Genomic DNA, 70348 nt, shown 5'->3' with positions numbered 1-70348 from the left:
AATAGAATACGTACCAAATTTTTAAAAATGGATCTTTTCGGTTTGAATGGCAGTTTTTAACATAATTTCTAGGTAACTAAAAAATTTTAAACTTCGTATACTAGTAGAATGTGTTTATAAACATCTTTTACTCTTGGCTTTATTGAGAAAATTCTACGGTTTGTAAGATATTTGTTGTTTTTTTTCTTCAATTTCTGCAATTTCAACTATTCAGTGACGTCTATTGAGGTAAAAAAACATTCTGTGCCTTTTGAATATGTCCCTCGTTTAAGAAACAGATTGGGTTTATTTACATTTGTGAAGAAAAAAAGAAACACTTCCCCCCGCTCCTAGCCCTAAAACAGATTGAAATGCAATAGATCGATACTAGGGTCATAATTATGGGTGACAATTTCATATGACACCGCTAGAAAAAACTGCCATTCAAACCGATAAGATCCTAAAAAATAAATACTGGGGTTGATTTGTTCAACTGAATTCATCAAGGCAGTGCTCCAGCATGGCTGCAGTCCAATGATTGAAACAAGTAAAAGATAAAAGAAAAAACAGTCCCATAGCACAACAGCTTGGGTAAATGTCTTTGACTATAGCTTCAGGCTGACCAATGCCATGAGAGTAAAATTTAGTTGATAAAATTTGTTCAGAAGCCCAATAACGGTATATTGATCTAAAATTTCACTTGAAATATTTTACTCTTTTACTTGTTTCAGTCATTTGACTGTGGCCATGCTGGAGCACCACCTTTTGTCGAGCAAATCGACACCAGGACTTATTCTTTGTAAGCCTAGTACTTATTATATCGGTCTCTTTTTCCTGAACCACTAAGTTACAGGGACATAAACACACCAGCATCAGTTGTCAAGTGATATTGGGGGGACAAACACAGACACACAAACATATACACACACACACATACATATACATATACATATATATATATATACGACAGGCTTCTTTCAGTTTCCATATACCAAATCCACTCACAAGGCTTTGGTCGGCTCGAGGCTATAGTAGAAGACACTTGCCCAAGGTGCCACGCAGTGGGACTGAACCTGGAACCATGTGGTTGGTAACAAACATTCTTCACCCAAATCATCACAAAAATAAGAATGATAAATTTTTCTCATTGTTATCACCATTGTTTCTATTCTCATTATCATAAAACCTTTTACTCTCCGAAGGAGATATTAAATTTCATTAGGGCTAACTTAGCTTTCTATTCCCCTGGAGTCAATTCCATCAAATTTACCTATTCCCTACAAATATCTGACGTTGAGCCAAAGAGGAAAATCCTTATTATTTTATTGTCCACTTTTTGCTTGGGACTTAATCATTAGAGCATTAAAAAAATGCCTTGCAGTATTCCAGCTCTTACATTTGAGTTCAAATCCAGTCAAGGTTGATTTTGCTCTTCATCTCTTCAAAAACACCCTTCGGTCATGAATGACCATAAGATCGCACCAAGAAAGTTACCCTCCAAGGCACAAGTCCAGGCAAGGTTGTTTATGAAAAACCAGCAGTCACCCATGCATACCAGCCTCCCCTCTCCATGTCATCAATGTTATCCAGGGGAAAGGCAAAGGCCGATACAGCTTGGCTCCAGTGACATTGCAACTCATTTCTACAGCTGAGTGAACTGGAGCAATATGAAATACCGTAAATCCTAGAGTATAGTCCACCCTTGAGTATAATATGCAGGGGATTTTTAGGGGTTTGTACCTCTGAAAAACCTAAACCTTGGGTATAATATGCATCCCTTCTCTAACTTGAGTCAAGGAGGTCTATATAACGTCCTTAGTTTGTAAAACTGTATACGGTAACGTCCTTTATTATTATTGTACATATAACATAATGCAAACGTGTAGCTTTTTTGTGCATTTTGTTTGCAGAAAATAAAGAAATAACAGTAATAACGTTTAATAAATGTTGCATGTTATGGATGATTCTTTTATGACTTCATTGCTTTCAGGCTTAGCTTAAGGTATTTTTTGCACCCGACATCACAAAATGTGTCTGAATAAACATTGCCGGACAGCAAATAGAGGCTCGGACATTGCTTAGAAAATAATTTTCATTTTTAACCCCGTATATAGTATGCACTAGGGATTATGACCTTTAAATTTTGGGGGAAAAATGCGGATTATACTCGAGGATTTACGATAAGTGTCTTGCTGAAGAACACAACAAAACAGCCCAGTCCAAAAGTTGAACTCACTGCCTCATGATTGTGAACCAAACACTCTAACCACTAAGCCATGCACCTTCAGGGGTCAATAAAATAAAGTACCATTGAAGTGATAGGGTCAATGTAGCCAACTTGTCCCTCCTCTCAAAATTACTGGCCTTGTACCAAAATTAGAAAGAATAATAATGATAATAATCATAGGAGCATGTTGATTACATTGATCCCAGAATTTGACTGGTACTTTATTTTATCAACTCCGAAAAGATGAAAGGCAAAGTTGTCCATGGTGGAATTTGAACACTGAATATAAAGAGCTGGAAGAAATGCTGCTAAACATTTTATATGACACACTAATGATTCTACCAGCTTGCCACCTTAATAATGATAATAATCCTTTCTACTATAGGCACAAGGCTTGAAATTTCATGGGGAAGGGTATGTTAATTATATCGACTCCAGTGCTTAACTGGTACTTAATTTACCAGCCCCAAGAGGATGAAAGGCAAAACTTAGCCTCACCGGAATTTGAACTCAGAATGTAAAAAGTCAGAAGAAGAAACATCACTGAACATCTTGTTTGGTGCAGCAATGATTCTGCCTGCTTGCTGCCTTAATAATAATAATAATAATAATAATAATAATAATAACAACAAGAGCGCTCAGAGAGTGCAAACCTCTGCCAAGGCAACACCAGTATCTTCTCAATGATTAGCTGGAGATGGTTTTAAAATGAGAATATCTGAAATAAACTCAACTGCTCTCACAAACGAGAATACTAAAAATGAACCCAACCGCTCTCAAAAATTAAGTAAAAAAAACAGAAAAATTATCCAGAATCCTTGTCCGGTACCTGATTGATCCCAATGGTAGTCCTGGAATGTGAAGGTGGGTGTACAGGCCATGTTTGTAATGCTGAGTGTGTGTTGTCTGCAGTGGGAAAAGGGACATTTTTTCTCTATGAAGGCCTTTTTTAGTCCATCCACTGATATAGTGGCTTTACGACCACTAAGGTCTATATTGAAAAATTTATCTGTGCATGAAAGAAAATGGAAAGGACCTGCATACGGTGCTGTTAACAGATGTTTAACAACATCGTTGCACACAAAAATGTGAGTCCAAGAAGTAAAGCTTCCTTCAAGGCAGAGCTAGAAATGCAATTGTCAAGTAGGTAAGAGGTTTTAAACAGGAACAATATATTTAAATAAAACTAAAAATAGTCAAGGATAAACCAAATTTATTATTGTTACTGAATATGTTAGTGTTATTTCATTTCTGAACGGTTTTGCTGTCATTTGTTTATGTAGTTTGAGATATCTTGTCCATGGACAAACAAACAAATATGACTGAAAACAATACCTCCACCTTCACTAAATCTTTCTATTACAGGCACAAGGCCTGGAGTTTTGGGGGAGGGGGTAAATCAATAATATTAACCCTAGTACTCGACTGATAATTATTTCATCAACCTCAAATGGATGAAAAGTAAAGTTGATCTCTCCAGAACACAGAATGTATAGAAGGATGAAATCCTGCTAAGTATTTCATCTGTCTATATGTACTGAGTATATTATTATTATTATTTTCCTTCTTTCTTCAAATTTTCTTCCGTTTCTCGCCGAGTGTTTTCCATACACCTAGGGTAGAGAAGTTCATTGTATGCATTCCCACACACAAATTCACAGGTAAAATATGTATTTAAAGAATTAATAAATAAATAAATTCATGAACAGATGTTGTTTTCACAGCAATAATGCTCTTCTCGGTACATGAGTCATTCCAGTTAACACGAATTTTTGCACTTCCTGTAGAGATGGTAAACCTGGTATCATTTTCAAATAGGTTTCAGTACCTTTTTTATCATTTATTATTATTATTATTATTATATGTTTGGAGTTTTCTTTGTGTTTATACATGTTGACTCCAGGTCTCATCCAGAGACCTCAAAAGACAGGTTAGAAGTTCAAGTCAGTATTATACCTAGGGTGGTTGATAACTGCCATGCTTTTTGGATCATCATCTTCATCACCACCACCACCACCACCACCACCACCACCACCATCATCATCATCATCATCATCATCATCACTATTAATGTAGCACGTTGGCAGAATTGTTAGCATGCCAGGCAAAATGCACAGAGGCACTTTGTCAATCCTTACATTTTGAGTTCAGATTTCACTGCGTCAACTTTACCTTTCACCTTTTCAGGATCGATAAAATAAGTACAAGTCAAGTATTGAGATCAAGTTAATCAACTGGTCCCTCCTCCCACAAAATTTTCAGGCCTTGTACTTATAGTAGAAAGGATTATTATTATTATTATTATTGCTTTTCTTAAGGTGGCAAGCTGGCAGAAACGTTAGCACGCTGGGCGAAATATTTAGTGGCATTTCAGCTGTCTGCACGTTCTGAGTTCAAATTCCACCGAAGTCGACTTTGCCTTTCATCCTTTCGGGGTCAATAAATTAAGTACCAGTTGAGTACTGGAGTCGATATGATCGACTGTCTCCTCCCTACAAAATCCAGGCCTTGTGCCTATAGCAGAAAGAATTATTATTATTATACAAATAATTACAGAGGTATCAAGCTGTTGGGACAAGTAATGAAGGTTACGGAGAGGGTCATAGCCCAACTAATTAGAGAGAGAGTTAGTTTAGATGAGATGCAGTTTGGGTTCGTGCCAGGGAAAAGTACCACTGATGCTATATTCCTGGTAAGGCAGCTGCAGGAGAAATACCTAGCCAAAGATAAGCCCCTGTACCTGGCTTTCGTTGACATGGAGAAAGCTTTTGATAGGGTCCCCCGATCCCTTATCTGGTGGTCAATGAGGAAACTATGGATAGATGAATGGCTGGTGAGGACTGTGCAAGCCATGTACAGAGATGCCGTAAGTAAGGTTAGGGTTGGCAACATGTACACAGAAGAATTCAAAGTAGAGGTTGGGGTCCACCAGGGTTCAGTACTCAGCCCCCTCCTATTTATCATAGTACCCCAGGCAATTACGGAGGAATTCAAGACAGGCTGTCCCTGGGAGCTCCTCTACGCTGACGACCTTGCTCTTATTGCTGAGTCACTATCAGAACTGGAGGAGAAGTTCCAGGTGTGGAAGGAGGGTTTAGAATCGAGGGGCCTTAGAGTCAACCTAGCTAAAACCAAAGTACTAATAAGTAGGAAGGTAGACAATCCACAAATGTCTTCAGGAAGATGGCCCTGCTCGATCTGTAGAAAAGGTGTAGGTAGAAACTCTATGAGATGTACCCAGTGTAAGCTATGGACACATAAGAGGTGCAGCAATGTCAAAGGTAGGCTAACTGGGAAGATAGTTTTTGTATGTGGCAGATGCTCGGGAGCATTAACCTCCGAAAATCTGCAGAAAACAACTTCCGTCACTTTCCAGGGGGAAAAACTAGAAGTAGTTGATAGCTTCCGTTATCTAGGTGACCAAGTCAGTAGTGGGGGTGGGTGCGCTGAAAGTGTAACTGCTAGAATAAGAATAGCCTGGGCAAAGTTTAGGGAGCTCTTACTTCTGCTGGTGACTAAAGGCCTCTCGCTCAGAGTAAAAGGCAGACTGTATGATGCGTGTGTATGAACAGCCATGCTACATGGCAGTGAAACATGGGCCATGACTGCTGAGGACATGCGTAAGCTCGTGAGGAATGAAGCCAGTATGCTCCGATGGATGTGTAATGTCAGTGTACATACTCGACAGAGCGTTAGCACATTGAGAGAAATGTTGTACCTAAGAAGCATCAGTTGTGGTGTGCAAGAGAGACGATTGCGCTGGTATGGTCATGTGGCGAGAATGGATGAAGATAGGTGTGTGAGAAAGTGCCAATCCCTAGCAGTTGAGGGAACCCGTGGAAGAGGTAGACCCAGGAAAACCTGGGACGAGGTGGTGAAGCACGACCTTCAAACTTTAGGCCTCACTGAGGAAATGACCAGCGACCGAGACCTTTGGAAATATTCTGTACGTGAGAAGACCAGGCAGGACAAGTGAGCCCAGCCCACTTATGAATGCCTTTCCTCCCTTGGAGACAAAGACCTGTTGAGGCAAGCGAAGTCGATATAGAACCTCATCCGACGACAGACACCCATGCCAACCCCCTCTGCTTGCGAAGACATGTTGGGGCAAACGAAATCGAAACCGAATTGAACCAGCCAGGATCCCTGGTCTGGTGGTATGTAAAAAGCACTATCCGACTCGTGGCCGATGCCAGCGCCGCTTTGACTGGCTTCCGTGCCGGTGGCACGTAAAATACTCCAATCCGACCGTACGACAGGCACCCATGCCAACCCCCTTTGCTTGTGAAGACATGTTGGGGCAAGCGAAATCGAAATCGAATTGAACCAGCCAGGATCCCTGGTCTGGTGGTACGTAAAAAGCACTATCCGACTCGTGGCTGATGCCAGCACCGCCTCGACTGGCTTCCGTGCCAGTGGCACATAAAATACACCAATCCGATCGTGGCCGTTGCCAGCCTCGCCTGGCACCTGTGCAGGTGGCACGTAAAAAGCACCCACTACACTCACGGAGTGGTTGGCATTAGGAAGGGCATCCAGCTGTAGAAACATTGCCAGATCAGACTGGAGCCTGGTGCAGCCTTCTGGCTTCCCAGAACCCCGGTCGAACCGTCCAACCCATGCTAGCATGGAGAACGGACGTTAAACGATGATGATGATGATGATGATTATTATTATTATTATTATTGCTTTTCTTAAGGCAGCGAGCTGGCAGGATCGTTAGCACACTGGGTGAAATGCTTAGTGACACTTCATCTGTCAGCACATTCTGAGTTCAAATTCCACTAGGGTCAACTTTGCCTTTTATCCTTTTGGGGTCGATAAATTAAGTACCAGTGTAATCGACTAGTGCCCCTCTCCTATAATGGCTGCCCTTGTGACAAAATTTGAAGCCATTATTATTGCTTTTCTTTCATATTTTCCAGGCATTTGTTTTCATAGTTGGATGTACTTTGCAATGTTAATATCATTGAACTACGAAACAGAAGTGGAATGAATTTCTTGTTTTCAAAATCATTCATATAAGTTTAACTAACAGAATTATGTACCTTTACTCAAAGACTTAAAACAATAACTGAGGATTTGAACTTTACAACCAAATGTTCAATAGTTCAGAAACTTAACCTCATAGTCACTGTACTAGTCAAAACAAAATAGCTTTCATAGAAAATCATTTGTCAGTAAAATATATTAATTTAATCAAGTTTATATGCCATAGAAAGACAAGGATTCTGACATTTCAAGCCAAGCCTTTAGTTGAAAGGTTTGGCTCAAAATATCAAAATACCAGAACAGCTTGGGCTTGACATTCCAAGATACACATTTTCCCATGGAATTTACGATGCCTAAGCTCACCTTCCTACAGAATATAGAAGGAATTGGTTTTATATTTCAGGATATTCATCTTCCCCACAAAATACAGAACAGGTTGGTTCAAAATAAGACAAGCCCTTATCTTCCTATGATATATATGGAGTTATTCAATAAATTTTACCACCATAGGTGTAGGAGTGGCCATGTGGTAAGTAGTTTGCTTACCAACCACATGGTTCCGGGTTCAGTCCCACTGCATGGCACCTTGAGCAAGTGTCTTCTACTATAGCCTAGGGCCGACCAAAGCCTTGTGAGTGGATTTGGTAGATGGAAACTGAAAGAAGCCGTCGTATATATGTATATATATGTGTGTGTGTGTGTGTGTTTGTGTGTCTGTGTTTGTTCCTCCAACATCACTTGACAACCGATGCTGGTGTGTTTACGTCCCCGTAACTTAGCAGTTCGGCAAAAGAGACTGATAGAATAAGTACTAGGCTTACAAAGAATAAGTCCTGGGATCGATTTGCTCGACTAAAGGTGGTGCTCCAGCATGGCCACAGTCAAATGAATGAAACGAGTAAAAAGTAAAAGAGATAAAAAAGACCAGAGACCACAACTACAGGTTCCCAAAGACTGGTTTTTAAGTACCATCCCTTACTGTTTTTTTTTGTAGTAGTCTTCCAACTAAACTGCCTCTCACCCTCCCCACAATCCAAACCTTGCCCCCTGTGACTTTTGGTTGTTCTCTAAGATGAAGGAGATGACAAAGGTCCTGGAGACTTCCATGGAACCTTCACAAAGTGGTTGGAGTGCATTGAAATCAAAGGATCCTATTTTAAAAAAGATTAGAGTTTTATACTTCTTTGAAATTAATAAATATTTCTCCCAAAAAAATCTCAAAACTTCTGGAAGTCATTTTGTTAACTTTCTCATAACCTGAAACAATTTCAGTAGAAATTCAACAAACTACAAATGATCCCAGGATGCTTTCGTAGGATGTTTACATATCTAAAAAAAAATAATTAACCACTGAAGTTAATTGCTCGAAAAATATTCATTTCATGTACAACAATAGTGAATAATTAGTGATACTAGAATTAATGTAGTGCGCATAAAATATTTAATTAGATTTACTAATGCAGTGAGGAAATGACGTTTGCTAAACTCTGCTATTACCATATTTCTGTTACAATATATTCTGACATAAACTGCCTTTGTTTCCATTAATTTCTTAAATAATGAAGAATTTAATAAAAGAACTTTCTCTGGATTTGGTAGACAGAAACTGAAAGAAGCCCGTTGTATATATGTATATATATATATATGTGTGTGTGTGTGTATATGCTTATGTGTTTGAGTTTGTCTCCCCAACATTGCTTGACAACCGATGGTGGTATGTTTACATCCCCCGTAACTTAGCGATTCGGCAAAAGAGGCTGATAAAACAATTACTAGGCTTACAAAGAGTAAGTCTTGGGGTCGATTTGCTCGACTAAAGGCAGTGCTCCAGCATGGCTGCAGTCAAATGACTGAAACAAGTAAAAGGGTAAAAGAGTGTATTGATAAGCTGGTGAATGAGACAATTTAACATAAAATTTTTATGGAAGATTATAATTTATATCATATTAAAAGAGTAAGTTTGTCATAGAACCAGGGGTGGTCTGAAATGGCTTGGTATCAGAAAGATTAATGAATAACCATTTCTAATATAAAGTACAAGGGCACAAATTTGGTGACAGAGAGAGTATTTCTCATGGTTAAGGTGAGGAGAACTGTGAAGATTCAAAAGGAGTCATGTAAAAAGGTGCCATGTAAAAAGCACTGGTGATGGTGCCACATGGAAAGCATTTGCACTGGTGCCACCTAAAACACTGGTGATGGTGCTACGTAAAAAGCACTGGTGCTTTTGTCACATAAAATATATTTGTGCTGGTACCGCATGAAAAATACAGATGCTGATACCACATATATATGCTGATACCATATATATATATATATATATATATATATATATTTATATTCATATCATCATCATCATCATCATCATCGTTTAACGTCCGTTCTCCATGCTAGCATGGGTTGGACGGTTCGACCGGGGATCTGGGAAGCCAGAAGGCTGCACCAGACTCCGGTCTTATCTGGCAATGTTTCTACAGCTGGATGCCCTTCCTAACGCCAACCACTCCATGAGTGTAGTGGGTGCTTTTTACGTGCCACCTGCACTGGTGCCAGGCGATGCTGGCATCGGCCACGGTCGGATTGGTGCGCATTTTACGTGCCACCTGCACGGAAGCCAGTCGAGGCGGCACTGGCTTCGGCCACGATTCGGATGGTGCTTTTTACGTGCCACCGACACGGAAGCCAGTCGAGGCGGCGCTGGCATCGGCCACGATTCGGATAGTGGTTTTTACGTATCTCCAGTCCAGGGGTCCTGGCATCTGCTGGGTGCCAGTCATAGGATTGGTTCAATTTCGATTCCGATTTCACTTGCTCCAACAGGTCTTCGCAAGCAAAGGTGACATAGGTGCCTGTCATCGGATGAGGTTCGATATCGACTTCGCTTGCCTCAACAGGTCTTTGTGTGTCCAAGGGAGGAAAGGCATGCATAAGTGGGCTGGACTCACTTGTCCTGCCTGGTCTTTTTACGCACAGCATATATATATATAAATTGACAGAATGAGATAAAAAACCCAAGGCTGTAAATAGTTTTCAGAATCAGAACATTTATAAAGAAAAGGTCTTACAGCTGTTTCCAGGTTATTTTATATATCCCTTCATCAGAGACAGTGCGAGAAAATGTTTGAGCATCAATTATTGTAGAGAAGATATGAAATACAGAGGGGAAGTAAGAGAATGAAAATATAAGTGAGATACATAAAGATATTGTATTTGCAGTTCCATTATTCAAGTAGAATGGTGTATATAAGTTGTGAAGAAGTTTCCTATACCTTGTGTGTGAGTTCCAATTTTATAGTTGGTCATTCCAAGTATAGAGCCTTGTAAACAGTGTTGTTCGATCGAGGGGTTTTTTTTGGTATAAATTTATTTATATTAAAATTATAATTTAGGGTATCTAAGAGATACTGCCATACTCAAAAATAGCAGCCAAGATCTAACTCTAAAATCACATTAAATGCCAATGCAGCACAAGGAGAGAAGACAAAAAGACAAAATAAAACTAGTAAAAAATTACTGGATAATTCCAGATCCCGGATTTCTGGATTTGCATTTAGAAATGCTTTGCCTCATCAGTGGAATATACGCTGCTATTTTCAGCATGACGATATCTCTTAGATACCCTAAATTATAATTTTAATAACAATTATTACCTTTGAAGGTTTTTATTTCCATGCTGGCTACTTGATAAGATCATTATTTAATTTAAATTAGCAATCTTGTCCTTATTTATATATATAAAATGGAATTACTCAACTTGAAATTGATCCTATATCGCAGTTATGGTTTGCCAAGACCTTAACAATACCTGAACAATAATAAATTTACAATAATAAATCTCTGGCAAGTATGATTATGTGTGTAAGAAGTTTACTTATGTTTCTATCAATAAATGGTAGTCAGGAACAGAGAGAATATATGACTTTATTCTCAGTGAATTTGAATATATATTTCTATATGTCTGACACTCCACTTCATTATCGTTTAACGTCCTCTTTCCATGCTGGCATTGGTGGGATGGTTTGACTGAGGACTGGCAAACTAGATGGCTGCACCAGGTTCCAATCTGATCTCACACAGTTTCTACAGTTGGATGTCCTTCCTAACGTCAACCACTCCGAGAGTGTAGTGGATGCTTTTACGTGCCACCGGAATGAGGGCCAGTCAGGTGGTACTAGCAACGGCCATGCTCAAATGGTGTTTTTATATGCTACCTGCACAGAAGCCAGTCCAGTGGCACTGGCAACAACCTTGCTCGAATATTGTTTTTCACATGCCAGTAAGGCGACAGTGGTAACAATCATGCTTAAATGCTGCTTTTTACATGCCACTGGCACAGGAGCCAGTCAGCAGCCCCGGCAACGATCACGCTCGGATGGTGCTCTTTGCACACCACTGGCACAGATACCAGTCATGCGGTGCTATCACTTCTAGTTTACATTTAGTTCTTATTTCCTATTCCAGTGCTTTTCAAACTTTTTGCTGGAGCAGAACCCCAAGGAAACATTCCACTGGCTCGAGGAACCTCTGTGCAATAATCTAATAGTTTTATACACACATATCTGCACAGGAAAATTAAAAATTACTGCTGATTTTAGCAGTTTTGTAACTTCTTGCGGAACCCCTGGACTGTACTGGCGGAACCTTGGTTGAAAACCACTGTCCTATTCAAATGGATCTCAAAAATCTTGAGTATCTCAACAAAATCTGGGTCCATCCTTAGTTTTTTTCTCACATGTTTGTTGTGTTGAATGACTATACTTGGAAGTTTGACATTCAAATGCATTTGGTCATTCAAGTGTAGGTACCACCATATCCATGTGCTAGATTCAAAGCGCAGGAGTGGCTGTGTGGTAAGTAGCTTGTTTACCAACCACATGGTTCCGGGTTCAGTCCCACTGCGTGGCATCTTGGGCAAGTGTCTTCTGCTATAGCCTCGGGCCGACCAATGCCTTGTGAGTGGATTTGGTAGACGGAAACTGGAAGAAGCCTGTCGTATATATATGTGTGTGTGTGTATGTTTGTGTGCCTGTGTTTGTCCCCCTAGCATTGCTTGACAACCGATGCTAGTGTGTTTACGTCCCCGTCACTTAGCGGTTCGGCAAAAGAGACCGATAGAATAAGTACTGGGCTTACAAAAGAATAAGTCCCGGGGTCGAGTTGCTCGATTAAAGGCGGTGCTCCAGCATGGCCGCAGTCAAAATGACTGAAAACAAGTAAAAGAGTAAAAGAGATTGATTAACGGCTCTCTGCATTGATTGGCCAGTAACTAAGGTAGCAGATAAGCTGTTAATTGCACCTGTTATCATTACAAGTTATAAATGTACACATATGCACATGCACACACATATGCAAGGGTGAGTCAGAAAGCAATGCAAATAAAAATTGCATTACTTTCTCACTGCCATGTGTGCATGTGTGCATGTGTGCATGTGTGCATGTGTGTCTGTCTGTCTGTGTTCCAGTTTCATCCATTTTATTACAGATTTTTCATATTTTTCAAACAGTGTAGGAGTGGCTGTGTCATAAGTAGCTTGTTTATCAACCACATGGTTCCGGGTTCAGTTCCACTGCGTGGCACCTTGGGCAAGTGTCTTCTACTATAGCCTCGGGCCGACCAAAGCCTTGTGAGTGGATTTGGTAGACGGAAACTGAAAGAAGCCCGTCATATATATATATATATATGTATATATATATATATATATGTGTGTGTGTATGTGTTTGTGTGTCTGTGTTTGTTCCCCTAGCATTGCTTGACAACTGATGCTGGTGTGTTTATGTCCCCGTTACTTAGCGGTTCGGCAAAAGAGACCGATAGAATAAGTACTGGGCTTACAAAAGAATAAGTCCCGGGGTCGAGTTGCTCGATTAAAGGTGGTGCTCCAGCATGGCCACAGTCAAATGACTGAAACAAGTAAAAGAGTAAAAAGAAAGTGTCTTGCAGTTAATTCAGAATAGTACTAAATCCATATTCCATGTTTCCAGACTTTTTAAGTCCCATTTTCAAGAACTGAAACAGATTTGGTATCCGCATTGTTTCCTATATACTGGTTGAATTTTTGTAAACTCTTTTGCCAGTGATTGTTTGACTATTAAGCCTTCACATCAGCAGTCACATGTAAAATTTGAACTGTCGTGGTCTAACATCTTGACCATTAACTTTTCATATTAGCAGCCACATGTTAATATTTTGATATAAGGTAAGGTATAGTTTACATGTTTATTTTGTCATTGTCTTGATATGAATGTGGCTTCCATGATTAATTTTCTATTTTTGTAAGGAATCTTATGAAGTATGTAAGTAATACATTCTAATATTTTTCTATCTAACTTTGTTTTGTGGTGTGTGGTATAGTCTGCTGGGATTGTTCCTTGTTGCAAATGGATGGTGAGATTATCAGAGACTGTTGTGCTAGTATGTCCAATATAACAGCAAGTCCTGAAGTTTACGACTTCCAGTTTCGCAATCAAATTTGTAGATTATATTGGTCATTAGCATCTCACTTCATAAAAGTGGTAAATTTTGTATTTTCATTGGCACCTAGAATGTCGTCAGGTGCTCACAACCCTCTACCAGTCAGGTAACAGGATTGGTATAGATGTCTAGTGGCAGGGAAATGTGACAGTGTTCTTGGGGCGACTCTGGGTGCTGACAAGAATGAACTGGCTAGTCTGTTCCGGAGGAGTTTCCCATCGGGAACTATCATGGATAATTTCCAGAAGTCCTTGGCCTGGCAGTGCTACCAGTTCAAGATAAACTCTACAGACACATATGTGTTGTCAGATGAACTTTTGCGAGATGCACGTAGTGACAAAACTGTTCTGCATGCCCTCGTTCAGTGTCTGAGCATTGTTGACTTGTGGAGTCATGTTGAACAGCTGCTGTCACATGCGGGACAGATCTGTCTGTCAGTTAAGTCTGTAGTGATGATCACACTGCTGCCCTCTTTCAGTGGGGCAAGCAAGGCAGTTTTCCTTTGCCTGTTGGTTGTGGCAAAAGAGGTTGTTTGGTGGACAAGGCTGAAAGGCATGAGGATGGATACATTCCTCTTTGGTAGAGCTCTCATTGACTTCTTCAAGTTTCACTTGTAAAAGAAATTGAGAATAGAGAGGGAAGTGCTGTCCTCAAGTGAGTTTATTGAAAGGTGGGTGAAAGTTGCAAAAATGGCAAGAGTGGATGTTACCTCTCTAAATGTAGACCTGTGAGTTGGAGAGGGCACTTGCTCCAAGGGTTTCAGGGAAATCTTGGACAGTGGGATTCCTTGATTATCCCTAGAGGTCTTCCTGTATCAGGAGGGCAATATCTCTATCATCCACCTCACCATTGTTTTTTCTAACCTTTGTATGTTATACATATGACCCTTCTTTTTCACGGTATACTTACATTTTTTTTAATCATTTCTCTATTATATGTAAACCCCAACACTTTATGTCTATCTCTGTATTGTCCTCCTCATTCTTTGCCCTTGTGGTAAATAAATGAAATCTCGGCTTTGTCTTTCATCCTTCCGGGGATGGAAAATAAGTACCAGTTAAGCATTGGGGTCGATGTAATCGATTAATCCCTGCTCCCCCAAAATTTCAGTAGAAAGGATTATTATTATTCTTTTGTATTATGAATTCAGAATTTATTTCATCATGTATCCAATAGAAGAATAAATTGAATTTAGATTAACAAATTTCTATACAACATAATTTGCTTTTTTCTTCTAATATATAAGGAACAATTTCATTCTCAAGCAACACCGGATGCCTCTGCTAATAGCTGATCATCATCATCATCATCGTTTAACATCCGTTTTCCGCGCTAGCACAGGTTGGATGGTTCGACCGGGGTCTGGGAAGCTAGGGGCTGCACCAGGCTCCAGTCTGATCTGGCAGTGTTTCTACAGCTGGATGCCCTTCCTAATGCCAACCACTCCGCGAGTGTAGTGGGTGCTTTTTACGTGCCACCGGTACAAAATATTATCATCATCATTTTACATTTTCTTTTCATGAAAACATGGTTGAACAAAATATACGAAGTCACTTGGGATGGAATCAAAGGCGACAGAAACCCTTGTTCCTGATCAAGCTGGATGGTGCACAAAAATGTGGAGTGGAGTGAAAGCTTTTGAGGTGGCCAAGATGAAACATAGAAGACTCAAGAGAGATTTAAAAAAGAATGTTGCAATCAAGAAGGTGAATCTCAGTGACCATTTTGTGTGCAGTTTGTGACAGACCTTGCCTTTTTTTTGCTGGTTTCAAATCTCATTTGCGAACCCATGAGAAACGAACCTCCACCAACTATTCTGCATATATATCTGTGCATACCTTTCAATGCCGTGTATGTTGTAAGGTCTGCAAATCTAACGGAGGCCTCAAAAGACATTTTAAGATCCATAAAGATCAGAACTTAACTGCAACTCTTGGTGGTCCAAATCAGATATGCAATCTATGTGGGTGTCTTTTCAATACATTGTCTGGCTTAAAAAGCTATATCAGATGTCATGATGGATCTAAGGTGTAAGTACAAGAGGTGGTCAGACTCTGCATAAGGAGTAGACAACCACCACATAAGTGTGTGTGTGTGTATATATATATATATATATATATATATATATATAGATATATATTTCTTTACTACCTACAAGGGGCTAAACACAGAGGGGACAAACAAGGACAGACAAACGGATGAAGTCAATTACATCGACCCCAGTGCGTAACTGGTACTTTATTTATCGACCCCGAAAGGATGAAAGGCAAAGTCAACCTTGGCGGAATTTGAACTCAGAACGTAACGGCAGATGAAATATGGCTACGCATTTCGCCCGGCGTGCTAAAGTTTCTGCCAGCTCGCTGCCTTAATATCATCATCATCATCATCATCATTTAACGTCCACTTTCCATGCTAGCATGGGTTGGACGGTTCAACTGGGGTCTGAGGAGCCCGAAGGCTGCACCAGGCCAGTCAGATCTGGCAGTGTTTCTACAGCTGGATGCCCTTCCTAACGCCAACCACTCCGAGAGTGTAGTGGGTGATTTTATGTGCCACCGACACAGTGCCAGACGAGGCTGGCAGACGGCCACGCTCGGATGGTGTTTTTATGTGCCACCGACACAGGTGCCAGATGAGGCTGGCGAACGGCCACGATCGGATGGTGTTTGTTACGTGCCCACAGCACGGAGGCCAGTCGATGCGGTACTGGCTACGGCCACGTTCGGATGGTTTTCTTGTATGCCACCGGCACTGGTACCACAAAGATACAAATTCAATTGATGTTCATCTATTTTGATTTGATTTTGATTTTGATTTTGATTTTCACTTGCCTCAACAGGTCTTCACAAGATGTTCATCTATTTTGATTTGTTTTGATTTGATTTGATTTGATTTGATTTAGATAGATAGATAGATAGATAGATAGATAGATAGATAGATACAGATATATATACACACATATATATATATATACATATATATACATCTGAGTCAGGAATAACAGATGTCTTGACCAAAAGAAATATTTTTAAAAATAGAGAGGAAGAAAGAAAAGAAAATGAAGCAAAAGAGTTCTATAGGATTCTTTTGCTGCAATGGATCTGTTTTAGAAGTAAATTCTCACACACATACACACACATATACATACATGTGTGTGTGTGTCTAAGAATGTTGCTGAAAGGAAAAATAAATGTTGAAGAAGAACAGAAAACTATAATTCCTTACGTCACAACAATGAGTAATAATTGTTTCTTTATTGTTTGGTTAAGAAGTTTACTTTGAAATGATGTGGTTCTGTGGTTCTGAGTTCAATCCCACTGTGTGGTACCTTAGGCAAGTGTCTTCAGTCATAACCTTGGGTTGACCAATAAAAAGAAAATTCTAGAGAAGTTGGTTCTCTTTGCAATAGTTCAGTTTCAGAATTAATACTGTCAGATATGTGCGTGTCTGTATGTATGTATGTATGTATGTGTATGTATGTATGTGTGTGTGTGCGTACATGTGTGTATGTGTATGGAAGACTATTGCTTTGAATAAACAAAGAAATATATGAAAAATAAAAATAAAAGAAGTTCTATGTAGGGGATTCACTGGGTCCAGTGGATCAGTATGTGAAATCATTGGATTTTGATTGCTTTGGTTGGGTCACATGTGAATGAAATCGTGATTGCATATCTCTCGCCTGAAGAAACCTTTTCAACAAAATGAGGATTTTCTGATCCTGAAGTAAAAAATGATACACGACCTACGAAGAGAGAAGAAAAAAAACATTGTATTACAAAAAAAATTATTTTTTAAGTATTAATAATGGTTTCAAATTTTGGTACAAGGCCAGCAATTTCAGGGGAGTGGGTAAGTCAATTACATCAACCCCAGTGCACAACTGGTACTTATTTTATTGATCCCGAAAGGATGAAAAGCAAACTCAACCTTGGTGGAATTTGAACTCAGAATGTGGAAAACAGATGAAACACAGTTAAGCATTTTGCCTGAGTGCTTACAATTCTGCCAGCTCACTGCCTTTTTTTTCTTAAGTGTTAATGATAATAATAATAATAATGAAATGAAATTATTGTATACAGTGCTCAGGTGCACCACAACTTGTCAAAAGTGCATATAAAGCATATGCAGTAATGTACAAATGTCTGGAAAGCGAAAAGTGTATGAGTCAGATACATGCTTGCGTGTGTATGGAGGGGAGAAAATCAGGTGTAGTGTTGGCGAATCTCAGGAAGCATGGAAGTTTTGAAGGATGCAGTGCTCCGACAACTAACAACTGATGCCGGCAGTTTGTTCCATACTTCAGCAACTCCTAGTGTGAAAAAATGCCTCCAAAAGTCATGGAGGCTGTGCTGTTTTCTGACTTTGTAAACATGTTCACGGGTGTTAGACAGGTGGAGTTTGAAAAGGTGCTCAGAGTTATTGTTTGTAAAATAACTATCTCTAACAAGTGCAAGAGTAGCTGTATGGTTGAGAAGATTGCTTCCTCACCATGTGGTCTTCTGTTCAGTACCACTGTGTGGCATCTTGGGTATGTGTCTTCTACTATAGTCCTGAACTAACCATAGTCTCGTGAGTGGATTTGGTAGATAGAAACTGAAAGAAGCCCATCGTGTGTGTTTGTGTGTACAATTGTCTAGACATGTGATGTTTGTAAATGAACATCACCATCACACAAGTGAGGTTGTTCATGAAAAGCATGTCTGACCATGGGAAAATATCCTGCTTAGAAACTGTGGTGTTAGTAGTGTTATGGGCTGTGATGGAGCTATGTGGTGTTGGTGGAGGGGATTGCAGATGAGGTAGACGGAAGTGAGCACTGCAAGGGCCGGTGGCACAGGCACGGGGCATGCATGGGCAGGAAGTATGTATGGTCAGTTCGAGCAGAGACAGCAGCGAGAAAAGACGTGTTTATTTCTTCAGAGTGATCACTCATTCTGCCGAGGTCAACAGGTCAGGCCTTTTGTATTTCTTTCTCCCATTTGCTTCTTTATTCTGTTGTCCTTATCCCTTATCACACTACAGAAACAGGTGAGGGTTGGTGACAGGAAGGGCATTTCAGTTGTACAAAATCTACCCCAACAAAATTTCGTCTGACCCATGCAAGCACAGAAAATTGGACATCAAATTATGATAATTGCCTGCCAATACTGCTGAAGTACATAGAAACATGGCTATTTTAAGAAGTAGTGTGGACGGTTGCTGGTGGTGGTGGTAGTGATGATGATGATGACGGCATTCCTAACTAAACTTGTATAAGTACATGCACCCTAAATGAAAGAAAGTAAATTCAAAAGTGACCTTTTAACTTCATCAATGTAAGCCATAAAAGAAACATCTGCTGTAAAGTCAACATTGTAGAAAGCGCACAATGATTTTTTTGGAGAAAAATTCAATTGCACTTTGATAATGTCAGAGTACTTAAATAAGTTTATATTCAGTTTTACTATTCAGTTTCTCTTTGATATGCACATGGTTGTGCTGTCATGGAAGAACAAAATATTTATTGCTCACTAGTGAAAATAAATAAAGATGCTTTCATATATGAAAACATGTTTATTGTGTGATGCAGGAGTTTATCATTATCAGTGACGATGTCTAAAAGAACATAATGCACAAGAGCAATGAAATTGAAGCCAGTCTTGTATGCAGTGGAAAATGGGATTCAGGTATTTGTTCATTATTTTGGATGTTCTCAGTTCAATATCTGACAGATGCAAAAACGTGCACAAACTTCAACTTCAATCCATGCTAAAGTCAAAGAAGACAGACAGGGGAAATCTGCAGTATTTTTTTTAGTTGGAAGACAAGCCAATCAAGTTGTTGAAGAAACATAAAATGACCGGCATTGGGATTAGCACAACTGATATAAGTCTCAAAGCATTTGAAATTGCGAAGAAGGTAAAAGCACCCACTGCACTCATGAAGTGGTTGGCGTTAGGAAGGGCATCCAGCTGTACAAACTCTGCCAGATCAAGATTGGAGCCTGGTGCAGCCTTTTGGTTCACCAGTCCTCAGTCAAATCGTCCAACCCATGCTAGCATGGAAAGCGGGCATTAAACGATGATGATGATGATGATGATGATGATAACAACACCTCACAACTTCAAAACCCATGTTGGATGGAGTCAGTGCCTTATAGAGAGATATGGATATTAGTTTGTTGTCAGATTGACATAACACAAAATTTAACTGCAGCTTTCAAAGACTTAACAGGGGGTTCAGCATTTCAGCTTTAGATGGTAGGGAGCCACTGAGTACTACTTGTTACAGACAAGAAATGACCTTTGACATTCTCCTCCTCACAGACAGTTGATATCAAGAGTTAGAAGATAATCATTATAAAATCACTGGCAAAGAGAAGAATCATTTTATAGTAATGTCAGCTGTTACTGGTAATGGTGAAAAATTACCACCCTATGTTGTCTTCAAAAAAAAAAGACCTTCATTTAAGCATTTTTGAAAGAAACAAAGGAGGTTTACATCTGCAAAATGGATTAATCTGATGTAGAGATAACAAATGGCTGGATCAAAATGGTGTGGGAAGACATCTAGCAGTCATCTGAAACAGCTTTCCCTACAGATGATTGACATCTTCATCATCATCATCATCATTATCGTTTAACGTCCGCTTTCCATGCTAGCATGGGTTGGACAATTTGACAGAGGTCTGACGAACCGGATGGCTGCACCATACTCCAATCTGATCTGGCAGAGTTTCTACAGCTGGATGTCCTTCCTAACACCAACCACTCCATAATCAAGAACTTGCTCTGAAACAGCAACTGAAATCCAGGAAAACCAATCTTCCTATCAATATTAATGAGATGACAACTCTTGTACATAAATTGGACATCAACATTAACAAACCATTTAAATTGCATGTTTGCACCAAATGGAATCAGTGGCTGGCAGAGGGGCAGACACAAGTCTACCACTTTGACAGGCTGCGCTGACTGATTAGAGTTCCTTTTTGTGGTGAGTGCATGAATACTGGAAGCCTGAGACCGTCATGGCAAAGTCCTTTGAAAAATGCAACATTACAAATGCACTGAGTGACAGAGAAAATTACATCTTTGTGTTGCATTTAAACCACTCCTGGATTCTTTTAATTATTTCCTACAAATGTAATTTTATGGAATATAAATAGTTGCTGACACCAATGACGACAGACAGAGTGTCTCATGAGTGGCTGTTCAAAAGAAGCAGTATTTTGCCAGTGTTCATATCCTTTATCAATATACTAGCAGTATCACCTGGCGTTGCTCGGGTTTGTAGGGGAAATAACTATATAAGCATTTTTAGAGAGTTACTTCCCTTATATAATAGCAAAAAAAATGCATTAAAAATGGAAAAAAATTATGGTAAATTTTTTTAAATCGTAGACTCATCGTAGACATTTTTAGAGAGTTACTTCCCTTATATAATAGCAAAAAAATGCATTAAAAATGGAAAAAAATTATGGTAATTTTTTTAAACCGTATACTCATCGTAGACATTTTTAGAGAGTTACTTCCCTTATATAATAGCAAAAAAATGCATTAAAAATGGAAAAAAATGATGTTAAATTTTTTTTAAAATCATAGACTCATCGTAGACGCGCGCTAATACCCAGAAGGGCTTGATATGAATCACGACTATAAGATACCCGCTTTTGGTTAAACTGCACCGCAAAATGTGGGAGTAGTTAGGAGTCTAAATCGTAGGAGACAGACACTCACACAACTTCACTTTTATATATATAGATATTGGAGAAAGAATGTTACACACACAACATACATACTCACAGAAATATTGATTTAAAAAGAAAGATTTGCCAAAGATGTGAGGCAGAAAAGTCACCCCAGTTTTTCTAAACAAATATTTGATTCTACCCCGTATATAGACTCCTTTTATCAGTTAATGTTTTGTTTTCCGCTTTTTGCAACTCTATATCCTTTCTATCCTAAATCAATTTACACCACAAACTGGATGCATTTTCTCATATCACCAGCACTAGAGAAGTTGTCTGCCAGGTTTTAAATGACATTTATACCTATTTCTTTACTACCCACAAGGGGCTAAACACAGAGGGGACAAACAAGGACAGACACACGGATCAAGTCGATTACATCGACCCCAGTGCGTAACTGGTACTTAATTTATCGACACCGAAAGGATGAAAGGCAAAGTTGACCTTGGCGGAATTTGAACTCAGAACGTAATGGCAGACAAAATACGGCTACGCATTTCGTCCGGTGTGCTTATGGTTCTGCCAGCTCGCCGGCTTAAATGACTCTTATACCATCATCATCATCGTTTAACATTCGCTTTCCATGCCAGCATGGGTTGGATGATTTGATTGAGGACTGGCAAACCAGATGGCTGCACCAGGCTCTAATCTTGATCTGACAAAGTTTCTACAGCTGGATGCCCTTCTTATCGCCAACCACTCCAAGAATGTAGTGGGTGCTTTTACATGCCAACGGCATGGGGGACAGTCAGGCGGTACTGGCAACGACCTCGCTCGAATGTTTTTTTACGTGCCATCGGCACAAGTGCCAGTAAGGTGACACCGGTAACGATCCTGTTATGAAATTTTATTCAAATCTACTGCTTTCCTAGATTACCTTTATTACAATTTGTGGAATCTACATTTCTTCTATGTATATGAGGTGGTATCAAAAAGTTCCTGGACTAGTTCTATAGTGTGCCAACAGATGGCAGCACATGCTTGCATGCATAGCGAGATCTAGCCATGATCTTCATAAGGCAGTGTGCCAAATGACATTGGTGTGTTTACGTCACAAGTTGTGAAATTTATGTTTTTGTGATCATGCGTATGCTATAGTCTGCAATTTTTGTCATGGACAGGAAGAAGGAGCCAACATGAAATTTTGAGTTAAACTTGGGAAGTCTGTTACAGAGACATTGAGCATGTTTCAGCAATGAGGTAATGGGTCATACACAATGTTTCGAGTAGTACAGGTGCTTCAAAAATGAAAGAACGTCCCTGGAAGATGATGAGTAACCTAGAAGACCTGCCATAAGCGTCACCGCTGGAAATGTGGAGAAAATTCATCAGGTTGAGCTTGAGGATCATCAGAGGGGAATTGATGACATTTTGAAGAACTGGATTCTTCATGACAACAATGCATCCTGTCACTGAGCTCTCCTCACTCATGAGTTTCACACCAAAAACAACATAGTATCGCTTCAGCACCTGCCCTATTTGCCAGATTTAGCACCTGCAGACTTCCATTCTTTTCTCCAAGATGAAAATGCAGCTCAAAGGTCACCGTTTTTAACACCGTTGTTGAGATCTAGAGCAAATCACAAAAGATCCTTGACTCGCTTACAGAAAATGACTTCCAGGCCAGATTCCAAAAGTGGCAGGAACACTGGGAGTGGTGTATTACTGCGCAAGGTGACTATTTCAAAGGAGATGATGGTAAAATTTAGGTAAACAAATTATTTTTTATTAAACTTAACTAGTTCGGGAACCTTTTGATACCACCTCGTATCTTCTTATATACTGTTAGGTTTATTTAGAGTGGCAAACTTCCTAAATGAGCAACCTTCACTATGGCTGAGAACACATCTTACTATGACGAGGGTGCAATGGGTTAGCAACAGGAATAGGTTATACATATAAAAAGATTCTAAACCATTTCAATCTACCAAATTTTACTTACAAGTTGTTGGTTAACCTGAGGATTTATTAAAGAATTTTAAAAATGGTGAAATTCCAAACAGCAAATCAACTCACCCAATTTAGGTTCCACAGTGGAATTTTTATCTTTGTCAACAAATGTAAATCTGCCGCCAGTGAAATCTTTTCCATAGGTGGTTAGATACAAGAGAGATGTATAGTGAAAGGTGCCATACGTTTTCTGCAATGAGTAATAAGTATAACAAAAATGTATATATATATATATATATATAGACTAGCAGTATCGCCCGGCGTTGCTCGGGTTTGTAAGGGAAATAACTATAAAGCATTTTTAGAGAGTTATAGCCAAAAAATGGAAAAAAAATTATGGTAAATTTTTTTTTAAATCGTTAACTCATCGTAGACATTTTTAGAGAGTTACTTCCCTTATATTTAAAAATATGCATTAAAATGGAAAAAGATGATGGTAAATTATTTTTAAAATCGTAGACTCATCGTAGACGCACGCTAATACCCAGAAGGGCTAGATATGAATCACGACTATAAGATACCCAGTTTTGGTTAAACTGCACCGCAAAATGTGGGAGTAGTTAGGAAATCTAAATCGGAGTAGACAGACACACAACCTTTCTTTTATATATAAAGATATAGATATTTTAATTACTCTTCATACACTTGATGTACTAAACACACATCAACCCAATTATGATGATATCACACAGTTACTGTGTGTTATACACATTTCTAAACTCTCAAAATACATCTACAGACAATATCACACAAATGGTGTAACATTTACACATTCACACTAACAATAACACACAACAGGAGTGATACACAAAATATCAAACGGTTGGTATGTAATACACACAACAATCCATTATTTGTGAACTGTTTAAAGAAAGGAATTGTTCCTAGAATAACCAATAAGTTTGCTATGAGAAGAGAAAAATCTAATTATTTAAGCCCTTGCCTCTTCAATGTACAACAGAAAAAGTCATTAGTCTTTTTCTTCTATATCTATTATATAAAATCTATTCTGTCTGTCTGTGTGTCTTCTAGGATCTCGGGCATCCTCCATCCAATTGCGCTCAAATTTGATATGTAGATACCAACGGTATCAGGGCATGTGTAAGTCTTGAAAAAATTGCAAAAATCGATTCTAGGTGAGAATGCAATTGATAAAGCCGTGGGAACATGCAATTGTACACACAAGTACATCAGTCGAAATCCGTCTTTTGCTGGTGTCTCAAATTTAGGTTAAATTAGTGTTTCTCAAAGGGGAGGCCTATGGGACGGTCGGACAAGTTGTTTTGAGAAAATTTGGTTTAAATGTTTGACAACTCAGCACCGTCCATTGGACGGGGGATCGTTTTGCTCGTATATATATATCATCATCATCATCATCATCATCGTTTAACGTTCACTTTCCATGCTAGCATGGGTTAGACGATTTTGACTGACGGCTGGTGAACCAGATGGCTGCACCAGGCTCCAATCTTGATCTGGCAGAATTTCTACAGCTGGATGCCCTTCATAATGCCAACCACTCCAAGAGTGTAGTGGGGGCTTTTTACATGCCACCGGCTTTCAAAATTCGTAATTGAGAGAAAAATTGGGCATAAGAAGCATCAGATGTAGTGTGCAAAAAAGATGGCTGCACTGGTATGGTCACATGATGGATATGGATGAGGACAGCTGTGTAAAGAAGTGCCAATCTCTAACTGTGGAGGGAACCTGTGGTAACAGTAGTCCCAGGAAGAGATGGGACGAGGTGGTGAAGCATGATCTTCGAACTTTGGACCTCACAGAGGCAATAACTAGTGACCGAGACCTCTGGCGATATGCTGTGCTTGAGAAGACTCATCAAATCGAATGAAAAATTGTAGTCGTAACTGATGCTGGTGTCACATAATTGGCACCTATGCTGGTGATACATAAAAAGCACTTTTCGAGCATTGGGCTTCACAGAGGCAAAGTGACCATCGTTGGTGGCACATGAAAAACTCCTTTCGAGTGTTGGGCCTCACGGAGGCAATGACAAATGACTGAGACTTTTGGCATTATGTCGTGCATGAGAAGGAGAGCAATCAAGCCATGTAAAATTGCAGTCATGGCAGATACTGGTGTCACACATATGGCACCCATGCTGGTGGCACATAAAAGCATCCATTACTCTCTCAGAGTGGTTGGCATTAGGAAGGACATCAAGCTGTAGGGCATCATGCCAGATCAGACTGAAGTTTGGTGCAGCCTTCCAGCTTGCCAGCCCTGGTCAAACCGTCCAATCCATGCCAGCATGGACAACAAACATTAAATGATGATGATGATGATGATGATATAGTGTGTGTGTGTGTTGTCATACATATACACACATATATTAGTGCTCCCTTGTGAGAACAATACTAGAATAGCCATTGATGTAAATTGTTGAATTCTATTCTAGTCCTGCAGGAATTCCCAGTTGCCCTCTATGTCACAAGTCTGTAGTTCCTCCTACGCTTCATCAAATTTTTTAATTAGGATGTCCCTAAATCTCTGATCATATGAAGGGTCCTTAAGCTTCCAAAACCTTCTTTTAGGTTAGATGTTATTCTGTATCATAGCACTTACCTTGTCAATATGTAAATGCCAATATTCATCATGAATGGTTTTAGCTGGTTTTGGCGTCATTCTTGAAAAGAAGGTTGGTTTAGTAAGATAGAGATCTGTATGAGGGATATTGAACTCATTAATGATGGCTTGAAATACTTTTTCTTTCACTCTTCTGAAATAGAAAAAACAAAATAATTAGGTTACATATAATATATCATCATCATTATTACCATCATCATCATCCTCATCACCTTTTACCTTTTACTTGTTTCAAGTCATTTGACTGCAGCCATGCTGGGGCACTGCCTTGAAGGTTTTAGTTGAATAAATCGACTCCAAGAATTATTTTTTTTAGCCTGGTACTTATTCCATTGGTCACTTTTGCTGAGCTGCTAAGTTACGGAAACATAAATAAACCAACACTGATTGTCAGGTGCTGTGGGGACAAACACAGACATAAAGGCACACTCACATATATATACACTTCTTTCAGTTTCCGTCTGCCAAATCCACTCACAGGGCTTTGGTTGGCCCGAGGCTATATTAGAAGACACTTGCCCATGATAAAACTCAGAGTTTTATCATGGCTACTGAATAATTGTCACATATTACATTTACAAATATTTATATATATGATATATATACATATATGCATACATACATATCACCATCACCCTCATCGCTTAACATCCATTTTCCATGCTGGCATGGGTTGGACAGTTTGACTGCGGTCTGAAGAGCCAGTGGCTGCACAAGGCTGCAATCTGATCTGGCAATGTTTCTACAGCTGGATGCCCTTCTTAACGCCAACCACTCCGAGAGTGTAGTGGGTGATTTTTATGTGCCACTGGCACAGGAGCCAGTCAGGCGGGCCTGGCATCTATCAAGTTCGGATAGTGCTTTTTATGTGTCACCAGCACGGGGGCCAGTCAGTGGGTACAGGCATTGAACACATTTGGATGGTACTTTTTACATGCCACCGGCCCGAGAACCAGTCAGGGGGTAAAAAAGTTCAAATCAGGCAGACTACAATTAATACATACACACACGGGTTTAGTTAAGATAAAATAAGAATTGTCCAAACTGAAACATGTATTGATATATTAGAATTGTAAAAATATATAGAAATATAATAATATATGACTACTAAAAATATACATGGACATATATATATATATATATATACATACATATATATATATATATAAAGTTTTTGTTTGTCATGATGCTGACATAAGTTCCTTGTCTTTCCTGATGAGAAGGCAGCATAATGCACCCTTTATTCCTTCGGAATTAAGAATATGCAGTCTTCGAAACATATGTCGAGAATAAAGGAATTTTGTTAAAATCGTTGTTCGACTCCATTCTCTCATTTACTTATATATATATATATAAAACATACTAATAATAGAATATAGATAAAAACAACAGTGGAATATAAATAAAGAACGTTTTTAAAAAAAATTTAAATATGGTATAATAATCGGCCTTAAAAAGAGTTTTGGGTTACATATTAGAAATACAGTGTTCCAACAAGCGTTTCTGGAGCTCATTCATCCGAATTACAGATGAATCTTAAGATTCATTTCCAGAGAATACCCCCTTCATCAAGGAAAACTGATGCTTACTCTTGATATGTATTCAGTTCTTTACGAAGGTATGAGAAAATTGGACGCTTTTATAAAAGAGCGGATACAGTTATGTAAATTATGGAAGTTTTTACGAGGGTTGATGGAAGTAAAATTAGATTGCTTACTGTCTTTCTTAAAATTTATATTTGCATTGGTGATATATAATAATAATAATAATAATGAAATTATTGTATACAGTGCTCAGGTGCACCACAACTTGTCAAAAAGTGCATATAGAGTATATGCAGTAATGTACAAATGTCTGGAAAGCGAACAATGTATGAGTCAAATACATGCTTGCGTGTGTATGGAGGGAAGAAAATCAGGTGTAGTGTTGGCGAATCTCAGGAAGCATGGAAGTTTTGAAGGATGCAGTGCTCCAACAACTAACAACTGATGCCGGCAGTTTGTTCCATGCTTCAGCAACTCTTAGCATGAAAAAATGTTTCCGAAAGTCATGGGAGCTGTGCTGTTTTCTTACTTTGTAAACATGTCCACGGGTGTTAGACAGGTGGAGTTTGAAAAGGTGCTCAGAGTTATTGTTTGTAAGATGGTTAATAATTTTATGGGTGTCTGCCAAGTCAGCTGCCCGACGTCGGAGTTTCAATGTGTCCATGCCCAGGGAAGTGTGCAACAGAAATTAATGCTAAGTGGGTTCAAATTTAAATCGTCTCATGAAAGTTGAGTAGTATCTGTGGTTGCATGAATGAATAGCGTCAGAAAACTTATTTAAAATAGTGGAAGTAAACATGCGAAGGATAATGTATGTTTCTTTTATACACAATCGACATCTGCCAGTAATCGTATTATATGGTAGGGTCCTCGTCTATGATTGACCAAGACAATGTATAATTAATGTTCTGTAATTTAAAGCCGTTTATATATCTGGCTAGCTCCGTTGAATTTTTATATTTCAACATATTAAAAGAATTTACAAGTGTTTGATATTGTTTCTTGAAGTCTTTAGTGCTTCCTATGTATACTCTAGCTTGATATTTGTTGCTTGTCACAGTGCATTTATAGATTACATTTTTGTGTAAACATAAATTGGCAAGCGGATATAATTCAGGGGCCCTACAATTACATGTTTTTGTTTTATTAATATTTGGATTTATAAGGGGTATCTTATGGTGTTCTACGCTTTTGGTAATTTGGAGAGATAAAGAGAGATAGAGAGAGAGAAAGGGAAGAGAGAAAGAGAGGCAAAAGAGGGGAGAGAGAGAATGTGTATGTGATGTGTGTGTGTGTGTGTGTGAAAGCATGTATGAATGTGTGTGTGTGTGTATGTTTTGAGATTCTCTCACAAAGAATAGTGGTGTCACTCTGTGTTAGAAATTTTTTTACTGCTGCATTGAAGCTTTGGAATTTGCATATGTGTATAGGAGTATGGCACTTGAAGACAAGAGGAAAATTTAATGAATGAAAATATGAAAATAGAAAGCCAAAGATTAAGTTCAGGAATCTCAAACTCGTCTAGGGAATAACTCATAACTCATCACAGACATTCTCGGATACATAAAGATAACAAACTTACTTGTAAATCTGAAAATCTTCTTTTGTGAATACCTCACTGAATTTGCTTCCCAACATTCTGAAAAGCAGAAAAAAAAATTCATCATTATCAACAACATCACCATCATCATCATTGTAGTCAGTAAAATGTTCGTTTTTTCCATGTGATGGATGAATTTGTGTAATGGCATATTGCCATTTCCTTAAATAATCTACCATGTGATCTAATATTAAATCTACTGAGATCTAACCCAATGAAGATTTACTTGTATTTCTTATATTGGATTGGAATGGATTGAATTGCCCACTGCAAGATGAGCGCCACAGCATGCACTCTTGACCAACCAATCTGATGTGTGAGCCGTGAATTTAAGGTTGAGATAATACTAATTTGAACCTACTCTGCCACATTGGCTCAACATGGCTTTTATGTGTGACGTTATTGTTTAACCATAGGTCACCCATGACAGAGTAGACCTATGATCAAAGACACTCCAGCTATGTCCACACCATTTTTCTCACAGGCATTGTTTTTCTAGGATTACAATATCCAACACAGCCCTCTCTTTTGAAGATGACAGCATGTAATTTGAGAGCTATTTGGCTACTATTAGCAACTTAAGAGATAATATAGAGCAGTGGTTTTCAACCAGGGTTCCGCCAGTACAGTCCAGGGCTTCCGCAAGAAGTTACAAAACTGCTAAAATCGGCAGTAATTTTTAATTCTCCTGTGCAGATATGTGTGCATAAGACTATTAAATTATTGCACAGGGGTTCCTCAAGCCAGTGGAATGTTTCCTTGGGGTTCCGCTCCAGCAAAAAGTTTGAAAAGCACTGATATAGAGGATCACTAATATAGATTCCTTAACTTTTACATCATATCAACTTGTCTAAGACTGCCCCTGGTTTTACAATACAAACTTCTTTTAAAACCTCTTATCAAAATCTCAAGTAAATTTATGATTCAAACATCAACATAATACTGACAAATTTATTTCATTAAATTCTTCTACATCTTTAGAGTTAATTGAGACAAGGATACTGTATTTCAATAAAAAAGATAAGAGTTAACAGATTCCCTTCATTCTCTTTTAAACTTCCACACACAGGCCTCATCTATGCACACAAACTAGACACCAGTGGGGAAGTCTAAAAGATTAAATGTTTGATAAAGAAATATTGGGTTCAGTAATTAGTGTTTAGAGAGGGTTGAGCACAACCAAGAACACAAAAGTATGGGAAACGGATGTATTAGATGAGCTTGGGTGAAGGTAGTATGCAACTAGCTACTTCAGAGCACTAGAAACCGTTTAGTAATGATGGAATTGGTATTTAGGGAGAAAACAGGACTTCAGAAAGTCAGTAATTGTTTGTGTGAGTCATTATCAATCAGTTGGATGGCCTTTTTGAGATAAGAACTAGGATATTGCTGTCTAAATAGCAGCAGCAGTGTCTCATTCCTGTAAGCAGTACTCAATTGTGGGCGTTTTTAGAGCACTAGCAATGAACCAGGAATTAAGTATTTTCTGGCCAAAAGCACCATCTGATTGTGGCCGTTGCCAGCCTCGCCTGGCCCCCGTGCCGGTGGCACATAAAGAGCACCATCTGATCGTGGCCGTTTGCCAACCTCGTCGGGCACCTGTGCCGGTGGCACGTAAAAAGCACCCACTACACTCACGGAGTGGTTGGTATTAGGAAGGGCATCCAGCCGTAGAAACATTGCCAGACTGGGCCTGGTGCAGCCTTCTGGCTTCCCAGACCCCAGTTGAACCATCCAACCCATGCTAGCATGGAAAGCGGATGCTAAACGAAGAAGAAGAAGAAATAAGAATTTTAGTCTTTGGGATGCAGTGTTGGTAATGTTACATGAGTGGGGTTTGCTATAAAATATCGTCAGAGATTGTGGTCTCTAGTATTTGAAGCAACATTAATGGCTTATTTGTGTATGTCATATGTAATGAGTACAAGGTTGCATTGCAATTGCGTTTTAAGACTGCAGAAAGAGACTATGTTATCTTGTCTTCATTGAAGGATGTCGACAAGGTCGTTGTTCATGGAAATAATATAGCTCTGATATAGCAGAGTATGAAAGTATAAAGGGTGCTACCATCCGTATAGGAAAGTCAATTGTCAGAATTGTCTTTGAAAAGATCATTGCTGTACAAAAAGGAAAAAAGTGGTTGTTCTTTCAGAAACTTTACAACCAACAATTTTATTCCAGGAAGAGCAAATCAGCAGTGCAAAAGTGCATACCAAACTGAATGGTTAAGAAACAGCTGGATGTTTTATGCAAAATCCCTCCACCCTCTAACAACAACAACAACAACAACAACACCATCATCATTATTTTACAATCTTTTCCTCATACTGGTATCACAGATCTCACAATGTCCTGCAGCAGTCTGGGTGCATTTCATAGTGCTGCCATCATTTAACATCCACTTTCTCATGCTTGCAAGGGTCAAATGGAGTTTAGTTAAGGCGGATTTTCTGCCATCAGATCTCCTTCTTGTCATCAGCCCTCAACCCTTTCCAAGTATGGTAATATTTCCTATAACCAGATACTAGACATGCTTCCATGGTAGATTGGAAATGAAGGACACAGCTTGCATGATGGTGATATTCACTTACAACTATTGCACAAGGTCAGGCAAGAAGTCAGCAAAACATACTCACACACATCATCATCATCGTTTAACGTCCATTTTCCATGCTAGCACGGGTTGGATGGTTCGACCAGGGCCTAGGAAGCCAGGAGGCTGCACCAGGCTCCAGTCTGATCTGGCAGTGTTTCTACAGCTAGATGCCCTTCCTAACAGCAACCACTCCATGAGTGTAGTGGGTGCTTTTTATGTGCCACGATTGGTTGGTACTTTTTATGTGCCACCAGCACAGAAGCCAGTCAAGGCAGCACTGGCATCAGCCACGTTCGGATGGTGCTTTTTACGTGCCACTGGCACAGGTATCACAACTACAATTTCCATTTGATATTTATTTTGATGTTGATGTACTTGACTCAATAGGTCTCCTCATGCACAGCAGGTCACCCTACGATCCAAGGTAAGCACAGCAGGTCGTTTTGCAATCCAAGGTACTTTGGATGGGCTGGATACAGCCATGAACTCACATTATTTGTCGGGTCTTTGCAGTCTCCAGAGATCTCGGTCTTTCGTCATATACTTATATATATATATGCACACACATATATATTCGATGAGCTTTTTTCAACTCCCATCTACCAAATCCATTCACAAAGCTTTGGTTGGTTCAAGGCTATAGTAGAAGACATTTGCCAAAGGTGCCACACAATAGGCCTGAACCTGAAACCATGTGGATGGAAAACAAACTTCTAACACAGCAAAGCTTGTGTTTTAAGATTTGAAGGGCTTTTATAAGGATTTAACCTTTTAGCATTTAATCTGGCCATATCCAACCAAAATATTCTAACTGGCCAAATCCAGCTTCTTTCACCTACCCTACAATGTCATTCTAAAAACAATCACATCACAGAAATCTCAAAGCAATGAGATAATGCATGATTAATTTAAAACACTGAGAATAAATAAGCAGAACATTTGACAGAGTAATCTGAGTGCTAAAGAATTAAGATAATTCTTCTGAATAAAACAACTAACTGGCTTGAGAAAATGTTCTCAGGAAGCCTGGTTGCTATTTCTGACAGCTCAGTAAGATGAAGATTATAGGACAGCAACAGGTTTGAATTCTAGAACTTAGGAGATGTATGCAAGAGATGTTCAGCTGTATAGCAGTGAAAACAAGGAACAGTAAGATACAGTGTGAGGAGAAAGTAAAATTTATGAGACTCTTGCAATCCTGATTTTCTCTTATGAAGAAAGGCTGAAGACGCTCGACCTTTGTTCTCTAGAAAAATGACGACGTCGTGGTGATCTCATTCTTGCTCACAACATCATAAGCGGAAAGTGTAACCTCTCGAAAGAGCTGTTCTTCACTCCTGCTCCAGAGCGTCGGCTGCGGGGTCATTCCGAAAAGCTCTATCTGCGACAATTTCATCTCAATCGAAGGAGAGGGGCTTTCTCCGTCCGGGTTGCGGATCCGTGGAATAAGCTGCCGGACGAGATGGTGAGGATGCAGACGACCGCTCGGTTCAAAGTCTCCCTTGACCTCAAGTGGCCTGAACTCTTTACATGAACACGACCCTGCACATAACTCCATGTCCCACTACATGGCCTTGCTTTTTGCTTTTTGAGCCAAAAAATTAACCAACTAACTAACCTGAGCGATGAGAGATTTCTCTCATATTTCATGGTTAAGGAAATGGTCTGCAGAAGGAAGTATAGGAAGGGATGCTGAAAGAAAGTTCTTGGCTTTAAGGGTATCACAAAAGGCCTGATTGAAAGCCCAATCTTCTGAGTTCTTTTACAAGGCTTAGAAAAATGGAAAAGACTGCAGTAATAAGTGTGTGAATCTGAGATGGAAATATGTTGAATAAAATCATAATTACCTTTTCATCAACCCCTTGTATCTCTCTATATATAAACGGCAGTTTGTCTGTCTGTGTGGCTGTCAGGTTGTACCCTCACCCTGACCACGGCTTTCAACCAATTCTGATGAAACTTGACACACACATAGCCCAATGTCATAATTCAAAACTAACACAGCGAAAATTTTGAAAAGTTCCCCCAGTTCTGAAAAAAATTGATAAATTCGACATGGGGTCGAGAATCTAAGCTTTTCATATGCAACACATTTTCTGTTGTAGTTTTCGCAACTTGCAATCGGGAGACAGCTAGGAACATCGTATACATAGAAGTATTCGAGTGAAGAGAAGACATTGCAACCTACACATGCGCCTTCGTTCCCTAGAGGGAAAGAACTAGATTGGGATTAGTCGTTGCCTACTAGGGGCTCTTACATACCCAGGCAACGCCGGGCTATGCTGCTAGTTTAGCAATAAGTCTAATAAGTAAATAAATAAATAAAGATCAACAGACAAATGGATGGGCAGACAGATTGAGAGATAGACAGAGAGATAGATAGATAAACAGCCAGAGAAGAAAGGAAGAAAGAAAGTTAGATGAGGATATGAAATTATCAATATATTTTGACAGAAGAAAAAAACTTGCTTACTTAAAAATGTCCACAAATGAATTCCCTTTCGACAAAGCACCGGAATGTAAATCTAAAATGGATGCCTGTTAAAGAATCGAGAATATTTACAATTTACAAATAAGGAATACAATACTGCGATTCTTTCTTCATGAAAAAATTTTAAAAAATAGATAAATAATAAATAAAAAGAGAATCATTATTTGAGAATTCTTGAAATATATGATACTCAAATCTATGAGGATGAAAGTAAACATTATATTTGTCTTTTTTAATATATAAGACTATTCTTTTATTCTTTTACTTGTTTCAGGCATTTGACTGCGGCCATGTCGGAGCACCACCTTGAAAACTAATTGACCCCAGGACTTATTTTTTTAAGTCTAGTACTTTTTCTATCGGTCTCTTTTGTTGAACTGCTAAGTTACAGGGACATACACACACCAACAGTTGTCAAGTGGTGATGGGGTACAAACACAGATACAAAAACACACACACATAGATATATACATACATATCTCGCTTCCCCCACATCTCAATACCATACCACACAACACCACATCACATCACACACACACTAGCACTGACCACTTCCCTGCTCCACATCCACACACACGTCAAGGTTACCAGCCCTCTTCAACATGCACATACATGCTATCTTATACACATGCACGTGCACCTTTGTTTTGGATCACCACTACTTTATTATCTCCCCTTCTTCCTAGCTCACCTGTGTGACCCCTCTGTCCGGCATTTGCCATGACATTTGCCACTACACATTCCTTATCTTCTCTCATTGTTTCTTTCTGTGTTCTTTTCTGTGGAAGAGCATAGGCTCGAAATGTTAAAGACTTTTTCACTTCCCAAGCTTTAAACTAATACATCAGTTTTTTGTCTACACCACCTGTGTTTGTCTTTTGTTTTTTTGTGAATTCTCCCTATCATCATCATCATCGTCGTTTAACGTCCGTTCTCCATGCTAGCATGGGTTGGACGGTTCGACCGGGGTTCTGGGAAGCCAGAAGGCTGCACCAGGCTCCAGTCTAATTTGGCAATGTTTCTACAGCTGGATGCCCTTCCTAACGCCAACCACTCCGTGAGTGTAGTGGGTGCTTTTTACGTGCCACCTGCACAGGTGCCAGGCGGGGCTGGCAACGGCCACGGTCAGATTGGTGTATTTTATGTGCCACCATGCCATGAACTTCATTGCTGTATTTTAATTTAAGTTGTGTTTATTTTGCCAGTTGATAAATGCACCACACACACACACACACATATACACAGAGCATATATGTGTGTGTGTGTGCGTGTGTGTGTGTATGTATGTATGTATATATATAGTATGTATATATATAGTCATGGAAGTTGTAATCCACATATAGATAAATGTTCATGTCGTGATAAGACTAAATGTAAGCTCTCTAATAATTGTAATATTGACAATGTAATTTATAAATGTATAGTAATCTCTAAGAACAATAATAACAAAAAACATAAATATAGGCGCAGGAGTGGCTGTGTGGTAAGTAGCTTGCTAACCAACCACATGGTTCCGGGTTCAGTCCCACTGCGTGGCAACTTGGGCAAGTGTCTTCTGCTATAGCCGCGGGCCGACCAATGCCTTGTGAGTGGATTTGGTAGACGGAAACTAAAAGAAGCCTGTCGTATATATGTATATATATGTATGTGTGTGTATGTGTTTGTGTGTCTGTGTTTGTACCCCTAGCATTGCTTGACAACCGATGCTGGTGTGTTTACGTCCCCGTCACTTAGCGGTTCGGCAAAAGAAACCCATAGAATAAGTACTGGGCTTACAAAGAATAAGTCCCGGGGTCGATTTGCTCGACTAAAGGCGGTGCTCCAGCATGGCCGCAGTCCAATGACTGAAACAAGTAAAAGAGTAAGGTATATATAATATCTACAGCGAATGAAATTAAAAAAAGAATCTCCTAACACTACCAGACTTTAAAAAATCCTAATTTAAATAAGTCCACAGGTTTAAGTAAATATATATATAGGAATTGAAATCTAGAAAAAGAGAGTACGCACTTAGTTGGAGTATAATGGGTAGAGCCCACTCTTATAATATTGGGAATAAAATGTACTTATTATGTATAACAGAATTTATGGAACTACTACAGTCTAGAGACAAATTACTAAACACATATGAAGAAAGAGGAGTTAAATGTAGACACCAAAGTAATTTTACTTTCAGTCAATATCATAGTGTTTGGAGATCACTAGTGATGGCAACGTTATGCTTCCATTCATCTTCTCACATGGCCTCAGACTCAACACAGGCTTACATCAAGTGCCCGAAGGAGGTAGTGCTACCCTGGGTCAAGAGAGTGGCTGCTAGAAGACTATGTATGGCAACAGGACTCTGTACCATGTCACACAAGCAGGAGAACTGAGTCATGGCTGTCAGACAATTTCTGCAACCACATCACCCCTAACATCTAGCCACCTAACTTCCCAGACTGCAACCCCCTTGATAATTATGTGTGGGGTGCAGTCGAGTGACAGACCAACAAAACTCCTTGTAACACCAAAGATGAACTGAAGACAATGATTATGGCAGCTTTCACCAGCTTGAACAAAGAGATCATCCAGAAGAGTTGCAAGAGATTCTGAAGTCGTCTGGAGGCCATAGTTGAAGCCAATGGTGATTTTATTAAATACATTTACTCTTTAGTAATTCAAGATATTTTTATGTAATTTTGGTAACTACACCTGTTAAAATGAGATGTTGATGTTATTTTCAGTTTTGCGTAATTTAGACAACAGTTTATTCACTGCACCCTGTATATATATATATATATATATATATATTTATATATATATACACACACACACATATATATATATACACACACACTTACACACATATACATGTATATACACGTGTGTGCATATATATATATATTATATATATATATATATATATATAGGAAAAAAGCAACAAGAATGGATTAAAATATCCATTCTTGTTGCTTTTTTCCTATTTTCCTATTTGTAATCACCCCACTTGTCGTATGGTTAACACTATATAGATTTCCGGTGCATCCTAGTTAAGGACCATATTCATGTGAATTCATTAGAATTCACTTGAATCTCAATTACTTAAACCGTATGTATATATATATATATATATATATATATAATATATATATATATATACATTCATACATACATACATACATACATACACATACACACTGCTCGCTATCTATACACTTCTTTATATATTTAGCTAGTTGTCATACTGTTATCTACCATTATCATTGAAGTCTTTTGTCACACCCAGTACACTAATCTTTGCTGTTTTCTTTATTAATTAATCTAAGGACAAAGGGTGGAGGGAGGAAGCAAAGAAATGAGAAACATATTTTATTTGAAATGAAGCGTTGCTGTTTCATTTCATTTGGGATCCCAAAAGGGCCAACTTCCAACTTCAGTTTTCCATACAATGAAGCAGATAGGTAATGAACGACTGGAAGGCACATTCCTTTCCCCACTCCAACCCTCAACCCTCACTAAGCAAGAGACATTGAACTTAGCCCTGCTCTAGAAGCTGCCAACAAACACAAACTTGTCAGTTCTATAGTGTTGTTGCATCAAACTAAATCACTCTTTGTAGGCAACACTGTGTACTACAGACAAACAGCAAGATGAACTCAGCCAGTCAGAATTAAGTGTGTCAGTCAAGTCAACAAGAAACCCACTTTGTGGTAGTTTGACATGCTAGAAATAGCAGCTAAATTTTCCCTCATATAACACCCTGTGGTTTTTAAAACCACAAGGTGTTATTGTCAATATCATTGTCAATTTTGTCTCCATTTTAATTAGACAGGGATAAAACTGACAATGTGGGCTGATACCAGCACCGCCCCGACTGGCTTCTGTGCCGGTGGCACATAAAAAGCAACATCCGAACGTGGCCGTTGCCAGCACCGCCTTGGCTGGCTTCCGTGCCGGTGGCACGTTAAAAGCTCCAACCGATCGTGGCCGATGCCGGACCCCCCTGGGACCTGTGCAGGTGGCACGTTAAAAGCACCCACTACACTCACGGAGTGGTTGGCGTTAGGAAGGGCATCCAGCCGTAGAAACTCTGCCAGATCAGACTGGAGCCTGGAGCAGCCCCTGGCTTCCCAGACCCCGGTCGAACCGTTCAACCTGTGCTAGTGCAGAAAACGGACGTTAAACGATGATGATGATGATGTGCTAATAAAAAATAAACTTTGTCCAATAAAAACTTAAGCATGATGGTCCTGGATACTATGCACAAAAGGTGACAGAATTCTACCCCTTGAAATTTTAGCTACTGGTAAATTTGCAGTTGAGATTTTGGCAATTACTTAGTTTTCTATCACGATTCTATTATAATTATAAACACATGTAGGCTACATTTTAAGAATAATGGTTTCTAACAGCTGAAGAAACCATGCCAAATCAGACTGGAACCAGGTGCAGCTCCCCAGCTTACCAGTTCCACTCAGCATAGAAAGCGGACGTGAAATGATGATGATGATGATGATGATGATGATGATGTATAATCAATTATATCAACTCTAGTACTTGACTGGTGCTTTGTTTTATCAGCCCTGGAAATATTAAAGGTAGGATTATTAAGATTTGCCAGATTCTTGAATCAGTTCCTTTGTTTTCAGTGTCAGGGAAGAGCTAAAAGTTTTTAGTAAGGACATGTCATCTGTGGCCTAGAGGAAATGCATCCTCAGAGTCAAACATTAACAAGACAGTCTTGCTCATCTATAGTAGGCCTATGATAAAATCAGTAGACTGATGAGGACTATCACAGAACAGCTAAAGTTAGAGAAGTGATCAAAACAAGTAAAAGAGTAAAAGAGAGAGAGAGAGATGCAGCCTAATTTTGTGTTCTTTTGCAAGGAAAAAGTGCATCTTAAAAGCCAATCGATTATGATAACACCCCCACACTCTCTTAAACCTTGACACTGTGTCATCATCATCATCATCAGTTAACGTCCATTTTTCATGCTATCTTGAATTGAACTATATATATAAAGATATGTATATATACATATATACATATACATATATACATATATATATATATCATCATCATCATCATCATTTAACGTCCGCTTTCCATGCTAGCATGGGTTTTATATATATATGGGCAATAAACACTGAAAATGTGCAGAAAATAGCTTCTGTCAAATGCCAGGGAGGAAAAACTAGAAGTAGTTGATACCTTCCGTTACTTAGGTAACCAAGTCAGTAACGAAGTGGATGCTCTGAGAGTGTAGCTGCTAGAATAAGAATAGCCTGGACAAAGTTCAGAGAGCTCTTACCTCTGCTGGTGACAAAGGGCTTCTCGCTCAGAGTAAAAGATAAACTGTATGATACATGTGTGCGAAGAGCCATCCTACATGGCAGTGAAACATGGGCTGTGACTGCTGAGGATATGTGTAAGCTTGCAAGGAATGAAGTCAGTATGCTCTGCTGAATGTGTAATGTCAGTGTGCATACACGACAGACTGTAAGCTCCCTGAGAGAAAAGTTGGACATAAGAAGCATCAGATGTGGTGTGCAAGAGAGACGACTGCGCTGGTATGGTCATGTGTTGTGTATGGATGAGGACAGCTGTGTGAAAAAGTGTCAAACCCTAGCAGTAGAAGGAACCTGTAGAAGAGGTAGACCCAGGAAGGCCTGGGATAAGGTGGTGAAGCACGACCGCCTCACAGAGGCGATGAGAAGTGACTGAGACCTTTAGAGATATGCTGTGCTTGAGAAGACTCAGCAATCCAAGTGAGCCCAAAACTGTGGCTTATGCCAGTGCAGCATAAATGGCCCATTTAAAAGTACCCTTCAATCATTGGGCAATAAACTGCACTTGCGAGACCTGTTGAGTCAAGTGAAGTCATTGTCGTGGCCAATGACAGTATCTTCTGATTGGCACCTATGCCAGTGGTACGTAAAAAGCACTATTCAAGAATGGTTGATGCCAGAGCCTCCTGACTGGTCCCATGCTGGTGGCACATAAAAAGCACCATTTGAGCATGATCACTGCTAGTTCCATCTGACTGGCTCCTGTACCAGCTGACTGGTCCTGTACTGTTGGCATGTAAAAAGCACCATTCGAGCGTGGTCATTGCCAGTGCTGCCTGACTGGCTCCCGTGCCAGTGGCGCAGAAAAAGCACCCATTACACTCTCAGAGGGGTTGATATTAGGAAGGGCATCCAACTGTAGAAACCTTGCCAGATCAGATTGGAGCCTGGTGCAGCCTTCTGGCCTGCCAGCCCTCAGTCAAACCATCCAACCCATGCCAGCATGGAAAGGAGATGTTAAACATTGATAATGGTATATATATATATCATCATCATCATCATCATCATCAACCCATGCTAGCATGGAAAGCGGACGCTAAATGATGATGATAATGATGATGAGGTGCAGGAGTGGCTGTGTGGTAAGTAGCTTGCTAACCAACCACATGGTTCCGGGTTCAGTCCCACTGCATGGCATCTTGGGCAAGTGTCTTCTGCTATAACCCCGGGCCAACCAATGCCTTGTGAGTGGATTTGGTAGACGGAAACTGAAAGAAGCCTGTCGTATATATATATATATATATTGTATGGTGTATGTGAGTTTGTCCCCCAAGCATTGCTTGACAACCGATGCTGGTGTGTTTACGTCCCCGTCACTTAGCGGTTCGGCAAAAGAGACTGATAGAATAAGTACTGGGCTTACAAAGAATAAGTCCTGGGGTCGATTTGCTCGACTAAAGGCGGTGCTCCAGCATGGCTGCAGTGAAATGACAGAAACAAGTAAAAGAGTAAAAGAGTATATATATATATATATATAATATATATATATATATATTATATAAGTTGCAAGATAATTTTCTGTTCTTTTGCATGGAGAAAATGCATCTTAAAACCAATTAAATATGATAACACCACGCTCTCTCTATCTCATGCACACACCTGTATTACCAACATTATATCGTGTAAACATACTTACTCCACCATCAGAACCTCCAAAAGCAAGGCCTTTCTTAGCAAGCCTACAAAAAAAAAGAAATATAGCAAAAATATAACAATGATTTATAATGAAAGTACAAAACCAAAATACATTTTTGTGTGTGTGAGAGAGAGAGAGACAGGAGGTTATGTATAGAGTCAACTGAATTTCAGTATACTATTACTGTTTCTTGTACTATTACTGTTTCTTCCTTTATCAAGTTTTGTTCAAAGAAATATGGATGCCAAAATGTTTATGAAAATGTTAATATGGCTTCTGCTATAGCACATACCAGTAGTTCTCAAACAATGAATTTTGATGCATTAGCTGCTCCAAATGGTCGTCCTAAAAACGCAATGAATTTTTTGAAATATTTTTTCAGGCTGAAAGCCGTCCATACTAAGACTTGAGCATCACAACTGCCCCAAAGCAAAGAGGCCCATGCTCATCCTACTTCTGCCCATGGGACCTCCCTCACTCCTGTTCTTCCGGTAAGGCCCCTCAGCCACTGACACTGTATTCTTGGTTCACCTCTTCCCACAGAAAATGGTTTATTCATAATTTTGTTATGTGCACAGGTACAGGCATGGCTGTGTGGTTAAGAAACTCATTTGGCAACCATATGGTTTTGAGTTCAGTCCCATTGTGCAGCACCTTGATTAAGTATCTTCTACTATAACCCTGGGCCAACGAATATTTTGTGAGTGAATTTAGTAGACAGAAACTGAGAGGAAGCGCATCATATACGTATATAAGTATATATGTGTGTGTCTTTGTATTGGTGTTTGTTCCTACCTACTACCACTTAATAACCAGTGACAACCACTGCTTAACAACCAGTATTGGTTTGTTAATGTTCCTGTAACTTAGCAATTCAGCAAACAAGACTGACAGAATAAGTACCAGACTCCATAAAGAAGAATTGAGGTTGATTTATTCAACTAAAACCCGTCAAGGAGGTGCTCCAGCATGACCACAGTCAAATGACTGAAACAAGTGTAAAACATTGATATACAATTAAAAAAAAAAGACAGTAATATATTTTTCTATATCATTTTTGAAATTCTTTTATTTTTTTACTTGTTTCAGTCATTTGACAGCAACCATGCTCTATCAGTCTCTTTTGCTGAACTGCTAAGTTACGAGCGCATAAGCACATGAACACCAGTTGTCAAGCAGTGATGACAAATACAGAGACAAAGACACTCACACATAAATATATACACATAGTTGAAATTTATAGAAAAACAAAAGATGAAGACAGGTGTATGAGCAACAAGCAAGTGTATTAGTTTGATGCTCGGAAAAATCAAAAAGTCTCTTACGTTTCGAACCTATGCTCTTCAACAGAAAGGTATAAGAGAAAATAAACAGAGAAAGAATGAAAAAACTTGTAGATTTAAGCTATATTCCCTCTCTCTCTCTTTCAGAGAGGCACTGAGCACCTACACACACGGCAGTAACTTCCGCCTACCTAATTCAATCACAAAGCTTCGGTCGACTCGGGGCTATAGCGGAAGACACCTGCCCAAAGTTCCTATATATATATATATATATAGCAATTAAGGACAACTACTTAATAAGGAAAACTTAACAAGAAATTGTCAGGTAGATAGCGTGAAAACCTCATAAGAGAAAAAATTTCGAAAATAATTATTTCTTATTGAACATATTAATTTATATATAGAGGGCATTATACATACATGCCAGAGGGCATTATACATACATGCCACACGCTAAGAGGGACAATTAGTCATTTCTACCAAAAATATTACTAATCCCACCGAATGCAATTTTTCAAAGTAAGACATTTAAAAAATATAGACCTGTATCACAGTGATTTCATACTTACGTATTCATCAGCAGGCCTGAATGTATCATAAATAAACGACCCTGTCCCGCTTAAGCCGATCAGCTAACTGATCAACATCAACGAAGCACATGGGTGAGTTTACATATATTACATCCTGTAAATGGCATACTTTTACGAATTGCATTTCGGGAAAGGAAAAGTTTTTTCGGAATAAAAATTTAGCAATTAAGGACAACTACTTAATAAGGAAAACTTAACAAGAAATTGTCAGGTAGATAGCGTGAAAACCTCATAAGAGAAAAAATTTCGAAAATAATTATTTCTTATTGAACATATTAATTTATATATAGAGGGCATTATACATACATGCCAGAGGGCATTATACATACATGCCACACGCATGTGTGGCATGTATGTGGGATTAGTAATATTTTTGGTAGAAATGACTAATTGTCCCTCTTAGCGTATGGCATGTATGTATAATGCCCTCTGGCATGTATGTATAATGCCCTCTATATATAAATTATATATATATATATATATATATATGTGATGGGCTTCTTCAGTTTCTTATTTCTTTACTGCCCACAAGGGGCTATAGACAGAGCGGACAAATAAGGACAGACAAATAGATTAAGTCAATTATATCGACCCCAGTACATAACTTGTACTTATTTAATCAACCGCAAAAGGATGAAAGGCAAAGTCGACCTTGGTGGAATTTGAACTCAGAACGTAATGGCAGACAAAATACCGCTAAGCATTTCGCCCGGCATACTAATGATTCTGCCAGCTCGCCACCTTATTTCAGTTTCGGCTTCTTTCAGTTTCTCTCTATCAAATCTACTCACAAGACTTTGATCTGTCTCAGAATATAATAGAAGACACTTGCCCAGGGTGCCATGCAGTGGGGCTGAACCCAGAACCATGTAGTTGGGAAACAAGCTTCTTACCATACAGCCATGCTGGTTTTCCTTTTCAATTCTTCATGCAAAGTGCACCAACAAATGCTTTATTTGATCTTCAGTGCACAGCAGAATGAAACAGATTGAGACTTAATGGGAATGAAAGAACATATAACCACCCATTTGATGTTGATCTTATTCTTCATATCCTACTATAAACACTAATCTACTGTCCATATGCGAATCCATGACAGATAAACTTTGGCTTTCTGTGAGATAAGGTTAGGATTAAGTTTTGACTCTTTAGCATTTAAAACCAACCATGTTTGGTCAAAATATTCTATCTATGTTATCTTTAAACCAGCCTGATCAGGCCTCTCACAGCTATTCTACAATGTCATTTTAAAAATAAACAATCACTATATCAACATCTCAAAGCTATTAGATAATGTTTGATCAATTAATTCAAAACAACACAAATAAATAAGCATTACATCTGACAGAGTAATCTGAATGCTTAAAGGTTAAATAGTGATTGAGGCCCCACATGTTGGGCATTGCTGATCTAATACTGACTTATTTGATACCGGAATGGACATGGCCAATCTGAAGGAAGCGGCCCAGGATAGAACTGACTGGAGGACACTGATCCAACGAGTGACCGAGAGTCGACTTCGACTGAGCAGATAGAGAGAGTATGAGGCGAGAAAAAGTATATATGTCAGTTGTGTTCAATTAATAAACTGTAAAGTCTCTCTCTCTCTCTCTCTCTCTATTTTACTAATTGTATGTGTATATATCTGCATACATGTGTGTATGTGTGTATGTTTGCCTCTAGTGCTTAAAAGTACTGTTGCCAAAACAGGCTCAATGACCAGTCAGCGATGCCAAATTGCCAATACCCAAACAGCTGTGCCCATTCATAATATCTGTAACATGCTGTTGCTGTTTAGCCCTAGGTCAGCTTCTGAACAAGCATATCTCTGATCAAAATACATTCCAGCCGTAACACAGCATAAATGGGACTACATCATCCAATGTGTCTTTCAGTTTTTAAGATAAAGCATGGTTTGAAGGAGATTTGGTTGCTATTTCTAGCAAGCTGGAACATGACAGAGAAGTAGCATTACTGGCTCAAGACCTACATTTCCATCACAAGTAGAATGATTTTAAGGAATAATTTTCTGCTCCTAATTACCATATTTTGTCAACTGACTATGCATTTATTATACACATTGCTCTTTCCATTTAAGGACATAAAAAGAAACCAACTCACAGTAATAGAGATTTTGCTTCATCTGTAGTCACCATGTGGTCCAACACAACCCTTTTACATTGGGATGGAATACAGCCTGAATGAGGAAGAAATAAATGGTTAAAAGAGAAATAAAACAACAGTTTAAAAAAATATAAAAAACTATGTCATTGTTTTCATAATGTTTTATAGGCAATGAATCAGCAAAAATATCAGAACATAGGACAAAAAAAACAAGTTTTTAACCAATTATATCAACACCAGCCCACAGAGAATTTAATATTAGTTTCAAATTTTAAGGTGGCGAGCCGGCAGAAACATTAGCACACCAGGTGAAATGCTTAGCGGTATTTCATCTGTCTTTACATTCACCATCATCATCATTGTTTAACGTCTGCTTTCCACACTAGCATGGGTTGGACGATTTGACTGAGGTCTGGCGAACCAGATAGCTGCACCAGACTCCAATCTGATCTGGTAGAGTTTCTACAGCTGGATGCCCTTCCTAATGCCAACCTCTCCGAGAGTGTAGTGGGTGCTTTTACGTGCCACCGGCACAAGAGCCAGTCAGGCGGTACTGGCAACGGCCACGCTCAAATGGTGCTTTTTATGTGCCACCTGCACAGGAGCCAGTCCAGTGGCACTGGCAACAACCTCGCTCAAAGTTCAAATTCCACCGGGGTCAACTTTGCCTTTCATCCTTTCAAGGTCGATAAATTAAGTACCAGTTGCATACTGGAGTCGATCTAATTGACTGGCACTCCCCCACCCCCAAAAAATTTCGGGCCTTGTGCCTAGAGTAGAAAAGAATATTAGTTTCAAAATTTGGCACAAGGCCAGCAGTTTTGGCGAGGCAGTAAGTCAATTACATTGACGCTAGTGTTCAACTGGTATTAATTTTATTGACCCCGAAAGGAAGAAAGGCAAAGTCAGCCCTGGTGGCAATCAAGCAGAATGTAAAGAAAAACAAAATGCTGCTAAGCATTCTGCCCAGCATGTTAATGTTTCAGCCAGCTCATCATCTTACCACAGATAATTTAATAGTTACCACTGCCAGTGGCACATAAAAAGCACCATCTGAACATGGCCGATGCCAGTGCCGCCTGACGGCTCCCATGCTGGTTGCATATAAAAAGCACCATCTGAACGTGGTTGATGCCAGTGCTACCTGACTGGCTCCCACGTCGGTGGCACGTCAAAAGCACCAGCCAAACGTGGTCAATGCCTGTGCCACCTGACTGGCTCCCATGCTGGTTACATATAAAAAGCACCATCTGAACGTGGTTGATGCCAGTGCTACCTGACTGGCTCCCATGTCGGTGGCACATAGAAAGCACTATCCGAACGTGGTTGATGCCAGTGCCGCCTGATTGGCTCCCATGTGGTGGCATATAATAAGCACCATCCGAACGTGGTCGATGCCAGTGCCGCCTGACTGGCTCCCATGCTGGTGGCACGTAAAAAGCACCAGCCAAATGAGGTCGATGCCAGTTCCACATGCCTGGCTCCCATGCCGGTGGCACGTAACAAGCATCCACTACACTCTCGGAGTGGTGGGCATTAGGAAAGACATCCAGCTGTAGAAACCTTGCCAGATCAGATTGGAGCCTGGTGCAGCCACTGGTTTTCCAGACCTCAATCAGACCGACCAACCTATGCAAGCATGGGAAGCGGACGTTGGACGATGATGATGATGATACCAGAATAAGTGGTGGGCAATGGAGACCAAGAAACAAGTTCACTTCAATAACATTGCTAATAGAAAAACTATGATCATCACATTAATGTAGGTATGTTATAAAGACAGGATTAATGCTACAAAGAAACATAATCTATCTTTTATCTTTTGTTTTAGCTATTAGAGTGGAGGCACAATGGCCCAGTGGACTTGGAGTCGGAGGATCGTGGTTTCAATTCCCAGACCAGGCGTTGTGTGTGTTTATTGAGTGAAAACACCTAAAAGCTCCACAAGGCTCCGGCAGGGAGTGCTGGCAACCCCTGTTGTACTCTTTTGCCACAACTTTCTCTCACTCTCTCTTCCTGTTTCTTGAGTAACGCTGCGATGGACTGGCGTCCTGTCCAGCTGGGGGAACACATACACCACAGAAACCAGGCCCATGAGCCTGGCTAGGCTTGAAAAGGCGACGTTTATTGTTTTTAGTTATTAGACAGCAGCCATGTTAGGGCACTGCTTTAAAGAATTTTTAGTCAAATGAATTGGCCCCAATGGTACTATTGGTCTCTTTTTGGTGAACCACTAAGTTATGGGGTCATAAACACACTAATATCAGTTGTCAATCAGAGGTGGGAGTCAAACAGAGACACAAAGACACTACACACAAACACATTCAGTTGTAGGATTCATTAGAATCCAGGTATTTTGATGGTAAGACAACAGTAAAGGTTGAGTGCTGGGCTTGCAATATTTGCTTGTCGTTAGCTGTTGTTTCAGTCATCAGACTGTGGCCATGCTAGGGCACTGCCTTGAGAAATTTTAGTCAATCTAATTGACCCCAGTACATATTTTCTTTTTAAGCCTGGTATTTATTCTATTGGTCTCCTTTGCCAAACTGCTAAGTTACAGGAATGTAAACATACCAACACTGGTTGTCAAGTGGAGTTAGGGACAAACACAAACAGACCACCACCCCCATATATATATATAGTAATCCCTAAAAATGAAGAACAAATACAAAAAAGCAACACAACAAGGACAAGGTACATGTAAAGTATTAGCAGATGCTCAGGGAAGGAAAGAAAGGTGGTTTTACATTTCGAGCAAAGCTCTTCTTTAGAAAGGAGACAGAGGAAAGTCCAAGAGAAGAGGAAGACGGAGGAAAAAAATCACCAATTCACATATGGTTACATTATATGTTGCTGTGTGGTAAGTAGCTTGTTTACCAACCACGTGGTTCCGGGTTCAGTCCCACTGCATGGCACTTTGGGCAAGTGTCTTCTATTATAGCCTCGGGCCGACCAAAGCCTTGTGAGTGGATCCGGTAGACAGAAACTGAAAGAAGCCCGTCGTATATATGTATATGTATATGTATATATATATATAATATATATATATATATATATATATATATATATGCGTGTTGTGTTTGTGTGCCTGTGTTTGTCCCCCTAGCATTGCTTGACAACCGATGCTGGTGTGTTTAAGTCCCCGTTACTTAGCGGTTCGGCAAAAGATTCCGATAGAATAAGTACTGGGCTTACAAAAGAATAAGTCCCGGGGTCGAGTTGCTCGATTAAAGGCGGTGCTCCAGCATGGCCGCAGTCAAATGACTGAAACAAGTAAAAGAGTAAAAGAGTATATATAGCGCAGTAGGCAGCGCGTCAGTCTCATAATCCTTTTAAACGATATATTACTCCTTTACTTGTTTCAGTCATTTTGACTGTGGCCATGCTGGAGCATCACCTTTTAGTCGACCAAATCAACCCCAGGACTTATTCTTTGTAAGCCTAGTACTTATTCTATCGGTCTCTTTTGCCAAACCGCTAAGTTACGGGGATGTAAACACTACACAAATATAATACATACAGGTCTACATATGTACATAAACACACATTTGGAAGTATATAAAGAGTTGCAATAAAATTATAAATAAGAAAGGAAAGGGTAAAAAAAAACCCCTGACATTATTGTTGCCAAAGTAACTCACCTTTGAATGGTTCAGAAACGTAATCCTTGGAACATGGTATTTCAGCAACAAGTTTTTCATGGCCTTCTTTGGCACTAGCAAAAACTGGCTGTTGTTCACTTGAGGTAGAAAATATCAATGCCACTACAGAGATTAAAAAAGCTGTCCCCAAAACACCAATTTTGGCTAGCATCACATTCTGCCAGTTTGTTCTGAAAAATGTTTTAAAAATAATATAGAAAAATAAGGTAAAAGTTTAGTGCGTTTATACACACAAACGAAACAAACACTGACTGAATAAAGAACTCAATACAACACAGAGTCTAATATTTATTATGATTTATTCCACTAAAGTCAACTGCGCTGTGCCTTTCATCCTTTTGGAGTCACTGAAGTAAGTACAAGTTGAGCACTGGGGCTAACATAATCAAATTGCACCCCTTCCCTGTAATTGCTGGCCCTGTGCCAAAATTAGAAATCAATTATTATTATTATTATTAAGGTGGTGCATTGGCAGAATCATTGGTATGCTGGATGAAATGCTACGTTCTGAGTTCAAATTTCATCATGGTCAACTTTGCCTTCCATCTTTACGGGATCAATAAATTAAGAACCAGTTACGCACTGGGGTCAATGTAATCAATTAGACCACTCCCCTAAAACTTTAGGCCTTGTGCCTATAGTAGAAAGGATTATTATTGTGATTATTATTACCTCCACCTCAGCAAAGGTGGGGGTATAGTTTGACTGTTTGTCTGTGGACAAGGTATCTCAAGAACTGCTGGATGGATTCAGATGAAACCTTCAGGGATGTTTGGCCTCATGACTGGCACAAACTGATTAAATTTGGGGATTGATCTGGTACTGGACAAGGATTCTGGATTATTTTCCCGTTTTTTTTATTTAATATTTGAGAGCAGTCAGGTTCATTTTTAGTATTCTCGTTTGTGAGAGCAGTCAAGTTTATTTCAGATATTCTCATTTTAAAAATCATCTCTGGCTAATCGTTGGATGTTGGTGTTAACAGAGGTTTGCACTCTCTGAGTGCTCGTTATTATTATTATTATTATTATTATTATTATTATTATTATTATTATTATTATTATTATTATTGAGTGAGAGAGTAGTGCATGCCATCAAAGTGACACTGGGGTAAAATATACAAAGCCCAGTATAACCATCATGGCTACCCGTCTGATAAGGGTACACCAGGCACATGCATCACAACCATATGTGTATGACATAGTGATCTCATATCAAGATAAATAGTGCATGACCTTGCAGGTGGGGCCCAGTAAGAATTTTCTTCAGGACGAGTAGCCCATCCTGCGCAAAAGGTCCCTGAATAAGGGTTGTTTAAAGATTTTGAATGAAACACCCATGTTTCCAAAGGTGAATTATCCAAACCCCAAAGAATTCCTCTCAGCACATGGCTATGACACTCCCCAACTACTTATACTCATGATCAGAGATGCACATATCATCAGCCACTAAGGGACATTCTCAACTGGTTACGGTCAAGCAATTGACAAGCAAATCTGTGGTACTGAGCAGAATATTTGCTGTAGCCCATCTTTTATACCAAAACAAAATAATGTACATGATAACATTTCCAATCAGTTAAGATCAGAAGCCATGAAAGCCACCGCCTGATATTGCATTTCTCTTTCATCCTTCTAGGGTCAATAAAATAAAATATCAGTGAAGTACTGAAGTCATTTTAATACAAGCCTCCTCCCTCAAATCTATGGCTTTGTGCCTGTGTTAGGAACAAGTATTTTATTAATAGTCAGTTTTGTTGAGTGTGTAGCTGCTTCAATGTGAGAAATGAGGATACATGCAACAAATCTTAAGTATCAATCTGTGGATGAAGAGGAAGAAATATACTAAGGAAGGTTTGGAAATCAATATATTAACCCATTCTTCATCATTATCATCATTATTGTTTAACGTCCGTTTTCCGTGGTAGCACAGGTTGGACAGTTCGATCGGGGTCTGGGAAGCCAGGAGGCTGCACCAGGCTCCAGTCTGATCTGGCAGTGTTTCTACAGCTGGATGCCCTGCCTAACGCCAACCACTCCGTGAGTGTAGTGGGTGCTTTATACGTGCCACCGACACAGGTGCCAGGAGAGTATAGCAGCGGCCACGATCGGTTGGTGCTTTTTACGTGCCACCGGCACAGAAGCCAGTTAAGGTGGCACTGGCATCGGCCATGTTTGGATGGTGCTTTTTACGTGCCACCGGCACAGAAGCCAGTCAAGGCGGCGCTGGCATCGGCCACATTCGGATGGTGCTTTTTACGTGCCACCGGCACAGGTATCACAACTACTATTTCCATTTGATATTTATTTCGATGTTCATGTACTTGACTCAATAGGTCTCCTCAAGCACAGCAGGTTGTTCTGAAATCCAAGGTACTTTATGTTCTGTGTTTCTTTCAATTACTTCAGATATAACAAGGAATTTAGTAGTTATCATTCAGCTAGTGTCAGGAACATATATTGTGACTAAGGTTTGGTGGAAGATTTTAATTCAAAACAAGACATTTGTACACAGAGCCAGAGCCTGTTTCAGCCAGGTTGGTAACGAAGGGGTTAAGAAAGGTTTGGAAATCAATATATTTCTTTACTACCCACAAGGGGCTAAACACAGAGGGAACAAATAAGGACAGACAAACGGATTAAGTCGATTATATCAACCCCAGTGCGTAACTGGTACTTATTTAATCGACCCAGAAAGAATGAAAGGCAAAGTTGGCCTCGGCAGAATTTGAACTCAGAACATAGCGGCAGGCGAAATACTGCTAAGCATTTCGCCCGGCGTGCTAACGTTTCTGCCAGCTCGCCGCCTTATTTGGAAATCAATATATTAACCCTTTCTTCACTGTATTTATTTTGATATGTTCTGTGTTTCTTTCAATTACTTCAGATATAATAAAGAATTTAGTAGTTATCATTCAGCTAGTGTCATGAACATAAATTGTGACTAAGGTTTGGTGGAAGATTTTAATTCAAAACAAGATATTTGTACACAGAGCCAGAGCCTGTTTCAGCCAGGTTGGTAACGAAGGTGGTTAAGAAAGTTTTGGAAATCAATATATTAAGGAAGGTTTGGAAATTGACAGGTGGGGAAGGTTACTTAAATGTATCAACTGTAACTCAACATACAGAACCAATCTTCTCCAATTCCCACCCTCAGCAAAAAAATTCAAAATCACTCTTACTCTTTTACTTGTTTCAGTCATTTGACTGTGGCCATACTGGAGCACCGCCTTCAGCCAAGCAAATCGACCCCAGGACTTATTCTTTGTAAGCCTAGTACTTATTCTATCAGTCTCTTTTTCTGAACTGCTAAGTTACAGGGACATAAACACACAACTGTTGGTTGTCAAGCAATGGTGGAGGGACAAACACAGACACAAAAACATATATAAATATATGGAAATGGAAGCACTCTGTCGGTTACAACGATGAGGGTTCCGGTTGATCCGATCAACGGAACAGCCTGCTTGTGAAATTAACGTGTAAGTGGCTGAGCACTCCACAGACACGTGTACCCTTAACGCAGTTCTCGGGGATATTCAGCGTGACACAGAGAGTGACAAGGCCGGCCCTCTGAAATACAGGTACAACAGAAACAGGAAGTAAGAGTGAGAGAAAGTTGTGGTGAAAGAGTACAGCAGGGATCGCCACCACCCCCTGCCGGAGCCTCGTGGAGCTTTAGGTGTTTTCGCTCAATAAACACTCACAACACCCGGTCTGGGAATCGAAACCGCGTTCTTACGAGCGCGAGTCCGCTGCCTTAACCACTGGGCCATTGCGCCTCCATATATATATATATATATATATATATATATATATATATATACAACAGGCTTCTTTCATTTTCCATCTACCAAATCCATTCACAAGGCTTTGGTCAGCCCGAGGCTATAGTAGAAGACACTTGCCCAAGGCGCCATGAAGTGGGAATGAACCCAAAACCATGTGGTTGGTAAGCAAACTACTTACCACACAGCCACTCCTGCACCTTTTTGAATTTACAAAGAAATTATAATAAATATGAATAAATAAATTTATAAATAAATGCATTTTAGCTATGAGCTTAATGATGGAATGAAGTAATAATTCTGAAGAATTTTATGGCTTAGACTCAAAGGAATCATATACATGAAAGTGTTTTGAGACACAACCAACAGTCCAGTCTCAGTGTTGGTAGATATTCAAAAGAAAATTATGCTGTAATGGTATCAATTTGACATTTCCAAGCTTACAAGTGGATTTTTACTCAGCCCTGCAAGCCAACAGAGAAAATACCTCTCAAATTTACAGTGCTGAGCTACACCACCACTATAGTACATAGAGCTTCAGCTAACAATAGAGTCTGTGGTTACTCAAACTCCTAGAAATAGCAGCTAAACCTCTCAAATTATACCTCACTTTCTTAACCCTTTAGTGTTTAGATTACTTTGTCAAATATAATACTTATTTATTCACATTGTTTTGAATTAATTGTGCCTTGTCTCATAGATTCAAGATTTTGATGATGTGATTATTTATCTTTAGAATGACATAGTAGGGTAGGTGTGAGAGGCTGAATCTCATAAGTTTGAATATAAAACAAGGATAGTATTCTGTCCAGATATGGCTGGTTTAAACACTAAAGGGTTAAATAAATAAAAAAAAGACATTCTGAATAATGTGATCCTTGATACATTACACTTGAAAAACAAACATGGTAGGATGGTCATACCAGGAAACCCCTTTAGTTTAGACCATGGATATGCTTGAGTGGGGTTTAAACAACTACAACTAACCATGTTAGAAAAAGATGAAGCAAACAATCAGAGACATACCTTTCTTGCACATGAACACAATAAATAACAAAGCTCAAAACAACCACAATCAACCAAGTTAGTGCAAAGTGAGTCATCTGAGATTTAACTTTCTCACACAATGGTAGTGGCAACTGTGTTCTCTTCAGTTTTACAAAAGAAAATGAAATGAAAGTGAGATATAAGCGGACCATTGACTATTTGTCTACCAAGACTGGAGACTTCCTTTACTATCAAATAGAAATTAATGACTACTGCTAGTTTTATTTAACTACAGTTATAATAAGGTCACTGTGTGGCACTATTGGTCATTGAAATCTGAATCTGTGATACACATTTGGTTCCTTGTAGGACCATAGAATGGCAGTAACACTCCATGCAACCTGGGCGCTAATATCATGGATCTAGACATTCTGCTGCTGCTTGCTGTTTCATGCCCTCGCTTGGTGGAGCTGTGTTAATTCCAGGTTAGTGATCCCAAAGGCATCATTGTACATAGAGCCAAGCAGGTCTAGAAGTGCTCCTCATTGCTGCCCCTCTACATCCTTCAAGATGAGCATCTGGAGATCTTTCCCAATCATATCCAGCCGTCTGGTGTGGGGCCTGCTTTGGGGCTTCATCCAGCCCGCCACTGCTGCATCGAACAAGAGTAAGGCCCAGGTAGGATGATCTGGTGGAAGGCAGAAGACATGTGGTACCAGCACATGCAGCGGATAGCTATGAAGTTGGAAGCTGCGATTATATATGTGTTCACACGTGGTTCTTCGTTGGAAACGTGATGGTACAATCAATTACATCTATACTGATCTATACTGAGATGAAAAAAAATTATCACAATGACCGATTAAGACAGTGTTTCTCAACCCGGGCTCCATATGGCCAAGGAGGGTCCATGTAACAAAAGAGTAAACTGTCCACAATAGTATTTTAAGGGCCCCTGAAAAAATTCTGCTTTTGATGTATGCATTCGTATGTATTGCAAGAAACAGCTAGGTTTCTTTCTCTAACATTTTACATAGTACAACTTACACGAGTTAAAGCGAGAAAAACAAATTAGTAATTTTAAAAGAAGTTTCTACAAAAGTAGTTTTTAAACAGCGAAAGGTTATGGGGTCCACAAGTACCAAATACTATATCAAAGGGGTCCCTAGATAAAAAAAAAAAATTTGTTGGGAACTCCTGGATTAAGATTGAGAAACTAAGGGGAGATAATCCCTGAATTCACGTCTGATTCTGCGTTGGCTCAAAGAATGAAGATAGGATGAACACTTCATGTAATCCTGAGTTTGTGATTCACGTTAAAGCTTGTGACAGAGTCTTTACACGGCAGTTTTTTACTCTTTAGATTCACTCGACAAAAAAAAACTGCAATTTTTATTATGGCTCAAAGCCAAATATGTAAGGGGTATCGTGCAGTCACTTGCATCGACTGTAGCATGAATAATATTATCAACTACAAAAGGATTAGAAACAGGACACTGAATACATAAGTGTTATAAATAAAACCAAACATTATAAGGCATTGAGGACGGCTCTCTCCTATCTCTGGCGTTTAATAGAAATCCATTAAAACAAGACATATATAACAAGGGTCAAGAGTTATATCCCTTGTCTCATAAAAACAAAAATAAAAACATTATAGCCATGTTTTAAAATCCACTAAATGATTTAGCGCATCTATGTATAGTAGAATGAGCGCTTGCATATTTCAAGTAGCAGACCAAGCAACCTGGGAATTTTAATTAAAATTAGTCCTCTAATAAAGACAACAAATTATCCTCCCACTGAAGAAAAGTAAGGGAGACAACCCCCCGAATTTTAGACCTACTGCAATCTGGAGTGAGATTTATCATCAGCAGTTTACTGACTGACAACTGCTTGCAGACATGTTTTGGTCATATGAGAGAACTCGTTACCGCTGGAAATTTTCAAGCACTCCACGATCAGCTCACAAATGCACTGCAGCCTGCATATACAAGACCCGAAGTCACTGCAATCCTAGAGTCACTGGCAGTGAGAGAATTGGGGAACATGCATATATATAATTGACTGAAGATATATATATATACTAGTATCGCCCGACGTTGCTCGGGTTTCTTTCGACCCTTTAGAATTGGAATTTTTGAAAAGTAAAAATTTTGCATTATGTAGCTTGTTATTCTCTTTAAGCGAACTTTTTTCTGATTGAAATACACCGAAAAATGGCGACACAGCAGTAAAAAAATAGGGATTTTCATAGAAAAAAAGCACCTTTTTGATGTAAAAAATTTTTGGTGTTAACATGGTCCGATTTGAATTCTTTCTTCTATGGAAGGAAGAGCAAGCCTCCTTCTATCATACTGTCAATTTTGGTCAACTTGTGCCTCAGGGTCTCGGAGATGATAGTGTTAGTTGAAGGCTACCAAACCTGCCATACACAGACAACTTCAGCTTTATATACATATATATATATCAGTAGTTAAGACACTCACTAAATCATTCCAGTTTTATTACTACAGCATGACACTGTGGACAAATGTCTACTAGCATAATTTCAAGTCACACAAAGGCTTGTAAATGAAATTTGGTAGACAAAAACTGTGCAGAAACCCATCAGAGGAACAATTCCCGTTTTTTGGTAGCAGACTTAGTCTATTGTTTTGGTTTAACCTCACCACCATGATTGATGGGTGCCTTTAAGGAAGTTCATTTATTGCAAGCATTTCGACCACTTCTCCTATGATTGATTGATTGATTGATTCTAGTTTCAGCTCACGAGCTGTGGCCATGCTGGGGCACCGCCATTTGGTGTTGCTACATGGTTTTACTTCACGAATGCTTTTTAGCAACTGCCATTTGGTGCATGAGAGAGTTCGATGCAGCTGCCCTCATCTGCACCTCCTGCCGTGAAGTTGGTTCATCTGGGATACCTGACAAGAAGAGATCCAGTTTCATTTTAAAGACATCTGCATCCACCCCATGCAGGTCTCTTAGGTTCTTCGGGAGGATATTGAAGAGCTGTGGGCCTCGGAAGCCCAGGCTATCCCAGTATCTTGTCCTACATCTTGATGGCAAATTTGGAGATAACTTTAATAACTTCTTCCTTTTCCTCAACAGTCTCAAAGATCCTGAAAAGTGCATTTCTTTACAGACCAGATAGTTAGTTAGTTAGTTAATTTGGGCTCAAAAAGCAAGGCCATGTAGGGGGACATGGAGTTATGTACATGGTGGTGTTCATGTAAAGAGTTCAGGCCACTTTTTTGCTTATGCCTTAAAACCAAGGAGAGTTATGTGCTAGCATCTATATTATTTTCACTCTTTCTGTTAACGAAGTTTGAGGAAGTATCATCCAACCCACCTGCAGGTGTAGAAGCATACAGACAAGACAAGTTGCCAAACTGTTTAAAATGTTGCATCTCAAAGGAAAAAAACTAAGACCAGACAAAGGAATGTTATTTGCTAATTGTGCCCTTGTTCTCATAGTGCAGAGGACTTGAAGAGTGGATACTTTTAGCAATGTAGCTACAAAGTTTACATTGAATATTAGCATCCAATTGATCTTGGTGAGCCTAGACTGCAACATAGATTTAGTCACTAGTTGAACAATTTTATTTAACTTACTCATAATTCCAATGTGGAGATGGGATTTAACACTGACAGACTGCACTGGTGAGGCATGTGGCTTAGTGATTAGGGTGCTGGACTCATGATTGTAAGATTGTGGTTTCAATTCCTGGACTGGGCGATGCATTGTGTTCTCGAGCAAAACACTTTGTTTCAGGTTGCTCCAGTCCACTCAGCTGTCAAAAATGAGTAATCTTGTAATGGCCCAACATCCCATCCAGGTGGGGGAATATACATGCCATGGAAACTGGGCCCTTATGAGTCAGTAAAACTCGAGAAGGAAACTTCTCTTAATTACTTACACCACTGAACCAATAACTCATTTAAGGCCCTATTATTTTTTAAAATAAAGGAAATCCTAAAATTTGAATGTTATGATGGACATGGTTTTAGATGGTAAATGCAAACATGTAGGTAGTCTAGAGAACATTTCACTGTTTAACCCTTTCATCGCTGTATTTATTTTGAGATGTTTTGTGCTTCTTTCAATTACTCTAAATATAACAAAGAATTTAGTAAAATAACTTGGTTACCATTCAGCTAGTGTTAGGAACATAAATTGTGACTAAGGTTTGGTGGAAGACTTTAATTCAAAACATATGAAAACAAGACATTTGTACTCAAAGCCAGAGCCGGTTTCAGCTGGGTTAGTAACGAAAGGGTTAACCTACAAGTAAACCCTAATTTGGTGAAGGCACATGGCTCAGTGGTTAGAGTGTCGGGCTCACAACCATAAAGTAATGAGTTTGATTCCCGGACCGGGCAGTGTGTTGTGTTCTTGAACAAGATACTTTATTTTGCAATGCTCCAGTTCACTCAGCTGTAGAAATGAATTGCGACAGCACTGGTGCCTAGCTGAATCAGCCTTTGCCTTTTGCTTGCATAATATTGGGCTTCCATAAGCAACCTTGCTTGGACTTGCGCTTTGGAGGGTACTTTCTAGGTGCAAATCCATGATCATTCATGGCCGAAGGGGACCTTTACCCTTACCCTAAACCCTAATAAAGGTTTCAAACTTGGTGGAGTTGAAGTAGTCGGTAACAAACAAAGCAATTAAGCTTCAAACTGCTGCAGACTTTGATATGTGCAGCTTTTATACTGAACTGGAAGATGTATACAGACCTTGAAGAGAGGTACTGTTCAGCTGATGAATGAACAATGTTCCAGGAAAAGGACTACTACTTGACTGCTTTGCAGAGGACTTCTACCAAATGCTTAAAGCAATGAAGTATGCTGAGTAGGGAACCTCAAAAAATATGACATAGAGTATGGCTAATATATTGAAACATGATCCACCACGTGTAGAAGAGGTGTTGGTTGCAGCTAGGACACTCTTGTGTAGAAAGATGCCAGGAGTTGACAGGATCCCAGCAGAAGTGTGAAAAAAATAGAGAAGACTAACCAATTAGATCTCCACCAGTTGACACTGGAATTATGAGAGGGTGGTGACATCACACCAGACTGGAAGGATATTAGCATCATCCTCATATTCAAGAAGAGCAAGGGGCATGAATGCAAGACTATCAAGGGATTTCACATTATTATCAGGAAGTGCTTCACAGGAGTATTGCTCACTCAACAGACTTATTGAGAAAATAACAGTAGTTCTGTCAGAAACTCAATGTGGTTCAGAAGGAGAAGAAGCACCATAGACATATTTTGACTCAGACAGACTCAGAAGAAATATGTGGAATGGAAGAAGGCATTGTGTGTGGTCTTCTTTGACTTCACAAAGACATTCAGCTCAGTAAACTGGCTGAGTCTGCAGCAAATACTCAACAGATTTGGACATTTGGAAAAGTTCATTCATATGATTATCTCACTACATCCTGACATGAGGATTCAGTTACACAGTTGAGTTTAGCTTTTTTGCTTATGTCTTAAAACCAAGGAGGGTTGTGTGCTAGCATCTATATTATTTTCACTCTTTCTGTTAACGAAGTTTGAGGAAGTATCATCCAACCCAACTGCAGGTGTAGAAGCATACAGACAAGACAAGTTGCCAACCTGTTTAAAATGTTGCATCTCAAAGGAAAAAAACTAAGACCAGACAAAGGAATGTTATTTGCTAATTGTGCTCTTGTTCTCATAGTGCAGAGGACTTGAAGAGTGGATACTTTTAGTGATGTAGCTACAAAGTTTACATTGAATATTAACATCCAGAGAGGACAGATGTTCCCTGCCTATGAAGTTCTGATATCAGTCAAGTACCATGACCTAAGCCCATCATCCTCAAAGGGCAGAAGCTAGAAAATGTAAGTAAGCCACTTAATCTACCAAAGAAGTACAAACAGTGGTTCTCAACCATTTTATACCTAAGGACCCCTTTGATTCCTATTTTTCTCAGGCGGGCCCTCATAGCCATTCAATGTTTAAAAAAAAATCACCTATTTTGATAATTAAATATTATTAGGAATTGTACAGAAAATCGTTAAAATGTTTTGTGTATTGCAGAAGCAAAACCAATTTATTGCATGTAAATTTTAACAACAAAATCATGTGGATCCCCAAGAGTCATGTGGATCACAGTCGAAAACCACTGGTTTAGAGACAAACTAAATCACAGAATGCACAATGTCAGCTCAATATTCAGAAGTTTGATAAGGTTAACAGTTATGGTGCGGCCTCACCTGGAATTTGCATCACCGATCTGGAACCCCTATCTTGCCCAGGATATTAATCGTCTGGAAACCGTTCAGCGACGTGCTACGCCTTACTTCCCTGGGCATGAATACATTGAAACTCCGACGTCTGGCAGCTGACTTGGCAGGCACCCATAAAATTATTAACCATCTTACTAACAATAACTCTGAGCACCTTTTCAAACTCCACCTGTCTAACACCCGTGGACATGTTTACAAAGTCAGAAAACAGCACAACTCCCATGACTTTCAGAAACATTTTTTCATGATAAGAGTTGTTGAAGCATGGAACAAACTGCCGGCATCAGTTGTTAGTTGTTGGAGCACTGCATCCTCCAAAACTTCCATGCTTTCTGAGATTCACCAACGCTACACCTGATTTTCTCCCCTCCATACACACACAAGCATGTATCTGACTCATACACTGTTCACTTTCCAGACATTTGTACATTACTGCATATGCTTTATATGCACTTTTGACAAGTTGTGGTGCACCTGAGCACTGTATACAATAATTTCATTATTATTATTGCAGCTGTGATACAAGTGCCGGTGGCACGTAAGAGAACCATCTGATCGTGACCGTTGCCAGCGCTGCCCTGTCTGGCCTCCGTGCCGGTGGCACATAAAAAGCACCTCCGATCATGGCCGTTGCCAGCCTCGCCTGGCCCCTGTGCCTATAGCATGTAAAAAGCACCATCCGACCGTGGCCGTTTGCCAGCCCCATCTGGCACGTAAAAAGTACCCACTACACTCACGGAGTGGTTGACGTTAGGAAGGGCATCCAGCCGTAGAAACATTGCCAGATCAGACTGGGCCTGGTGCAGCCTTCTGGCTTCCCAGACCCCAGTTGAACCGTCCAACCCATGCTAGCATGGAAAGCGGACGCTAAATGATGATGATTATTATTATTATTATTATTATTATTATTATTATTATTATTTTAAGTGTGTTACAGTACAAGTGAAGTGTTAAATATTCCAAACAATGGTATCCAAACTATTGTAAGGATATGAAGATGTATGTTACATTGCAAACAAGTAAAAAAAAAAACTACTTGCATACATGATGAAAAAGACCGTAAACTTTACTTAGAAAGACATGATTAGGAACACTGTCACCCAACAGAATGTATACAAGAAATATTGGTTTCAAATTTTGGCAAGTTCATGGAAGTGGGTAAGTCGATTACATCAACACTGGATCTCACCTGATACTGATTTTTACCTAGCATTTTGCCCCGGCATACTAACGATTGTGCCAGCTCACCACCTTACGTGTAAGAAATATTGAGACTGCGAAACCTCCACATGTCCAAAGAATAAAGTAAAGCTCGGTTACCAGGACAAATACTTAATTCACAGCTGGTTAGCAATGCAAGGAAATCAGGCTAGACACCCAGCTTACCCAGGATGTGCTTAGAAATCTACAGTTGGATCTCGACAGGTCAGTACGAAAACCTGGGAAGGAGAACGATTCTAGACATCGGCGACACAGACTAACTACATTAGACGACGACAAATCCCTAATAGAAGAGACCTGTAATCAAAGACATTCCACTCATGACGACCTCTCCCTTTTCTTTTCAGATAGTCTATGAAGAACTATTGTTATTCAATGCGTTCTTCCATTTTAAGACGATATAGATTCGAGGGAGATTTAGCTGCTATTTCTAGCAGGTCAAGTGACATGCTGCTCTTTCATAGATTCGTGTCGCGACTCCTACAGAAACGTGTTACTGTATAGCTGCTGTAGGTCAACATTCATCGATCATAAGGCATTCCAACCGCGGCTGCCATGTCTAAGTGATATGAGATATCTTTTTTGCATTATACTTCGTTTTTGTTTTTAAGACAGTAGCAACGTGATTCTAGGGAGATTTGGTTAATATTTCGTGCGATCCTGTCAAACGACCACGTAGGTTCCTTCGATATCTCGACAGCATGTATACAGTGGTGGGTTTTATAAATAATACGTGTAAAGCATTGATTAAATGAGCAGATAGACATTCGTTTAAACAGCATACAATGAAATCATTATTAATCTATCATTAAATCAGCAGAAATAGATGAAAAAAAAAAAGGGGTGTTTATATTTAGTCTTTCTACGTTCTGGTTTCAAATCTCGTAGCCTTTTCATTATATTTCATATAGCGGCAATCTTTCGTCTCTAGTAGACCTTTCCGTCGATTTCCGTTAAAAAAATTTTTTTTTTTTTTTACATATGGGCTTGCGGGAACTTTTGAAGTAATGAGAGCGAAAGAGACTAAGAGAAAGCGATTGTATGACGAGGGAAGTTCTTTTGAAGTTACCGTGCATGTGAAGCATTGATGTACATGTGTGTGTGTGTGTGTGTGTGTTGCCGAAATATATCAAAGCTCAGAAATGTGAAGTCACAATTAAAATAATGAAAAGAAATATAGCTAAGTACTGCGAAATCAAAGAATACGCACACCCGATGTTTAGGGGTTAGGGTCAGGGTTTAGGGTCAGGGTTTAGGGTTGGGGCAAGGGTTACGCCGAAAACGGGTGGCGTGCGTATTCTTTACCTCCGCCTTCAGTGCTCTGTGCCATTTCCCAACACCACGTCCCTTATACTTTAATATTGGTTCTTCATATCGGTACAAAAATCACTAAATTATAACGGTGTGAACTGGAGTTCTGTGGTGTTCATACAATTCGAAGTGAAATCGTTTAAAACGGAAGAAATATATATATATTGCAGATTCGATTTACCGATTGTTTATATTTAACTTCTGATGGGAACACACTCATACTGCATGCAGATTATGTTCAGTATGTATAAGCATGAAAGTAAATTAAATGTTAATTTCAAATACAAGACCAGCAATTTCGTGGGTGGGGGTAAGTTGGTGACACCGACCCTGTACTTAACTGCTACTTATTTTATCGACCTAGAAAGGATAAACTGCAAAGACGACCCCAGTGGTATTTGGAGGTAAATAAAATACTGAGAACGGACAGACAAAACTACAGATAGACAGAGAGATAGATAAATAGATAAATGGATAGATAGATAGATAGATAGATAGATAGATAGATAGATAGATAGATAGATAGATAGGTAGGTAGGTAGGTAGGTAGGTAGGTAGATAGATAGATAGATAGATAGATAGATAGATAGATAGATAGGTAGATAGATAGACAGAGAGATAGATAGGTAGATAAATGGATAGATAGATAGATAGATAGATAGATAGATAGATAGATAGAGATAGATAAATAGATAGAAAGATAGATAAATAGATAGAAAGATAGATAGATAGATAGAAGTGATAAGACATACCCAATAAACAGAGAAATAGTATGAGCACCAATGAGTTAAATAAATACGTCCAATTAAAGGGTAAACGGAAATTAGAAGTGTAAAATACATCATCATACTTATTATTCGGTTTATTCCGCACGTTTTTCTTCGATGAGTTGTTAGGATCTTTAGAAGCCGCTTCTTTCACGTCAGCAGTTTGTTTCTTATTTTTCTTGCCACTTTTACCCATGGTCAATATAAATTTAAATAAATCCTACGATATCAACTTTCCATTTAATAAAACCCGGCACTTTCACTATTAACTATTAATCATAAAGAATGAGATCGGGGTTGAATGAGATCGTTGCATTTAATATAACTGCAGTTTAGATTTACAACAGCATGATTACACGAGTTTGAAATTTATGTAAATATTTGTATTTTGTTAAAACGAAAGGGTTTGAAATAAATAAAATCTATTTATAATTAAGAGACATTTATACCAACGTGCCTCCTTTAATTTATCTTTCTCTCCCACTCTTTAATATAATTCATTCTGTTCGTATTCTATACACCGCTATTCTCTCATTCTCTCTCTCTCCCCCCACTCTCTCGAGCTGTCGCTGACAGGTTCCAGAAAACCTGCATGATGGCTGATAGTTGTACGTTGAATTTATGGTGCTTTTCATTAAACAGTTTCTGACCAGGACGTCTTTCTTTCTTAGTCTTAACAGTAAATATTGATACCCTGAATAGCAAGAAAGCTATTGGGCTTATGCACCATACTTTTCCCTTCCACCTTTGGTAATTTTTAAATCATTCAAACTGCCTCTGCAAGTGGTTGGTTCAACCTCGCACCGTCGTAGAGTTTGAGGTCGCGGAGGTAAAGTGTTAACAATCAAGTCACGTAGAGGCAAAGCTGTAGTTTAGCTTGTTAAATACATACAAACCTAATAAACGAAAATAACCGTAAATGATCTTTTATCTTTTACTTGTTCCAGTCTAAGGCTGCGGCCATACTGGAGCACAGCACTGAAGCATTTTAGTCGCATGAATTAACACCAGAACTTTTATTTTTTCAAGGCTGGTACTTATTCTATCAGTTTCTTTTACCCAACTGCTAAGTTAGAGGAATATAAACGCACTGACACCAGTTGTATTATGCATACATGCATGCATGTAATTATAAGACACAGATTGTTACTGATGGTTCCATGCCGGATCTTGGCAATATTGACAACTCTTCAGATATGCTCGCTAGAAGTGCATAGCCTCTTCTATGCTGGAGGAAATATACTGTCCTTCTTTGTTTGATGGCTATAAATTGCAGAATTAAAAAAAAACTGATGAAAAGTTATGACATTTTTCAGGAGAGAAAGAGGAGTTATTACACATGAAATGGTATCAGCTGTGATTGGAGGGGGTTAGCTGCGCATGTTTACATGTTTTCCATTCTTTCATCCAAAAAAGGGGGGACAACCACATTGCCAAACGAATTTTCCCACATGAGTGCAGTAACAAAATATTTCGCTTTTTAAGTTCAGGAAGGCACCCAAATTGTGTGAATGTTTTAGAATGATTTTCCTTTCAGCCAAGCAAAGCCTGCAATGTCTACTTCCACTGAGATATGGCCCAGGCAGTTCCAGAAGTATCTGCTTGATTTTGTACAGCATTCATTCTTCTGTTTAATTGCCATATAAAAATGTCATTAAGAGGATTTTGAACCTATCCTCAATTACAATGAGGCTCTATCAGCCAACAAGTTTAAGAACCTTGTCACCTATATGCCTGACTCTAACACTTGCAACAGATAGAGCTTCTTCAACACCCTCTGGTTTATTCTACCTTTCTCATTCAAAATAAAAACCTTTCACTATTAGACAGACAGTGGAGAAAAGATATTTTTTTTGCCTCATTTTATTTCTCTTCAATTAAAAATATTCTTTTCTACATTTTAAATGAGTGAAGTTATTGTCTTATAGAAACTTCAAAAACTTCAAAATTCTAATTCCATTTATTGCAGATTGACTTATGGTTTTTGTTTGTAATTGTGAAAGATATGATGAATGGTAATGGTGGGGTGGGGGTTAGAATGTCTGTTCATTCTTTTTTTCTTTAAATGTGAATTCAAAATGTTTCAGAATGTAGAATATAATAAAATGATTGTTGAAATTAACAAAAATATATATTTTAGTGGTAGTTGCTCTTTTACTCTTTTACTTGTTTTAGTCATTTGACTGTGGCCATGCTGGAGCACCACTTTTAGTCGAGCAAATCGACCCCAGGACTTATTCTTTGTAAGCCTAGTACTTATTCTATCAGTCTCTTTTGTCAAGCCGCTAAGTTACGGGAACGTAAACACACCAGCATCGGTTGTCAAGCGATGTTTGGGGGGGGGGGACAAACACAAACACACACACATATATATACGTATATACGATGGGCTTCTTTCAGTTTCCATCTACCAAATCCACTCACAAGGCTTTGGTTGGCTCGAGGCTATAGTAGAAGACACTTGCCAAAGGTGTCACGCAGTGAGACTGAACCCAGAACCATGTAATTGGTAAGCAAGCTACTTACCACACAGCCACTCCTGCTGTTGTTTTTGTTTTTTTCATGTCTGTTGGTCTACAAATGACGAATGTTTCAGGAAATGTAATATGATAATAAAAGGAGAAAAACCTTTTTAATGGTGATGGCTGTCATGAAGGTATTAGGGGGAACGGGGTGATGTTTAAAAAATTATTCTGAAACTCTTCCCTTTCCACTTTTATTTGATGCTTTTTAGTGCCTTTTACCTACTGAAATAGTGTATTTTAAAAATTTCGAATTGGCAACACAGTTTCATTGACAACTTATATCCTTAATACTTACTTGTAGCATTGAATTTGAACCTGTGTTTTACCACATACAAATTTCTAGTCACAATTCAATCATGGTTTGATCAAGTGCATAACCAAGACTTTGTTCAATGGACAGATGTTGTTCACATGATAGTTCTTTAGCCAGTCTGGAACTTTCCATGAGCAAAGCTTATAAACAGTCAATAAAGGCTCCAATTTCACAGTGACAAGACATCCAAGTTGCTATGATGTTCTCCACTTTCATCAATTTTAGAGTGTCTTGGGTCAAGCTTAGAATTGCACACTCTCTATAGCTGTTGTAATGGTTGCATATTCAATGAAGGATATCAAAGAAGACACATGACACAGCACCTGAATATTTGCTTAATGTATAAAAACCAGCCCAAGTGTTAAACTTTGAAAATATATTTTCCTTGCATGTTGTATTATGCTATTTCCATTAATTGTAATGCATTGTCTTTTCATACTAATACAGTACAATAAAATACATTCAAATGCTTACGTGGTGTTGTGAAATTACTACAAGAAATATTTTGTTAACTTGGTTTTATATGTGAACAACATGCAGCCTGAACAATATCCAATTACCATCAAATCCATGTTACATACTGATTAACCTGTGTGCTGATGCCTGTACCATTCTTTTATTGTCATTTTACTTTACAATTTCAATTCCATCTGAAGTCAACTTTGCTTATCATTCTTCAAAGGCAGTGCCATCTCATGACATTGGCATACTGGGCAGCTGCGTAGGGGACAAATTCTACTCAATTTATACTGTGATTTGTGGTCAAAAATGATAAATACTATAGGAACCCAGTGCATTGATTTGCATTGGGGCCTATAGGTCGACCCAGTCAGTGCCAATCCAGTGTGGGAGCCAATTTATTCAACTGTTCTCTCTAAGACAACCACTCATGTGGTTTTGTCTTAGAAATTACTATTAACATTGTATTCTCAAGTAAGACACATATGCCAGTGACACGTAAAAGGCACCCACTACACTCGCTGGGGTTGTTGGTGTTAGGAAGGGCATCAAGCCGTAGAAACCAAGCCAAAACAGACTGGAGCTTGGTACAGCTCTCTGGCTTACCAGTTCCAGTTGAACCATCTAACCCATGCCAGCATGGAAAACAGACGCTTGATGATGATGAGGATAATGATGACATTGTTAGAAATTATAGGCGCAGGAGTGGCTGTGTGGTAAGTAGCTTGCTAACCAACCACCTGGTTCCGGGTTCAGTCCCACTGCGTGGCACCTTGGGCAAGTGTCTTCTGCTATAGCCCCAGGCCGACCAATGCCTTGTGAGTGGATTTGGTAGACGGAAACTGAAAGAAGCCTGTCGTATATATATATATATATATATATATATATATGCGTGTGTGTGTTTGTGTGTCTGTGTTTGTCCCCCTAGCATTGCTTGGCAACCGATGCTGGTGTGTTTACGTCCCCGTCACTTAGCAGTTCGGCAAAGAGACCAATAGAATAAGTACTGGGCTTACAAAGAATAAGTTCTGGGGGCGATTTGCTCAACTAAAGGCGGTGCTCCAGCATGGCCGCAGTCAAATGACTGAAACAAGTAAAACAAAAAAAAAAAAGAGTAATCAATCTGTTTGTATGCACAATGAGGGTCAGTTCATTTGTGTTTTCATCTCAAATATCTAAGTTATAATGCTGCAGTGTTCAATTTCGTCTTTTACCCTCATCAAAGGGTAGATTAATATTGATGTCAATTTAATTTATCAAATGTTTTCCCCACTTCAAATACATAGCATTTTACCAAAGAAATCAAAATTATTATAGGTAACCTATTCATAATGGTAGGAACTGCTGTAGTAAATTGTTTTCAAATTTCCTGGTTAGCTTTTTTTTGTAGAGTTTTGAATGCTCTAAGCCAGTCATGTACAATATGCAGCCTATGGGGCTTTGTGATTGACACACCTAACAAAAGATTACCTCGAAATTTTTTAGTAGTTCACTGCCTCATGGTTACAAAAACTTTGGAGAAATTACAAATGCAATATAGAGGTCTTGACATTGCTCCCTACATTTATTTTGAAGGTGCAATTATAATAAAGATCATGACAATAGCTTGATCCTTGAAGAAGCCCCACAGTGACTTTGATATTGTTTAGATTGATCTTTTGATGTTTTTCCTAAGCAAATAAGTTTTTTTAATTTTTTATCAAGAACTTTGGCCAAGACCTTCCAAGCACAAACGTGTTTTTTTTTCTCCCACTATTTGAGCAAACAGGTTTGCCTCCCTTGCTTTTGTTATTGGTGTTTTGATGGTACATTTTTCAATGTTGAAATAGGTACTCTTGGTCCCCTGCCTCTGTGTTGTAGCGATTAAGAACTCTTGGGAGAAGTAACCAATATCCTTTGACTTCTCTTCTAGAATGTTCTGTCCAGATTTCTTGTTTGTTTAGCATTTTGATGGCAGCATTGACTTCAATGAAGATTGTTAGATCATCAAGGTGATCAATGTTGATATTACACAAAATTCCTGACCATGATGTAGTCAATAACGCATGCACACGCACACACACACACACACACACACACACACACACAAAGAGCGGTACACTTTCGGTCGTCACGGCATTTCTTCACCGCTTCAGTCGTCCAGTGTGCCAGGTCGTCGGCCGGCTGGTTTGGTGTTGGGGTGTTGTGCGTGCTTGCGACGATGAAAAACCGCCACTTCTGCCCATACACGTACATGCAATAAACCATCGATATTATACAGGAAAATTAATGAAAGAAAATAACAAAAAAATAGAATGTATTTATTTACTTTTTAATATATCATATAAAAATGGAAAGTTATAAAACAGTTTGACATGAAATTTGGTAAACAATGAATTAATGAAGCCAAAGCTAATGCAAGTTTTCCAAACCTTTTCCATTATTCTCCTATAAGATAGGTGAATATTGTAACAATTAGACATTCTATAAAAATAGTTTTTGAAAATAGCAAAGCACACACTCACACAAGCAATGATATATGTGTATATAAGTCTCTCTCTCTCGCTATGTGTGTGTGTATGTATGTATGTTTGAAATGTGTATATATATATACTAGCAGTATCGCCCGGCGTTGCTCGGGTTTGTAAGGGAAGTAACTATAAAGCATTTTTAGAGAGTTATAACCAAAAAATGGAAAAAAAATTATGGTAAATTTTTTTTTTAGTTAAAAAGGTCGAGTTGCGTCCCCTAGACAGTCTGTGGTTTGTGTTTCTGATTCTCGACCTCATGTCGAATTTATCGATTTTTTTCAGAACCGGGGGAAATTTTCAAAATTTTCGCTGCGTTACTTTTGAATTATGACATTGGGCTATGTGTGTGTCAAGTTTCATCAGAATCGGTTGAAAGCCGTGGTCAGGGTGAGGGTACAACCTAACAGACACACAGAAACACACACAGACAAACTGCCGTTTATATATATAGAGATATGTATGTATGTATGTATGTATGTCAGGTCACTTTCGAGTGCTACTGGTAACATGTAACCCAGTACAACCTGTTGCATGGTCGGGTCGTTGGCGACTAAACCGGCAACCCCACCAAGCTATCTTGGTGAGGAGGGTGTTTATTGGACACCCTGCGGGATGAAAAACAAAACCCGTCAAAGGGCGGAGGAACTCTTGAGAGTCAACGGCCATCCAATAAATGCCTTAAGGCTGTATCATGTGTGGGGACATAGAAATAATTGGACTGAATACCCGATCACGCGATTAAACCATTGGGAGTGAAGGACTCCTAGCCTTTGTTAGGGCATCCTTCTAGGAGAAGGTAACTCAGGTAACAGGGATAACTCCGTCATAAAACCTGCGGCTCAGTGGTTACCGATGATGTTGACTTGTTCTTCTTTTCGGATTATGGCTGCTGTTGCTTAGTGAGTGGGATTGACTCAGTGCACAGCCTTTCCTCACTTTAAAAAAAATCTTCTTGTACAGGCATTGCACGATAACAACATTGATTAAGCTTCGTGCAATGACCATACTCAATAACGAAGGGGGCAGCCACCATGTATGTATGTATAGAGTGTTATTGAGAAGAAAAGTCATCAGAATTTTGGAAAAAATCTTTTTTATTTCTTCATTATTATTAGCGCTTTAGTTCCTTTCTAGAATTTGTCAAATTTGACAAGTTTGACATATATATATATATATATATATATATTTAAGTAGTTGAATGAATTATCCTAGTATGGATAATTCGGTTAACCGATACCTGGGTAGCAAATTCACGTCAGAAAAACACGGTTGAAGCTACATGCCAAGGGCAGAGATCACGTGCTTTCGTGTGGAAATTTGTTTGTATTTTAATACAAATAAATGAAAGAATGGAGTTGAACGATGATT

At 39.1% G+C, this 70348-nt stretch overlaps 1 protein-coding gene across 2 annotated transcripts; it reads right to left on the bottom strand.

Annotated features, from left to right (window-relative positions):
- Window positions 1-16890: 16890 nt before the first annotated feature.
- On the bottom strand, window positions 16891-64543 carry LOC115214546 (2-oxoglutarate and iron-dependent oxygenase domain-containing protein 3). 2 transcript variants are annotated; one of them, XM_036515464.1, is made up of 9 exons: window positions 63901-64543; window positions 48796-48986; window positions 45152-45227; window positions 41158-41200; window positions 34173-34237; window positions 29086-29142; window positions 25939-26092; window positions 23422-23545; window positions 16891-17418 (listed from the first exon to the last, which is right to left on the bottom strand). In XM_036515464.1, exons 2-9 carry the CDS (start codon window positions 48965-48967, stop codon window positions 17291-17293), a joined length of 819 nt encoding a protein of 272 aa, XP_036371357.1. In that variant the 5' UTR covers window positions 48968-48986; window positions 63901-64543; the 3' UTR covers window positions 16891-17290. The 2 variants fall into 2 exon arrangements, with proteins under 2 accessions (XP_036371357.1, XP_029639609.1); XM_029783749.2 differs by lacking the exon at window positions 63901-64543 and adding an exon at window positions 63257-63894.
- Window positions 64544-70348: the final 5805 nt, after the last annotated feature.

Source organism: Octopus sinensis, linkage group LG1 (assembly GCF_006345805.1).
Source record: "Octopus sinensis linkage group LG1, ASM634580v1, whole genome shotgun sequence".
Lineage (NCBI taxonomy): Eukaryota > Metazoa > Mollusca > Cephalopoda > Octopoda > Octopodidae > Octopus > Octopus sinensis.
This window is presented reverse-complemented; position numbering and strand designations above follow the sequence as displayed.

Bases quoted from the DNA above. Each gene is read 5' to 3' on its own strand.
- LOC115214546 (XM_029783749.2), bottom strand. From the start codon at position 63,369: ATGGGTAAAAGTGGCAAGAAAAATAAGAAACAAACTGCTGACGTGAAA. The intron at 41,201-45,151 runs GTGAGTTGGTTT...TTTTTTTTGTAG, and splicing joins GAAGCAAAATCTCTATTACT to GCTTGCTAAGAAAGGCCTTG. The intron at 23,546-25,938 runs GTAAGTGCTATG...TACTCATTGCAG, and splicing joins GGCATTTACATATTGACAAG to AAAACGTATGGCACCTTTCA.